A 72,089-nucleotide genomic window follows, 5' to 3' on the forward strand; every position below is an offset into this window, starting at 1 on the left:
TGCTTAATTCAGAGACCGTTCGATATCTGAATTACACGTTGGACCTCTTCGATCGTCACTTTTCAATATGGATTGTTAATCTTTCTAAATTGTGCAATCCAATGGAGACGCTTATGACTCCAACCTTTGATGTCAGATTGGGTTAATTTTTGGTCATCGGAAAGGTACTTTAGTGTTCGTTCATTCCTGACTGGAATCGTCGTATTCCGAGACCCTTTACGCATCCATAAGTGGGATCATAGTCGTCGGACCTCTATGGTTCCTTCATCTCCCTGTCCTATAGTAACCCTCATAACTCTCGCTCTTTAGAGTTCGAATTTAGACTATTTCCAGGTCATTAGATTGGTAACTTGTCAAGCTTCCAAATGGGACTAGAATTGCCTAATTCTGGGACCGTTCGATATCCCAAAAGCACACTGGAACTCTTCGATCATCATTCTTCAATATGGATAGTTAATCTTTCCAAATAGCGCGATCCAATGGAGACGCCCAGAACTCCATCGTTTGATGTCCGATTGGGTTAATTTTTGGTCATCGGAAAGGTAATTTAGTGCTCTTTCATTCCCGACTAAAATCGTTGTATTCTGAGACTATTTGGGCCTTCGTTAGTGGGATCGCAGTCATTGGTCCAGAATGTTTCCTTCATCTCCTTGTCCAATAGTAACCCTCATAACGGTCTCTTCAGAGGTCAAATTTATAATATTTTAGGTCATTGGAATGGTAACTTGTAACGCTTCCAAATGGATCCAGAATTTCCTAATTCAGAGACCGTTCAATTTCCCAGAAGCACATTCGAACTCTTCGATCGTCATTTTTCAATATGGATTGTTAATCTTTCCAAATCGCGCGATCCAAAGGAAATGCCTTTAACTCCATCATTTGATGTCGGATTGGGTCGATTTCTAGTCATCTGAATGTTACTATAGTGCTCTTTCATTTTGGACTGGTATTGTTGTATTCTGAGACCATTTGGGCATCCGTAAGTTGGATCGCAGTCGTCATTCCTGAATGTTTCCTTCATCTTCTTGTCCAATAGTAACCCTCAAAACTCTCTCTTTAGAGGTCGAATTTAGACTATTTCAGGTCATTGGAATGGTAACTTGTCAAGCTTCCAAATGGGATTAGAATTGCCTAATTCAGAGACCGTTCAATATCTCACAAGCACGTTGGAACTCTTTAATCATCATTTTTTGATATGGATTGTTAATCTTTCTAAATTGCGCTATCCAATGGAGACGCTTATAACTCCAACATTTGACGTCAGATTGGGTCGATTTTTGATCATCTGAGTGGTACTTTATTGCTCTTTCATTTTTGACTTGAATCGTCATATTCTGAGAACATTTATGCATCCATAAGTTGGATCGTAGTCGTCATTCCTAAATGTTTCCTTCATCTTCTTGTCCAATAGTAACCCTCAAAACTCTCTCTTTAGAGGTCGAATTTAGACTATTTCAGGTCATTGGAATGTAACTTGTCATGCTTCCAAATTGGACCAAAATTGCCTAATTCAGGCATTGTTCGATATCCCAAAAGCATGTTGGAACTCTTCGATAGTCATTTTTCAATATGGATTGTTAATCTTTCCAAATTGCGCGATCCGACGGAGACGCCTATAACTCCATCCTTTGATGTCGGATTGGGTTAATTTTTGGTCATCTGAATGGGACTTTCGTGCTCTTTCATTTCAGACTGGAATTGTCGTATTCTGAGACCATTAGGGAACCCGTAAGTTAGATAGCAGTTGTCGGTCCTGATTGTTTCCTTCATCTTCTTGTCCAATAGTAACCCTCATAACTCTCTTCAGAGGTCGAATTTAGACTATTTTAGGTCATTGGAATGATAACTTGTCAAGCTCCAAATGGGACTAAAATTGCCTAATTCAGAGACTGTTCGATATCCCATAAGCACGTTGGAACTCTTCGATCGTCATTTTTCAATATGGACTGTTAATCTTTCCAAATTGTGCAATCCAATGGAGACGCTTATAACTCCAACATTTGACGTCCGATTGGGTCGATTTTTGATCATCTGAGTGGTACTGTAGTTCTCTTTCAGTTATGACTTGAATCGTCATATTCTGAGAACATTTGGGCATCCATAAGTTGGATCGCTGTCGTCCGTCTTGAAAGTTTCCTTCACCTTCTTGTCTAATAGTAACCCTAATAACTCTCTCTCCATAGGTCGAATTTAGACTATTTCAAGTCATTGGAATGGTAACTTGCCTAACATCCAAATGGGACCAGAATTGCCTAATTCAGAGACCGTTCGATATCCTACAACCACGTTGGAAGTCTTCGATCATCATTTTTCAATATGGATTGTTAATCTTTCCGAATAGCATGATCCAATGGAGATGCCTATAGCTCTATCCTTTAATGTCGGATTGGGTCAATTTTTGGTCATCTGAACAGTACTTTAGTGCTCTTTCATTCTTGTCTGGAATCCTCCTTTTTCGAAACAATTTGGGAATCCATAATTTGGATCGTAGTCGTCGGTCCTGAATGTATCCTTCATCTCCTTGTCCAATAACCCGCATAGCTCTCTCTTCAGAGGTCAAATTTAGACTATTTCAGGTCATTGGAATGGTAACTTGTCAAGCTACCAAATGGGACCAAAAATGCCTAATTCAAAGACCGTTCGATATCCCAAATGCACGTTGGAACTCTTCGTTTGTCATTTTTCAATATGGATTGTTAATCTTTCAAAATTGCCCAATCCAACGGAGATGCCTATAACTATATCATTTGATGTCGGATTGGGTCGATTTCTAGTCATCTGAATGGTACTTTAGTGCTCTTTCATTTTGGACTGGTATCGTTGTATTCTGAGACCATTCGGGCATCCGTAAGTTGGATCCCAGTCGTCGGTCCTGAATGTTTCCTTCATCTTCTTTGCCAATAGTAACCCTCATAACTCTATCTTCAGAGGTCAAATTTAGACTATTTCAGGTCATTGGAATGGTAACTTGTCAAGCTTCCAAATGGGACCAAAAATGCCTAATTCAAAGACCATTCGATATCCCAAATGCACGTTGGAACTCTTCGTTCGTCATTTTTCAATATGGATTGTTAACATTTCAAAATTGCGCGATCCAACAGAGACGCCTATAACTTCATCATTTGATGTTGGATTGGGTCGATTTCTGGTCGTCTGAATGGTACTTTAGTGCTCTTTCATTTTGGACTGGTATCATTGTATTCTGAGACCATTCGGGCATCCATAAGTTGGATCGCAGTCGTCAGTCTTGAATGTTTCCTTCATCTTCTTGGCCAATAATAACCCTCATAACTCTATCTTAAGAGGTCAAATTTAGGCTATTTCAGGTCATTAGAATGATAACTTGTCATGCTTCCAAATTGGACCAAAATTGCTTAATTCAAAGACCGTTCGATATCCCAAAAGCATGTTGGAACTGTTCGATAGTCATTTTTCAATATGGATTGTTAATCTTTCTAAATTGCGCGATCTGATGGAGACGCCTATAACTCCATCCTTTGATGTCGGATTGGGTTGATTTTGGGTCATCTGAATGGGACTTTAGTGCTCTTTCATTATAGACTAGAATCGTCGTATTCTGAGACCATTTGTGCACTCGTAAGTTAGATAACAGTCGTCGGTCCTGAATGTTTCCTTCATCTTCTTATCCAATAGTAACCCTTATAACTCTCTCTTCAGAGGTCAAATTTAGACTATTTCAGGTCATTGGAATAATAACTTGTTAAGCTTCCAAATGGGACCACAATTGCCTAATTCAGGGACTGTTCAATATCTCAAAAGCATGTTGGAACTCTTCGATCATCATTTTTCTATATGGTTTGTTAATCTTTCCAAATTACGTGATTAAACGGAGACGCCTATAACTCCATCATGGAATGTTAATCTTTCCAAGTTGCACGATCCAACGTAGACGCCGATAACTCCATCATTTGATGTTGGATTGGGTCGATTTTTGGTCATCTGAATGGTACTTTAGTGCTCTTTCATTTTAGATAGGAATCGTCGTATTCTGAGACCATTTGTGCACCCGTAAGTTGGATCGCAGTCGTCGGTCCTGAATGTTTCCTTCATCTTCTTGTGCAATTATAACCCTCATAACTCTCTCTTCAGAGGTCGAATTTAGATTATTTCATGTCACTGGAATGGTAACTTGTCAAGCTTCCAATTGGGACCAAAATTGCCTAATTAAGAGATCGTTCGATATCCCAAAAGCACGTTGGAACTCTTCGATCGTCATTTTTCAATATGGATTGTTAATCTTTCCAAATTGCGTGATCCAAGGAAGATGCCTATAACTCCATCCTTTGATGTCGGATTGGGTTAATTTTTAGTCATCTCAATGGTACTTTATTACTCTTTCATTCCAAACTGGAATCATCGTATTCTAAGACCATTTGGGCACCCGTAAGTTGGATCGTAGTTGTCGGTCCTGAATGTTTCCTTCATCTTCTTGTCCAATTCTAACCCTCATAACTCTCTCTTTAGAGGTCGAATTTAGACTATTTTAGGTCATTGAAATGGTAACTTGTCAAGCTTCCAAATTGGACCCAAATTGCCTAATTCAGAGACCGTTCGATATCCCAAAAGCACGTTGGAACTCTTTGATAGTCATTTTTCAATATGGATTGTTAATCTTTCCAAATTACGCGACCCAACGGAGACACCTATAACTCCATCCTTTGATGTCGGATTGGGTCAATTTTTGGTCATCTGAATGGGACTTTAGTGGTCTTTCATTTCAGACTAGAATCATCGTATTCTGAGACCATTTGGGCACCCGTAAGTTGTGTCACAGTCGTCGGTCGTGAATGTTTCCTTCATCTTCTTGTCCAATAGAAACCCTCATAACTCTCTCTTTAGAGGTCGAATTTAGCCTATTTCTGGTCATTGGAATGGTATCTCGTCAAGCTTCTAAATGGGACTAAAATTGCCTAATTTAGAGACCGTTTGATATCCCATAAGCACGTTGGAACTCTTCGATCATCATTTTTCTATATGGATTGTTAATCCTTCCAAATTGCGTGATCTAACGGAGACGCCTATAACTCCATCATTTAATGTCGGATTGGGTCGATTATTGGTCATCTGAATGGTGCTTTAGTGCTCTTTCTTTCTAGACTAAAATTGTTAGATTCTGAGACCATTTGGACACCCGTAAGTTGGATTGCAGTCATCGGTCCTGAATGTTTCCTTCATCTTCTTGTCCAATAGTAACCCTCATAACTCTCTCTTTAGAGGTCGAATTTAGACTATTTCATGCAATTGGAATGGTAACTTGTCAAGCTTCCAAATAGGACCAAAAGTTTTTAATTTAAAGACCGTTCGATATCCTAAAAGCACATTGGAACTCTTCGATCGTCATTTTTCAATATGGATTGTTAATCTTTCCAAATTGCATGATCCAATGGAGATGCCTAAACTCCAGCCTTTGATGTTGGATTGGGTCAATTTTTGGTCATCTGAATCATACTTTAGTGCTATTTCATTCCTGACTAGAATTGTCGTATTTCGAGACCGTTTGTCCATCTGTAAGTGGGATCGCGTCGTCAGTCCTGAATGTTTCCTTCATCTCCTTGTCCAATGCTAACCCTCATAACTCTCTCTTCAACGGTCGAATTTAGACTATTTCAGATCAATGAAATGGTAACTTCTTAAGCTTCTAAATGGGACTAGAATTGCCTATTTTAGAGACCGTTCGATATCCCAAAAGCACGTTGGAACTCTTTAATCCTCATTTTTCAATATGGACTTTTAATCTATCCAAATTGTGCTATCTAATGGAGACACCTACAACTCCATCATTTGATGTAGGATTGGGTCGATTTTTGGAAATCTGAATCGTACTTTAGTGCTCTTTAATTCCTAACCGGAATCATCGTAATATGAGACCATTTGGGCATCCCTAAGTTGGATTGCAGTCATCAGTCCTGAATGTTTCCTTCATCTCCTTGTCCAATAGTTACCCTCATAGCTCTCTCTTTAGAGGTCAAATTTAGACTATTTCAGGTCATTGGAATGGTAACTTGTCAAGCTTCCAAATGGGACCAAAATTGCCTAATTCAGAGACCGTTCGAGGTCCCAAAAGCACGTGGGAAGTCTACGATCGTCATTTTTCAATATGGATTGTTAATCTTTCCTAAATTGCGCAATCCAACGGAGACGCCTATAACTCCATCATTTGATGTCGGATTGTGTCAATTTTTGGTCATCTGAATGGTACTTTAGTGCTCTTTCATTCCAGACTAGATTCGTTATATTCCGAGACCATTTAGGCTTCTATAAGAGGGATCGCAGTTGTCGGTCCTGACTGTTTCCTTCATCTCCTTGTCCAATAGTAACCCTCATAACTCTCTCTTTAGAGGTTGAATTTAGACTATTTCTGGTCATTGGAATGGAAACTTGTCAAGCTTCCAAATGGGACCAAAATTGCCTAATTCAGAGACCGTTCGATATCACAAAAGCTCGTTGGAACTCTTTGATCATCATTTTTCAATATGGATTGTTAATCTTTCCAAATTGCGCGATCCAACGGAGACGCCTATAACTCCATCATTCGATGTTAGATTGGGTTGATTTTTGGTCATCTGAATGGTGCTTTACTGCTCTTTCATTCCTGACTGGAATCGCCGTATTCTAAGACCATTTCCGCATCCGTAAGTGTGATCGTAGTCGTCATTCCTGAATGTTTCCTTCATCTCCTTGTCCAATAATAGCCTTCATAACTCTCTCCTTAGAGGACGAATTTAGACTATTTCAGGTCATTAGAATGGTAACTTGTTAAACTTCCAAATGGGAACAAAATTGCCTAATTCAGAGACTGTTCGATATCCTAAAAGCACGTTGGAAGTCTTCGATTGTCATTTTTCAATATGGATTGTTAATCTTTCTAAATTGCCCGATCCATCGGAGATGCCTATAACTACAACCTTTGATGTCGGTTTGGGTCAATTTCAGGTTATCTGAATGGTACTTTAGTGCTCTTTCATTCCTGACTGGATTGTCGTATTTTGAGACCATTTGGGCATCCATAATTGGGATCGCGGTCGTCGGTCCTGAATGTTTCCTTCATCTCCATATCCATTAGCAACCCTCATAACTCTCTCTTCAGAAGTCAAATTTAGATTATTTCAGGGCATTGGAAGCGTAAATTGTCCAGCTTCCCAATGGGACAATACTTACCAAATTCAGAGACCGTTCGATATCCCAAAAGCACGTTGGAACTCTTCTACAGTCATTTTTCAATATGGATTGTTAATCTTTCCAAATTGCTCGATCCAACGGAAACGCATATAACTCCATCATTTTATGACAGATTGGGTCGATTTTTGGTCATCTGAATGGTACTTTAGTGCACTTTCATTCTTGACTGGTATCGACATATCCTCAGACCTTTTGGGCATCTGTAAGTTGTTTCGCAGTCGTCGCTCCTAAATGTTTCCTTCATCTCCTTGTCCAATAGCAACCCTCATAACTCTCTCTTCAGAGGTCAAATTCTAACTGTTTCAGGTCATTAGAATGGTAACTCGTCAACCTTCCAAATGGGACAAAAATTACCTAATTCATGACCGTTCGAATCCCAAAAGAATGTTGGAACTCTTCATTCATCATTTTTCAATATAGATTGTTAATCTTTCCGAATTGCGTGATCCAACGGAGACACATAACTCCATCCTTTGAGGTCGGATTGGGTCAATTTTTAGTCATATGACTGGCACTTTAGTGCTCTCTAATTTCAGAATGGAACCGTTGTATTCTGAAACCATTTGGGCATCCATTAGTTGGATCGCAGTCGTCAGTCCTGAATGTTTCCTTCATCTTCCTGTCCAATAGTAACCCTCATAACACTCTCTTCAGAGGTCGAATTTAGACTATTTCCGGACATTGGAATGGTAACTTATCGAGCTTCCAAATGGGAACAAAATTGCCCAATTCAGAGACCGTTCATATCCGAACAACACGTTGGAACTCTTCAATCGACGTTTTTCATTATGGATTGTTAATCTTTCCAAATTGCGCGATCCAACGGAGATACCTATAGGTCCATAATTTGATATTGGTTGGGTCGATTTTTGGTCATATTAATGGTACTTTAGTGCTCTTTCATTTCAGACTGGAATCATTGTATTCTGAGACCATTTGGGCACTAGTAAGTTGGATTGCAGTTATCAGTCCTGAATGTTTCCTTCATGTTCATGTCCAATAGTAACCCTCATAACTCTCTCTTCAGAGGTCAAATTTAGACTATTTCAGGTCATTGGAATGGTAACATGTTAAGCTTCCAAATGGGACCAAAATTACCTAATTCAGAGACTGTTTGATATCCCATAAGCATGTTGGAACTCTTCGATCGTCATTTTTCAATATGGATTGTTAATCTTTCCAATTTGCGTGATCCAACGGAGACACCTATAACTCCATCATTTGACGTCGGATTGGGTCAATTTTTTGTCATCTGAGTGGTTCTTTAGTGTTCTTTCATTTCTGACTTGAATCGTCGTATTTTGAGACCATCTGGGCACCCGTAAGTTGGATCGCAATCATTGGTCCTGAATGTTTCCTTCATCTTCTTATCTAATAGTAACCCTCATAACTCTCTCTTCAGAGGTCGAATTTAGACTATTTCAGGTCATTGGAATGGTAACTTGTCAAGCTTCCAAATGGGACCATAATTGCCTAATTCAGAGACCGTTTGATATCCTAAAAGCACGTTGGAACTCTTCGATCGTCATTTTTCAATATGGATTGTTAATCTTGCCAAATTGCATGATCCAGCAAAGTCGCCTATAAATCTATCCTTTGAGGTCAGATTAGGTCAGTTCTTGGTCATCTGAATGGTACTTTAGTGCTCTTACATACCTGACAAGAATCGTCATTTTTCGAGACCATTTGGGCATCCGTAATTGGGATCGCAGTCGTCGGTCCTGAATGTTTCCTTCATCTCCTCGTCCAATAATAACCCTCATAACTCTCTCTTAAGAGGTCGAATTTAGACTATTTCAGGGCATTGGAATGGTAAATTGACAAGCTTCCAAATGGGACTAGATTTGCCTAATTCAGAGACCGTTTGATATCAGAAAAGAACGTTGGAACTCTTTGATAGTCATTTTTCAATATGGATTGTTAACCTTTCCAAATTGTGCGATCCAACGGAGACGCCTATAACTCCATCCTATGATGTCGGATTGGGTTAGTTCTTGGTCATCTGAATGATACTTTAGTGCTCTTTCATTCCTTACTAGAATCATCGTATTCCAAGACCATTTGGGCATCCGTAAGTGGGATCGCAGTCGTCGGTCCTGAATGTTTCCTTCATCTCCTTGTCCAGTAATTACCCTCATAACTCTCTCTTTAGAGGTCGAATTTAGACTTTTTCAAGTCATTGGAATTGTAACTTGTCAAGCTTCCAAATAGGACCAAAATTGCCTAATTCAGAGACCATTTGATATCCCAAAAGCACGTTGGTACTCTTCGATCGTCATTTTTCAATATGGATTGTTAATCTTTCCAAATTGCGTGATCCAATGAATATGCCTATAACTCCATCCTTTGATGTCAGATTGGGTCTGTTCTAGGTCAACTGAATGGTACTTTAGTGCTCTTTCATTCCTGACTAGAATTATCGTATTCCGAGACCATTTGGGCATCCGTAAGTGGGATTGCAGTCATCGGTCCTGAATGTTTCCTTCATCTCCTTCTCCAATAGTAACCCTCATAACTCTCTCTTTGGAGGTCGAATGTAGACTATTTTAGGTCATTTATGTTTCAAACAAGAAATAAATGCATTCAATTTTGAAGATTATCTTATTCAAGCATAACAGAGAGAGTATGAAAGACATTCATATTATTTTATTAGTACTAAGTTCATTTGCATCCTCAAACAACCCTTTATTATAGGATAGATTATTTAGAATGTACAAATTGACAAAGTTTAAATATCCAAGTCAGATATTAAATCTGGCAGCATTTCGACTCATGATTTGGTCATCTCTTTAAGAGGAATATGACTTGAATATCTCTTCTATTGGTTTCTTGCTCTCTAAGCTTTAGATAGAAGAAATATGGAGACTTAGCCATATCAGCAGCATGTCGACCCCTTAGCTTCACAGAATGCAGGGCAATCTGGTTGCGCGGACTTGCACAACCGATATGGTTTGCGCAGGTTCGTGCAAACCACTGGAGCCTTCTCTCTCACCTTTAGCCTTCTTCCTTGCTCTACTTCCTCTCCAAAATCTTCAATCCGTCCAAATGAAGGAGAGGAGGGGGTATTTATAGGCCCTCGCACATGTGAAACCTGATTTTGGTGCCATGAGACCCACCTTTCAATGCTTTAGATCTTTCTACAAAGAACCATTTCTGGATTTCGTTGTGCGAACCCGCGCAACTAATATTTTAATTGCGCGGTCTCGCGCAATGGACATTGGTTGCGTAGACTCGCGCAAACCACCCTTAAGCTACTTCATTCTTCTTCTCTTTGAATTTTCTTTCTATCTCACAATCTTCTTTTGCTTCAATCCTTCCTCCATCATTTTTTATGCCTCAACAGATGCCCCCTTGATCCTATCTTTGTTGCCCCAAAATCAAAGAGAAGGATCAAAATAATCACCCTTAAGCAGTTTGCGTGGGTCCGCGCAACGTAAACTTGCGTAACGCACTCGACCGCATGTCTTATAAATGCTCCAACCATTCGTCACTTTGCATTTCGTTTCTGCCTGTAGCGATATTACTTCTGCAATTTTACCCCACACAACCAACATTGATTGTGCGGTTCAGCGCAACAACTTTCTTCTTTGCGCAAGGTTTCCAGGAGTTGAGTCATCTTGCACAACAGACTTCGGTTGCGCGGACCCGCGCAACCCAATACTTAGCGAAATTTCCTGCATTGGATTCTTTTCTTCTAGGACTTAGGAAAATTCCCATTCTTCCTCATGGCTCGTATCAAGCGTACTTTTTACCCCGTAGACCCACCAACTGACCAACCTTCTCACCCTGATTTGCCTGATCCGTCTTCTTACCACCCTTCCCCTTCTTCCGATCAATCGCCAGCCAAACTACCAAAACCACTGCCAACAACCCTGCATACTTCAAAGAAATCGTGCTTCTAACCTTTGATTTTATCGACCGCATTGAATCATTGCCATCTCCCATTCATTGAGAAATCATGATGAGAGACTTAAAGCTACCTCCTAAGCATGGTTGCGAGTATGACTGGGACGAGTGGTTGAAAACAACCGCACACATCCACACAGATAGTCAGAGACCCCCTCTTCGAGAAGACACCCCTCCCATTTTTCGCTCAAAGAAAACTCACCGAAACAAGGCGCAGGAGTTTGAGGAGAAGATTAAGGAGCACAATAAGAAGAAGCTCCAGAATTTGTGGGAATCAGTCCGAGTAATTGAGGGTATCATGAAGTTTAATAACCCTCACTCAAAAGGTATGATGGTGATTCCCATCAATGTCCATCACCACTAGTCCATGCTCGATTGCGAGCCAAAGGATTAGATAGATGGAGAAAAGCTGATGTATACGGCCTCGTGGCAATGAGAGAACCACACATCCTTGAAGGGTTATTACAAGTGCATAAGCCGTGGCAATGCATTGGGGAAGTCCACCCCATGATCTTTCTTACCCCTTTTCTCAGTCTGCACAACCTCTTCCCCATGTACTTCTATGAAACCATCAGGCAGCGCTTCATGGATCGTGAACAACTCTATGGACTGGAAGATTTTTGAACAAGGGGTCTGTTAACTTCTCGACGCTATTATTCTGACTGGACAAAAGCCATCTTGTAGAGGCACATGGGTACGCTCACCAAGATCGGCCTGTACTATACTATAGAAGTTACATCTAAGTACTTCTATAAGGAGCCCACTTTGCTGAAGGGTTTCCTTGAGTATTGGTCACCCACTACCAACTCTTTCCACCTGCCATTTGGTGAGATGAGTATCACACTTTGGGATCTACATCGAATAACGGGTCTTCCATTAACAGGCAAGTTCTATGACGAATTCGTCCCATCTAACAGAGAGCTGGCCTTCATATCTTCTCCCGATCGCAAGCATTCCATCTCTGAGACCACCATCGAACTCTTCAAAGAGATGGGGAAATTTCTAAACATCTATAAGATTTCTCCTCTGTAGTGGCTAGCCCATTTCTCTAGAACTCTCAAGTATTTCCAAGTCTAGGAGTCGACTTCCCCCTTTTTCTTTCTTTCCTTTTATTATAGATTTCTCATACCAATCTTTTACCTTTCCCTGCAGATTTCGTGATTGTCATTCTAAGGAACTAACAAAGCTTCACGATGATATGAAAGAGAGAGTAGATTATAGTTCATTCGGAGAACTTGCGGCTTTCCTAGCTTATTGGCTGAGCATCGTGGTACTTCCAAGCTCCAAATGGGCAGATGTTATTCACCTTACGGTCTTTGTCGTTGCCGGCGCTTTGGCAGAAGGACACAAGTATTCTCTCGCACCTCCAGTGTTGTGTTCTATTTACAGAGCCCTTAGAGAAATAGCCACCCATGTTAAGAACCCTACCATCGGATCTTCATCAGCATACACTTCATGGCACTATATCACAGGCTAGCTAGGTTCTTACTTTCCTTGGACCTTCGAAGTGCCAGAGAAGGCGTATGTTCATCCTGTGCATCTCCCGCTTTGGTTCTTCCAAGAAAGGGTCATGGCCAAAAGGTCATACGACTGGGTGGCTAATAAAATCTTGTAAGTGCTATAGTTTATATCCCTGTCTGTTGTCAAATTTGTGGTGCCAAAATCACTGTTATGTTATATATAACTTGCATAAGTGAAGCTCTCTCAAGGATCAACAAGACAAGACTCAAGCTGTACTTCAAGAAGAGTTCAAGGCAGTTTGTAAAGAACTCAAGACTCTTTCAAGATTGAGCTACATCAAGATTTCAAGATTGATCTACATCAAGACTTCAAGACTCATTCTTTAAGGTCACTTGTTCCGAATGTTTCAATGTCCTTTACTTCATGATTGAGGTTTGATTGACCATAGGTTGACCTTAGAAGTAGGTCATTTCGGATACATAAACCGAATGTTTATTTTACATGTGATTGGTCTGTTCTTCGACTAGTCCTAGGCCTTCTTCGACTAGTCCTAGACTTGCTTCGACCAGTCTAAGAAAATCCTCGATCAGTCGTAAGTTTGTTACAAATTCCGGATAAAATCTGTTAGGCTTCGACTAGTCCAGGAATCTGTTCGACCAGTCGTAGGAACAGTGTCGACTGCATCTACGACCAGTCGAAAATCCTCGATCAGTTTTACAGGACCTACGACCAGTCGAAGGAGACCTACGACCAGTCGTAGGAAAGCTTCGACCAGTCGTAGAACGGTCAGAGCATATCCCGCCGGATTTTTCAAATATCTGTTGTTGCTTCGACTAGTCGAAGAGCACTCTAGACCAGTCGAAGACCCGATCTTCTCACTTATAAATAGTGCACGAATCTCAGAAAAAATTATCGAATTAATTAATTCATTCAAGCCAATCTTCGTCGAACTTCTGAGAGATAATTCTGTGCTCCATCTAAGCTAAGTGTGCTTATTTAATATTCTCTTTCCTTAGCTTTATTTAATTGATTTTGTTTCTGCTATTCCAATCTGATTTGATAAGAGGAATTATTATTCCCTTTCTTTGGAATCAAAATCAATTAAGGCAAGCCCTATTTGGTTTAATTTAAAATCTATTAGAATTAGAACCATTGTAATCGAGTACTGGACATTGAACTTGGACATTCAATCATCTACTTTGATTTGGTTCTACCGGGCTGCTACAACGAAGGAGATATTCAGGTATTTTACATTTAATTGTAAATTCCTTTCTATTTTGGTTTCTTTCAAGATTTGCCAGAAAAATCTTGTTGTATTGGTTTTTTGAGGAGAGCCAGGAAAACTCAGAAGTGGGGTTTTTTAATTGTGTAAGCCCACAGACAAAGACACAATTGTAAAGGTTTTGGGTGAACCTGGGAAAACCTATTTTTAGTGAACGCTAATATCCCCTGTGTGAGGATATTAGGAGTGGAGTAGCATTTTGTGTGGCTGTTGTTTAACAGTTGGTGAACACACAGGCGAACCACTATAAACCCTTGTGTTGTGGTTGAATGATTTATATTTCTAATCTTTAATTAATTTTTGTGGGATGTATGTATGGTGGTGAATGTTGTAATTATTTAATTCAAGCTTTGTGAGAATGTTGTAATAGCTTAGAATTTATTTTTTGCTATTCCTTTATAAGCTTGATTTTCAATTTCATTTGAAAGTTGTTCCAGCAAGGTTGCCCTGCCATTTTTATGGTGTATGGCTGTCCCTAGAACAATACATTTTTAATTACAAGTTATTTCAATTCAGTTTATATTTATTATTGTATTCCTCTTCGGTTTGAGACTTGATATAAAGATCTTTCTAGAAATAAGGTTGTCCTACCATAAACTCTGTTTTTGGTGTAAGGCTGTCCTTAGAATAACGTTTGTATCAACCTCTCAAGATCTGAATTTTGAGGTTATTTTAATTTACTGCATTGTGATTTACTTTGGCTATCATTTTCTTTTTATTTCCGCTGTTATTAGTTTTATTTGGCATTGTCCTATTCACCCCCCCTCTAGGACATATAGCTTGGCCTTTTCAAGTGGTATCAGAGCCTAATAGCTCTTTTTTAATTCTTGGATTTAATTCCTGAGCTAACGATTTAAGCTATTTAAGATGTCAAATTTTGATAGCCTTTCAGTCACAAGGCCTCCACCCTTTGATGGCTCCAACTATGCCTATTGGAAAGCCAGAATGAGGATCTTCCTCAAATCAATGGATGAAAATGTGTGGCAAGCCACAGTGACTGAATGGAATCCTCCTATCATGGAAGTTACTGGGGTTGATGGTTCAAAATCAATGAAAGTCACACCATATTACCAATGGACCACCCTTCAGAAAAGTGAGAGTAGTGCAAATGCTAAAGCACTAAATGCAATTACTTGCGCACTATCACTGGATGAGTTCAAAAGAATCATTTCTTGTGATACTGCAAAGCAATCTTGGGATATATTATAAATGACACACGAGGGTACTACAATTGTCAAAAAATCTAAAGTCCAACTCCTCACAACCAGATTTGAAGAAATTCATATGGAGGAAAATGAAATGTTTATGGACTTTTACACTAAATTGAATGACATTGTAAACTCGATGTGGGGTCTTGGCGATAAAATCCCAGAAAGTAAAGTGTGTACAAAAATACTATGCTCACTTCCTGAACGGTTCAATTCTAAAGTAACCGCGATCCAGGAACTTCCTGATACGGATAATATGAGGGTAGAAGAACTAGTTGGTTCTCTACAAACATACGAGTTAAACTTTAAAGCTCCTAAAGGTAAATCTATCGCACTAAAATCTTCTAAATGTAATTCAGAAGAAAATTCTGATTCAGAAGATGATATGGCTCTTTTAGCTAAAAAATTTTACAAAATTTTCAAAAGCAAGAAAAGGGTTGATTTTCAAAAATCAAATGATAAAAAGAAGTTTAGACCCAAATCTAGAAAATCTTTGAAAGATAGTCAATGTTACAACTGTCAAGAATATGGGCACTTAGCAAATAGATGTCTTAAAAGGGACAAACCCAAGAAGAAGGGTATGTTGGCTACATGGGATGAATCATCTGATTCTGAAGGTACTTCTGAATCAGAAGATTCTGAAACTGAGTCGGGCAATGAGGTCAAAGCTCTTATGACTCTAGCCAAATTCACATTTTCAGATAATGACTCTACAAGTGAAGAAAATCTGAATAGTGAATGTGAAAATGAAGATGATCTTCAAGACGCTTACAATGCCCTATATAAGGAAAGTTGTAAAATTACTGTCAAACTTAAACTTCAAAAAGAAAAGTTTTCTAAACTCAAAAATTGTTTTGATTCACTTGTCTTAGAAAAATCACAAATTTCAGATTGTTTTGAAAAATCAAAATGCGATTTGGAATTCAAAAACTCCCTAATTATTGATTTAAAATCTGAAATTGAGAAACTTAAAACTGAAGTATCTTCTCTTCTGAGTTTAAAGGACACATGGAAATATGCCCAAGGTGATCCAAAGTTAGAGAAACTTTTATCCGGATCAAGAAAATATGGCGATCGATCCGGGTTGGGCTATGATAAAAATTTATCTCCTAAACAAATGTATACTCCTCCTATGTTTGTTAAAGGAGAGTCCTCAAACTCAAAAGGGAAAAATACTTATCAAGATTTTTCTAAAAATTCAAAAACTTTTCAAAAACCTAGAAGTAGCCATGTCAACTTTAATCAGAAACGAAATCCACTAGCTGAAAAGATAGTTGATTTACTCAAGGAGCTCTTAAAATCTAACTCTATAGGTCATTCCTACAAATGTACACAAAAGAAGACCAACTATGTTCCTAAACCCAAAACAGTTATGAAATGGGTTCCTAAAGTCACCTGCTTGGTTGCTCACACTGCTTTCAAAGCAACAAGTCATTCAAAGTGGTACCTAGACAGTGGATGCTCCAGGCATATGACAGGTGACAAAGCTTTATTCACCGATCTGAAAGATATGACTGATGGTTCAGTCACATTTGGTGATGGTAGCAACTGCAAGATTATAGGCCAAGGTACGGTTCAACTTTTTAATCTTCCGGTGTTTAAAAATGTTTTATACGTTGAAGGCTTAAAACATAACTTGCTTAGTATATCACAAATATGTGATAATAACCATAATGTTCGGTTTTCTAATCAAAGCTGTGAAATACTAAACAATAAGGGTTCTGTAATATTAACTGGACGTAGAACGTCTGAAAATTGCTATATTATTAGTGAATCCAACTCATCTAATCAAACATGTTACATGGTCCATACAGACGAGACTGATTTATGGCACAAACGTCTTGGACATGTACATTATCGAAATTTATATCGATTGAGCAAACGAGAACTTGTAAGAGGTTTACCCAAACTTCAGAAATTAGATAAAATATGTGGTGAGTGCTAAATAGGCAAACAAACAAAGAACTCACACAAAAAGGTGAATTCAAATACCACATCAAGACCACTCGAACTTCTTCACATGGATCTGATAGGACCTACTAGAACAGAAAGTCGTGGTGGGAAAAAGTATATCCTGGTAATAGTTGATGACTTTACCAGATTCACTTGGGTAGTCTTCTTAAGGGATAAATCTAAAACCCTTGAAGAAGTAAGAAAAGTTCTCAAAAGGATTCAAACTGAAAAATCTTCTCAAATCAGTAAAATTCGTAGTGATCATGGATCTGAATTTAAGAATAGCAATTTTGAGAAGTTCTGTACCGACCAAGGAATATTACATGAATTCTCTGCTCCCAAAACTCCACAACAAAATGGAATTGTAGAAAGAAAGAATAGGGTGCTTCAAGAAATGGCTAATGTCATGTTGAATAGCATGAAGCTCTCTAAAAATCTTTGGGCTGAAGCACAGCTTGCTATATTATTAACCGAGTCTACACTAGCAAAGATAAAAATAAAATGGCTTACGAATTGTGGTTCAATAAAAAGCCTACTGTTAAATACTTTCGAGTTTTTGGCAGCAAGTGCTATATTTTACGTGATCGTGAAAATTTAGGAAAATTCGATACGAAGAGTGATGAAGGTATTTTTCTAGGATATTCTTTAAACAGTCGAGCTTATAGAGTTCTGAATAAAAGGACTGGTGTGATTCAAGAATCCATTAATGTTGTCATTGATGATCACTTAAACACACCAATTTCTAATTCAGATAATGATGAAGTACTAATCATTGATAAACCCGATACTTCATCGAATCAGACTGATTCTGAGTTGAGGACTGTTAAAGATCATCCAACCACACAAATTCTTGGAAACCCTCTCATCGGTGTTCGCACCCGTAGACAACTTGAGGATATATGTAATTATGTATGTTTTACATCCCAAATTGAACCATCTAATGTAAAAGAAGCTCTAGCTGATGAGAACTGGATTATTATGATGCAAGATGAACTCAACCAATTCATAAGAAATGATGTTTGGTATCTCGTACTAAGACCTAAAGATAAACACATCATTGGAACAAAATGAATTTTTAAAAATAAGTCTGACGAATGTGGAAATATAATTAGAAACAAGGCTAGACTGGTGGTATAAGGTTATACTCAAATTGAAGGAATTAATTTCGATGAAACCTTTGCACCAGTAGCACGTCTTGAATCTCTCAGACTATTTATATCCATTGCATGTTTTAAAAAGATAAAGATCTATCAGATGGATGTGAAAAGTGCTTTTCTAAATGGCGATTTACATGAAGAAGTCTATGTTGAACAGCCAATAGGTTTTGAAGACTCCAAAAATACTGATCATGTATATCGGCTTAAAAAGGCACTTTATGGATTAAAACAAGCACCTAGGGCATGGTATGAGAAACTAACAAAATTTCTTTTAAGTAATAATTTTCAAATGGGATCTGTTGATAAAACTCTGTTTGTTAAAAAATAGAATGATCATATCTTAATGGTACAGATTTATGTTGATGATATCATTTATGGATCAACTTGTACTGACTTGACTACTGAGTTTGCAGATTTGATGAAATCACAGTTCGAAATGAGCATGGTTGGGGAATTGACTTATTTCCTTGGATTGCAAGTAAAGCAACAACCTGAAGGAATATTCATTTCTCAATCTAAGTATGCTTTGAATCTAATAAAGAGATTTGGTTTTGAGAATGGCAAAAATTTCGATACTCCTATGAGTACTACCCTGAAACTATCAAAAGACTCTAATGGTAAAAATGTTGACTCAAAACTTTATCGGAGTTTGATTAGTAGTTTGTTATATTTAACTGCTAGTAGACCTGATATTTCTCTAAGTGTTGGTATTTGCGCAAGATATCAATCTGATCCAAAATAATCTCACTTGATTGCTGTCAAGCGAATTATTAGATATGTCGCAAGTACTGTAAATCTCAGTCTCTGGTATCCTCATGAGACTAATGTCCGATTAGCTGGGCACTTGGATGCTGCAACCTAACATCACCTGCACGCATCTATCGTGCATAAGCTTATAGAAAGTTTAGAGGGTGGTGTAAGTGTGTGCACAAGGTAAGTGCCAAATATTCAATACAATGCCATCATCATACCATATCGAAAATACTGGTAATCCATAAATCGTACATTATCGAAATAAGCAGAAATACTGACAAGATCATGTATTATCAGAGTAAGCAGAAATACTGACAAGATTATCAATCATATGATAACAGAGTAAACGGAAATACAGACAAGTCCATGAGTTAACCAATATCAGAATACGCAATATAGAACAACTATGCAAATAAGGAGTCACAAAGAGCCAAATATCAGATGCCGAGGATGCGATGCAATATGCAATTCCTGATGATTTCACGAATAGCGTCAGCCGTATCTAGACCATATAAATGCAGAAACACAGTAACCTAAAATGCCATATGACGTGGATGTAATGCAAAATGCGATGCGAATGGAATGACCAAGCTGGAGTGTGAAGTCGGGATGATAGTATGTAGTATCGCAGGTTATGGGGTCTATCACAAGGGACTTCTATCCAAACCAGTCCCATACCTAAATTTGGATAGTCAGACTCACTGTGGTAAACTCCTGATCTCAGGTTAGTCGCGCGCCCCAACCGAAATCCTGGTCATTGCGAAGGCACACGTAACAAATAGTTGTGCACCACCAGCCCAAGTGGATAGTGAATGAATGGATGAATGAGTATGCAACTGCTCAATAAGTCCACATATCAGTACTGTTCATCTCTAGGATTATCACCGGGATTTATTACACTCTACACCAGCTGGTCTCCCCTATCCGAGAGCACAACTAGGTAACTGAAAGAGACCTCACTATCCACCTGCTAATATCGGGCCCGGCTCGTCGATAGCAGACCCATTCCTCAAGCTGGTCAAACTCAACCTAGACATTGCCCCCTCACTTAGGCGGGTAAGGTCACACCCCCTCCCAACCGACCACGACACAGTGGGAGACATGGCCTACTGGTATATGACTCTCATGCGCTCATATATATCTACTCGGTCTCAACATTGGGGCATCTCCTGACCTCGGAGGTTTATGAATTTTCACCTAGGGCCATCTATGACAGCCTGATGCTAAAACAGATTTTTGGTGTCCCATCTGGCCATCTACGATATGCCTGTGGAGGCCACAACCCTGATGTCACTAGGGCGTACAGTAATCACAACACACAATGCAAGATGCATGAGTCATACAATCCAGTCATGCATTAATCATGCGCATATCGTGCGCTCATGTGAGACAATCTCCACCTATCAGGGAGTCTCATAACAACCTGCCCAATGACATATGTAATAGTTAACCACATCTCAAAACATGCAGATGATGCGTATGGGCATGTATCATGATGCTATGCTGTCACATACTCATAACCAATATCAATAACCGGCATTGACAATCAACCTCGACAATGTGGACATTTAACCAACATTACCCCCAAGGAATGGCCCACATAGAGCTAAACATATAATGGGCCCACGGCCTCACACAAAGGCTTAATATACAACACAATGGACCTTACTCAAAGGCCACATATACACAATAGGTGGGCCCTGCTCATGGGCCTCAAATACATGACATGTGGGCCCTACACATGGGTCTCGAATACATCAAATGGGCCATGCATCATGGGCTTAATACATATCACAATGGGCCTTGCCCATAGGCCATAAATACATCATAGTGGGCCTTACCCATGGGCCATGAATACATCACAATAGGCCTTGCCCATGGGCCTCGAATTCATCACAATGGGCCTTGACAATTCGGAATCGGCCTCGATTCTCGGACTCGACAATCAGAATGGGCTTCTATATTCGGTACCGATAATCAACATCAATAATTAGCACTGACGATCATCATCGATAAACGGCACCGACAACCAGCGTATATAAACAAGGCAGGGTCCATTGATGGACAACCAATCAATTATGATGTAAAGATCGGCTCTCGGCTGTGGTTATATCAAATCTGATAACACGGAGCCATCCGTCTATGGCGAATGGGGCCTACTTATTTGGGTTAACCCACGAAGAGAATGAGCCTAATAAGGCCTAAGGGAAAGTTATAATGAGGACATCTAATCATCATTGCCCATCAATGTGGACATCTAACCAAGATTGCTCCCAAGGAGTGACCTACATAGTGCCAAACATATAGTGGCCCACGGCCTCATACAAGGGTCTAATGTACACCATAATGGGCCAAATACATGGGCCTAATACACATCACCATGGGCCATGACCCATGGTCCTCAAATACATCATAATGGGCTACAACCCATGGGTTTCAAATACATCATAATGGGCCACAACCCGCATCACCTAGGCCTCATGTACATCAAGTCGGCCGCATCACATGGGCCACATATACATCGTAATGGGCTGCATCATGTGGGCCGCACCAGCGGGCCTCATATATATCACGTGGGCTGTATCAATGGTCCACACCAATGGGCCTCATATACACCCGGTGGGCCGCATCAATGGGCCACACTAATGGGCCTCATACACAACAAGTGGGCTACATCAATGGGCCGCACTAATGGGCCTCATACACATCAAGTGGGCTACATCAATGGGCCGCACTAATGGTCCTCATATACAACACATGGGCCACATCAATGGGCCGCACTAATGGGCCTCATACACATTAAGTGGGCTACATCAATGGGCTGCACTAATGGGCCTCATACACAACAAGTGGGATACATCAATGGGCCACCACTAATGGGCCTCATATGCAACACGTGGGCTACATCAATGGGCCGCACTAATGGGCCTCATACACAACAAGTGGGCTACATCAATGGGCCGCACTAATGGGCCTCATACACATCAAGTGGGCTACATTAATGGGCCACACTAATGAGCCTCATACACATCAAGTGGGCTACATCAATGGGCCGCACTAATGGGCCTCATACACATCAAGTGGGCTACATCAATGGGCTGCACTAATGGGCCTCATATACAACACGTCGGGCCTCATGGACGGGCTACAAACTCATTGAGGTGGGCCTCATGGATGGGCCATAAATACATCAAGGCAGGCCTCATGGACAGCCACAAATATGTTAAGGTGGGCCTCATCATATGGGCCGTACCAAAAATCATTTCAATAGTTGTAGGTGTAACATGCGTATCCCTGCACACATGGCCCATGTATGATGAGCAGCATTGTCCAAACATTGTCCAGGTAAATTAGATGATCAGCACTGTCTAAACATTATCCAGGCAAATCAATACCATCCAGACATAAACATTGTTAGCACTGCCAAATCATTATCAGCACTGTCCAAAGGTGGTCCAGCACCGTCTAGACACTCTAGATAGTGTGGATTACAAAGCATACATCATCAGGGTCCCATGGAGGGACGATGTGGGTACAACACATAATACAAGGTGGGCCCACACAGAACTTGCTGATGTCAATCAACAGTGGGACCCACCATCCTGAAAATCAGATGGATGGTATGTGTGTAACATATACATCACGTGGGCCATACATAGGGATGGACAACATAGATAAAACACATACATCATGGTGGGGTCCACACGACACGTGTGACCCACCAAATGAAATGGACGAACGATTTGGATTTCCCGTGTCCAGATGTAAAGACTCCACCGTCCAGAGCACATGGACGGTGGATATAAATTATATAAGGTAAGGTGGGTTCCCACGTGGTGAGGCTTCACCATGAAATATATATTATATTATATTAGATATAAATATATATATATATATGATCATATACACCTGGTGTGTAATGACCCTGAAAATTTTGTGCTAACCTTTCTTTAGTAACTTTTCGGGGTAATTAGCGCTATACTCGATTGCTTGTGAAATTTGCATCAATCACTTTAAATTGTATCTGCATGACTCAAAACCTGTAGATTAGTTAGCGCTATGTTACTCTGAAATCTGGGATCCATCGCTAAAGCCAGTTGCTCTTGGGATTTTTTGGAAGTTCTGGATCGGACCTGGACCGCGCGTCGAAAGTCCGATAGCGATGATCTTAGGCTGTTTTGGTCACCATGTTGGACTTGGCCATCACCTCAAAAATCAAGTCCAGATGATGTTCTGGGTCGATTTGATTGAGTCCGGAGTGAAGAGTGTGAGAACGGTTGGAAATTTAATGAGATTTTATGAAATCTGAGTCGTGTCGCTTGCGCGATGATTTTAAGCAATCTGACCGTTGGATTCTGACCCAATTTCACCCTCTGATCAGGGAAGATGGCCCAGGCATGTCCTTGTGCTTGTGGACCTGATCGAGATTCGGTGACTATTGAATTGAGTGTGGTCCGCCACGGCTGATCTGAAGATCCGGTCGGTACGAAAACTCAGCTTGACCTAGATCCATGGTCAGTGAGCTTAAGTCCGACCTTTCGTGGTAATAGGCCCACCGGAAGTGCTTCGTTGGATCGTGAGAGGCCGGTTTTGGTTATACCCTAAGTATACCTTGGCCCTGGGGTTATTTTCATCAATGTTAGGCCTATTTATAGACCTTAAAACCCTAGTTCTCTTTTCCATACGAATTTCCTAACCCTAGCTAAGAAAGAGAAAGGAAAAGAGAGAGAAAGTGAGAGAGAAGTTGGTGAATCATCTTAGATTCTTTCCTGTTCTTCTTCATCCTTAAACCTTCACTTTTGAATCGTTATTCCGGCGATTCTGAGTTCATCTTTGGGTAAGTTAACCTAACCCTAATCTGTGTTAGAGCTTAGAATAGTCTTTGTGTGTTGTAGCTCATTTCTATTCTTGCTTTAGGTTATCTTGTCGCCGTTGACGAAGACATATCGTCTGAAATCAGTTCGGTGTTCTTTTCTGGCTTAAGGTGCGGACTTTAAGTGTATAGGTTATGGTTTTAAAGGCTTTCAATGCCAGTTAATGGTTTATTCTTGCTATGGATGGGATTTCACATGCCAAATGTTATGTTTATTTTGCGTTCCTGATATGCATGTGTTATATTGAGATTTATGTATTCTATGTGTATGTATAAAGTACCGTATGCGTATAAAATATGAACATGTGATTGTCATGATTATTTGTCATGTACTTATGCTAATTGTATGTGCGACATGTCCAAATGTGTGTATTTCAACATACGTCATGTATGTTGTAGTATGTATTCTAAGTGTTTGTAGAAATGTCTGAATGATTTAAAGTGCGATATATCAACCTAGTATGGGCGTTGAGAAGCGATCCTCAACTCTCCCACTAGTGTGTATGATTTCCTTCATGCAAGTTACATTCCTTGTTGTTTCAGTTCAAGCATTACTTATGCTTACATTTATGTTAAGTTGATATTCTTCAAATGCTCATGTACTACATGAATTGAGTTGTTGTTCCATTACTATTCTAAATTGTAGATATGAATATCTGTTGTAGAGGAATGTATGTGGGACTATGCATTAGTCCATGAAATCGGTAATCGGCCTTAAGTTCGTGGCTGAGATTGCTTTCGCCACGTAGGACGTGATTAGACGAACCCGAGTCGTATTAGAGTTGTCGGCAGTGGTTTGGCCACGCGGAGTGTTTGCGTACTCTATGTCGTTCAATCCAACGTGCGCTCGTGCTAGTCGAGTTCGTCAAGTAACCCGATTGTCCGATGTATGTTCACCATGTATGGACGCTACTGTTTGAATCTAGGGTACCCAACTTACCAATGAAATCCTATTAACCATGGTACCTTGATCCGCTAAGACTCATGAGCCGGACATGGTGGTATGGGACACCGTGGTCGAGTTGTCTGCCTACGCTGGGGTGACGAGCCTTCCCGTAGTGACCAGTGAGCAACCAAACTCGTGAGCCGATTATGGTGGTATGGGACACTATATTCGTGTTGTCGGCCTACATTGATTGGTGACGAGCCCTTTGTAGTGACCTCGAGCATACCTGGATACCGCATTGAGGTGACGAGCCTTAGTGTAGTAACGAAGGTATGATGGGCGTGCATTGATTGGTGACGAGCCCTTTGCAACGACCTAAAACCATATGATCGTATGAGATGTCTAGGACTGACGACCCTAGGATGGATCACTGTTTAGATGGTGATATGAGGAAGGTACCTTAGCTTCCCAATCCTGCTGTATGAAAAAGACTAATAACCACTTGGTAATCATGTTCATGCACCGCATTTGCATGTGCTTTGTAGACGTGGCGCACTTTGAGGCGATGTCATGCGTAACGTAAGATGAAGACGCTGAGGGTGTACGCGTGAGGGCACGCATCATTCTGCATACATCCTTGCATTAACAAGAGTACTTAGGACATGTTTAATTGTTCTGCTTTATCATTACTGCTTGATTGAACTGATAACATGTTAACCTGTGCTTTATTGTTTCACTGAGTTGATCACTCACTCCCACGTTCTAGGATGGTGTTAAACACCCACCAAACTGTCTTAGTTGCTGATGTTGTAGATGTTGATGCGACTTCTGAGGCAGAGCGGGAGATCGAGGATGATGAGGCCGCTTTCTCTTTTATGCAGTTTTCAGACGGGTTCTAGCGAGTCTTGTTCTGATGCACGGGATTCTAGGATTATTTTGGGAATTAAATGATATAATTTGATACTTGTAATTTTGATAGCAACACTTACATTACAACCTGGTATGTGTATGTATTTCGAGGATTCGCACATGTGCACACATATAGTTCTTTAAGTCTTCCGCTTGCTTTCTTCACTTATCCCAAATTATATCTGCACTTTGGCTTAATCTATTCCATGTTTTATGCACTAATACAGTCAACATACATCCATCATTAAATATGTTGCATAAGTGATGTTTTGGAACTCGGGAGCTGAGTTATGCTCGACCCCCGAATTTCAGGGCGTTACAAGTTGGTATCAGAGCATGTTTTGGATTAAACCGGACCTGGGTTATGGTCACACACCGCACGCTGTCGCCACTTTAGTGTATTTGGGTGCGAGTCTATCGTAGATTGTGTGTTTGTGTTCCGTTGCTTCTATCGGCGAAAGTTTACTGAAAACGATCGCCGAGATCGAGTCTGTGCTCTCTCCTGATCACACACAGCGACCCGAAACCTTTCCTAGACCATCTATTAATGAGTCTAGATGGTCTATCATCCCATTTCAACCCTTCAATCTTCAAGAAATCTCTGTTTGTATCAGATTTCTGCCCGAATGGCCCGATAGTCGTCGAATCATGCAAAGGGGCCGATCGGGGCATTTTCAGTGGGGCCCAGGGGGGACCCACATCATTTTGAGCATGGGGGACTAGGAGGACCTCACCCAAACGGTGAGGCATCGCCGGATGGTCCAGAGACCGGCGATGCCATCGCCGGCTCGGCGAGGCCTCGCTGATTAGCGGGCTAGGCCGGGTGGGCCGGCTCGGGCCGACATTTGTATGGCCTAGTGTGGCCCACCCTTCCATGGTTCGTTGGTTAAAATACCTTTTAAACCCTACTTCCTTCACAATCCTCCCTCCCAAGCTCTCATTTTCTTGAAATCCTTTTCAAAACTTCTCCAAATTTCTTCTAAATCTTCTTCTTCCTCCATTTTCGTGTAAACCCTACCCACCCATCTCAAAACCCTCACCCCATTGCTGTTTATCCTCTCCTTTTCTTCTCATTTGGGCTCCTAAATCCATCTTTAGGATCTCAAGTGTGTGGAAGTTTCACCATCCTTCCTATTTCTCTCTTTCTCTCATTTTTCATGGCCCTCTTTGAGTTTATCACGACCATCTTTTCCGTTTCTACCCTTCTTTCCTTGATGGGGAAGAAGAGAGCACCCGTGGATGAAGCTGGGCTTAGCCGCCCAACCCTTCCACAGAGGCCAAGAGGTGCCGCCGTGAGCACGTCCGCCACTCGTGAATTCCAGACCAAGCGGGATCTCAATCCTCAAGCTCCCATTGGTAGAACCTTGTTGGCAGAGCTATCGCATGGAGTCTATGAAGGCCGTAGAGTCCTTTTTAAGGCTCATGTTGATCCACGGCTGTATGACGAGTTTTTGTTGTTGGAGTGCCTGGAAGGGGCTGGTTGGTGTCCCTTATTTGAGGGCGAGTATCGAGCGAATGCAAGTACTGTTCGAGCTTTTTATGCCAATATTCGTGATCCTTCACTGGAGCCTCTGCAGTTCAAGATTCCTTGTGGTAGTGGTCGGGAAGCTACGGTCAACGTCGCTTTGATATCCCGACTCCTAAATGTGCCACTTGGTGAGGTGCATGCCAGCGAGAAGAATTTGAACAGTATGCGCGAGAGGGACCGTCGCACCCGGTCCTTGTGTGGTCGTCTGGTCGAGTGGCAGCCTAATAGGAGTCTTCTGGCTACCAACATGACGGACGACTTCCGCTTGCTTCACCACATGTGTACGTTCAATGTATATCCTAGGTGGAGCAATCGCAGCGAGTGTACTCACCTGATGGTAGATTTTCTGTATCAGGTGGGGCAAGAAGCGAAGTTGTGTGTGCCGATGTACATCTTGCGTCAGATTATCCTTATCGCTCGTTCGACTAGGAGGACCGAATCGCTTCCTTTTGGCCGCCTCATTTATAAGCTTGCTCATGAGTTTGGCTATAGGCTTGGAGCAGAGAAGTCGGTTCCTGTTCATCATCTTAATCTGATGACCCTTAAGCAGATGGAGATTGGTTCTGGTCGACAAGCCTCAGAGAGTGAGGATGAGTCAGAGAGCGATGATGAAGAGAGTTATGCTGAAGGTGGTGCTGAGATTGAGGAAGAAACAGAGCAGGACGAGGAAGAGGTAGAGGCACAGGATACGAGTGAGAGCTCTCCTCCTGTGGCACTAGAGCAGAGCGCAGATCAGGCTGCCAGGGATGCCCGTATTGCTCGGCTTGAAGAAGGGCAGGCTGTTCTACGCCAGGATATTATGGATCTTCGAGGCCTTGTGAAGCATAAGTTTAAGAAGGTGACTCGAACTCTGAAGTCTATCCTGTGTTGCTTGCAGGATAAGGGTGCCCCGCCTCCATCTCCTGATTCCGACGAGTAGTTGTCGTTGTAGTCATCCTTTGCTTTGTTTGTTGTTTCTTTCTGTGTGTAGCCATTGTTGGCTTTGTAGTTGGAGTTGTTTGTAGTTGTTTGTGGTTGTTTGAAGTGTTAGATGTTGTAGTTCACATGCTTTCCTAGTCGTGATTCATGTAATGCTGCACTACTTGTATTACGACAATTTTGTTTAATGGAATGCATGTTGTTTATCTTTGAAGTTGTGCTGTGAATGCTGTGTGGATGGATTATGTGGACGTAGAATCTTACAGGTTGCATCCTCTGTTGAATGTAGGGTATGCCTCCTAAGGGTTCGAAGACTTCGGCCCGTCTCTCCTTGGTTGAGTCGCTTGCTGGGGTTCCTCCCTTGAGCGATAGCCAGACGGATCCACAGGCGGGCCCGTCTCATGCCGGTGTTGGGCCGATACCTGTGGCTCCTCCGGTCACGCCTTCGGTTCCTGAGCCGAGCCGTGTACCTTCGTCTGCTCCACCTACTGATAGCTTTGAGCAGATGATGTTGTTGATGCAGCAGCAGCAGATTCAGTAGCAGCAGCAGCAGGAGTTCCTCTCTTCTATGGCTAGCATCTTTGCTCAATCAGTGGGGGTGACTCCACCTGCTTCACCTATGCCTCCATCTGGGAGCGCCAGTGCGAGCGGCACTTTTGAGCGATTCAAGTGCTTACGACCTCCCACATTTGCGGGTTCTCATAGACCTGAGGAGGCCAAGTATTAGATCGATCGCATCTCTAAGATGCTGAGACCGCTACATTCTTCAGAGGTTGAGCAGGTCGAGCTTGCCTCCTTCATGTTTGAGAAGGAGGCCAGTCTATGGTGGGACAGTGTTCTTCGCACTGTCGAGGAAGGATTTGAGTGGTCGTGGCAGGCATTTGAGGCACGCTTCCATGAGAAGTATTTCCCGGTTACGTACCGACATGAGAAGGAGAGTGAGTTCCTTCGCCTCCGCCAGGGAGGGCTGTCGGTGACGGAGTATGAGAACCGGTTCACTGAGCTAGGTCGGTATGTTCCTTTGATTCTGGGTGATCAGCCGATGAGGATGCGGTGCTTTTCTGAGGGATTGAGGCCTGAGATCCGATCGAAGATTTGCTGTGCTAGCATTTCTTCTTATGCGGAGTTGGTGAGCATGTCCTTGCGAGCAGAGCAGGATGGGGACAGGTCGTCCCGTATGCGAGCACCGATGGTTCCTAGGCCACGACCGGATTTTCAGGGTGCACCTTTTCTCGGCAAGAGGCCGCGAGCAGATTCTCCTCCTAGGCGTTCAGCGCCGCCTGCTCAGCAGATGCGAGCTGATCTTCACTGTTCGTATTGTGTGAAGATGGGGCATTTGGACCATTTTTACTTCTCTTGTATGCGGGCCAGTGGTTTTACTCCACCGCAGAGGATTAGCCGTCCGATGCCTCAGGTTATTTCTCCTCCACCTCTTCGTTCAGCGCCAGCTCATCCATCCTTCAGACCTGCAGTACCTAGCTTCAGGCCACCTCAGCGGCCCATGGTTCCTCCGCCGAATCGTCAGCAGCAGGCTCGAGTTCATGCGCTCTCAGCTGAAGCGCCTATGTCTGACTTGGTGTCGAGATCCTTCGAGGTGACAGTGCACATTGAAGGTATTCTCGTTTCTATGTTGGTGGATACAGGGTCCACTACTTCTCTTATATCATATGCGGCAGTTAGGCGTTTGGGTTTGAGCACTGTTTCTATGCAAGGAGTGACGCTTACTACCGCTACGGGGATTTCCTCTGCTATGAACAAGCGTTGTATGGATTGTTTGGTCGATCTAGGAAGTGGATCGATCCGTGTTGATTTCTTTGTCGCACCTCTTTATCATTACGATGTTATTATGGGTATGGATTGGCTCACGAGGATGCGAGCTGAGATTGATTGTGAAGCAAGGTCGGTGACCATCCATGGACCTGAGGGCGAGACAGTTACTTTCCCAGTTCAGGTCAGTTACCCTCTTCGTCTTGATTATTATACTTCTCTGTTGGAGAGTATGGCTGAATCGGCGTTAGTTAGCACGCCGGTAGTTCGGGAGTTTGAAGATGTGTTTGAGTCGATTCCTGGATTACCTCCTCAGCGTGAGATTGATTTTGTTATCGATCTCATGCCTGGTGCGGCGCCCATTTCTTTACCCACCTATCGTATGCCTCCGAGTGAAATGGAGGAGTTGAGGAAGCAGATAGATGGTTTGTTGAATTTGGGTTTTATTCGGCCTAGTGTGTCTCCTTGGGGAGCACCTGTCTTGTTTGTGAAGAAGAAGGATGGTTCCTTGCGATTATGTATTGATTATCGCAGGCTGAATCTGGTAACTGTGAAGAATAAGTACCCTTTGCCCAGGATTGATGATCTGTTTGATCAGTTGAAGGGGGCACGGTCAGGGTATCACCAGTTGCGCGTCAAGAATGAGGACGTGCAGAAGACCGCTTTTAGGACTAGCTTCGGTCACTATGAGTTCCTTGTGATGTCGTTCGGTCTTACGAACGCACCGGCTGTGTTCATGGATCTGATGAACAGGGTGTTTCGGCCATTCTTGTTCCGATTCGTCTTTGTCTTTATTGATGACATCTTGATATATTCTGCGAGCAGGGAAGAACACGAGGAGCACTTAAGAGCGGTTTTGGATACTCTTAGGAAGAATCAGTTTTTTGCGCAGTTCAAGAAGTGTGATTTCTGGAAAGAGGAAGTCAAGTTCCTGGGACATGTGGTGTCCAAGGAAGGGATAGCTGTCGATCTTGCCAAGGTAGCTGCAGTGCAGGACTGGAAGCAGCCTGGTTCAGTTACTGAGGTAAGGAGTTTTCTGGGTCTTGCAGGCTATTATCGACGCTTCATTTAAGACTTCTCGAAGATTGCCAGACCATTGTCGCAGCTGACACGGAAGGATTTGAAGTTTTCTTGGAATGAGAAGGCGGATTTAGCTTTTCAGGAGCTGAAGGACAAGTTGACGTCCGCCCCTGTGCTAGTATTACCAGAGCAAGGGGTTAAGTATATTATATATATTGATGCCTCTCGCGTTGGTCTGGGTTGTGTCCTTATGCAGAAGGATAGGGTGATTGCTTATGCTTCGCGTCAGTTGAGGAAACACGAAGAGAATTACCCTACGCATGACCTGGAGTTAGCAGCTGTCATTTTCGCATTAAAGCTTTGGAGACATTACCTCTATGGTGAGGAGTTCGAGCTCTTTTGTGACCACAAGAGCCTTAAGTATATTTTCACGCAGCGTGACTTGAATATGAGGCAGCGCCGATGGATGGAAACATTGAAGGACTTTAAGTTCGATGTTTCTTACCATCCGGGCAAGGCGAACCTTGTGGCAGATGCGTTGAGTCGCAAGAAGGCTATTGAGTTTGCGGCTCTGCTGATGATAGCAGAGTGGGATATGTTGGAGTTTGTGCGAGATTTTGAGCAGAAGCTTACGGTGGTTGAGCCGTATGAGGTTATCGCACACATTCGTGTACAACCCCTTATCGACGAGAAGATCGTTGCAGCTCAGGCAGATGATGAGCTTTTGGTGAAGATGAGGAAGCGGGTTGGTACAGATGAGAACTCCGACTGGAGTATTAGTTCTGATGGGGGCCTACGATTTCATGGCCGGTTATGTGTTCCTGACATCCCTGACTTGAGACGGGAGGTTCTCGAGTTAGCCCATAGTTCTAAGCTTGCGATGCATCCAGGTAGCACGAAGATGTATCAGGATATGAGGAGATCTTATTGGTGGGACAATATGAAGGTCCATATTGCTGAGTTTGTTTCTCGTTGTCTCACGTGCCAGCAGGTCAAGGCAGAGCATCGCCGACCTCCTGGGTTGCTGCAGCCCATGCCCATAGCAGAATGGAAGTGGGACTTCATCTCTATGGATTTTATTTCTAGGTTGCCGAGAACGAGGAAGGGATATGACTCTATTTGGGTGATCGTCGACCGATTGACGAAGTCGGCTCATTTCTTACCTATCAGAGTCACAAACTCTGCAGATGAGTTGGCTAGGCTATATATTAAGGAGATAGTACGTCTGCATGGAGTTCCCCTGGAGATTGTGTCTGATAGAGACACGCGTTTCACATCTATCTTCTGGACTCGTATTCAGGAAGCGATGGGTGTGAAACTGAAGTTCAGCACCGCGTTTCATCCGCAAACAGATGGGCAGACGGAACGCGTGAATCAGGTCCTGGAAGACATGTTGCGAGCTTGTGTTTTGGATTTCAAGGACAGTTGGGATGATTGTCTCCAGTATGCAGAGTTCGCGTATAATAATAGTTTTCAGGCGAGTATCGGCATGGCTCCCTATGAGGCGTTGTATGGTCGCCCGTGCAGAGCACCGCATTGCTGGGCAGAAGTTGGCGAGCGTAGTTTGCTTGGCCCGGAATTGGTGCAGGTGACTTCAGAGAAAGTTGACATCATTCGACGTCGACTCCTGACAGCCCAGAGTAGGCAGAAGAGTTATGCTGATACGAGGCGTCGACCGCTTGAGTTTGAGGTTGGAGACCATGTTTTTCTGAAGGTCTCTCCTATGAAGGGAGTTCTGCGGTTCGGCAAGAAAGGGAAGCTTACGCCTTGATTTATTGGTCCATTTCAAGTTCTGGATCGAGTGGGAGCGGTAGCATACCGCCTTGCTTTGCCCACACCTCTTGCGGGCGTGCATAACGTATTTCATGTTTCTATGCTGAAGAAGTACGTTCCTGATCCTTCGCATATTATCAGTTGGGAGCAGGTGCAGTTGAGTGAGGATGCCACTTATGTACTGCGACCGACGCGTATTCTCGACAGGAAGGAGCAGGTATTGCGTAGCAAGGTTATCCCTCTTGTGAAGGTGCTATGGACGCATCATAGTGAAGAAGAGGCTACTTGGGAATCTGAAGCTGAGGTCAGGAAGAGCTACCCTCAGATCCTTGAGGAATATGAGAAGGTATGAATTTCGAGGACGAAATTTTCTTTAAGGGGGGTAGATTGTAATGACCTTAAAAATTTTGTGCTAATCTTTCCTTAGTAGCTTTTTGGGGTAATTAGCGCTATACTCGATTGCTTGTGAAATTTACATCAATCACTTTAAATTATATCTGCATGACTCAAAACCTATAGATTAGTTAGCGCTATGTTACTCTGAAATCTGGGATTCATCGCTAAAGCCAGTTGCTCTTGAAATTTTTTGGAAGTTCTGGATCGGACCTGGACCGCGCGTCGAAAGTCCGATAGCGATGATCTTAGGCTGTTGCGGTCACCATGTTGGACTTGGCCATCACCTCAAAAATCAAGTCCAGATGATGTCCTGGGTCGATTTGATTGAGTCCGGAGTGAAGAGTGTGAGAACGGTTGAAAATTTAATGAGATTTTATGAAATCTGAGTCGTGTCGCTTGCGCGATGATTTTAAGCAATCTGACCGTTGGATCCTGACCCAATTTCACCCTCTGATCAGGGAAGATGGCCCAGGCATGTCCTTGTGCTTGTGGACCTGATCGAGATTCGGTGACCGTTGAATTGAGTGTGGTCCACCACGGCTGATCTGAAGATCCAGTCGGTACGAAAACTCAGTTTGACCTAGATCCATGGTTAGTAGGCTTCAGTCCGACCTTTCGTGGTAATAGGCCCACCGGAAGTGCTCCATTGGATCGTAAGAGGCCGGTTTTGGTTATACCCTAAGTATACCTTGGCCCTGGGGTTATTTTCATCAATGTTAGGCCTAATATATAGACCTTAAAACCCTAGCTCTCTTTTCCATACGAATTTCCTAACCTTGGCTAAGAAAGAGAGAGGAAAAGAGAGAGAAAGTGAGAGAGAAGTTGGTGAATCATCTTAGATTCTTTCCTGTTCCTCTTCATCCTTAAACCTTCACTTTAGAATCATTATTCTGGCGATTCTGAGTTCTTCTTTGGGTAAGTTAACCTAACCCTAATCTGTTTTAGAGCTTAGAATAGTTTTTATGTGTTGTAGCTCATTTCTATTCTTGCTTTAGGTTGTCTTGTCGCCGTTGACGAAGACTTATCGTCTGAATCAGTTTGGTGTTCTATTTCTGGTTTAAGGTGCGGACTTTAATCGTATAGGTTATGGTTTTCAAGGCTTTCAATGCTAGTTAATGGTTTATTCTTGTTATGGATGAGATTTCACATGCCAAATGTTATGTTTATTTTGCGTTCCTGATATGCATGTGTGACATTGAGATTTGTGTATTCTATGTGTATGTATAAAGTACCGTATGCGTATAAAATATGAACATGTGATTGCCATGATTATTTGTCATGCACTTATGCTAGATGTATGTGTGACAACTCCTTGGTAAAAGAAATTGTCCAAATATGTGTATTTCAACATACGTCATGTATGTTGAATATGTATTCCAAGTGTTTGTAGAAATGCCTGATTGATCTAAAGTGCGATATATCAACCTAGTATGGGCGTTGAGAAGCGATCCTCAACTCTCCCACTAGTGTGTATGATTTCCTTCATGCAAGTTACATTCCTTGTTATTTCAGTTCAAGCATTACTTATGCTTACATTTATGTTAAGTTGATATTCTTCAAATGCTCATGTACTACATGAATTGAGTTGTTGTTCCATTACTATTCTAAATTGTAGATATAAATTCCTGTCGTAGTGGAATGTGTGTGGAACTATGCATTAGTCCAAGAAATCGGTAATCGGCCTTAAGTGCGTGGCTGAGATTGCTTTCACCACGTAGGATGTGATTAGATGAACCTGAGTCGTATTAGAGTTGTCTGCAGTGGTTTGGCCACGGGGAGTGTTTGCGCACTCTATGTCGTTCAACCCAACGTGCGCTCGTGCTAGTCGAGTTCGTCAAGTAACCCGATTGTCCGATGTATGTTCACCATGTATGGACGCTATTGTTTGAATCTAGGGTACCCAACTTACCAATGAAATCCTATTAACCATGGTACCTTGATCCGCTAAGACTCATGAGCCGGACATGGTGGTATGGGACACCGTGGTCGAGCTGTCGGCCTACGCTAGGGTGACGAGCCTCCCCGTAGTGACCAGTGAGCAACCAAACTCGTGAGCCGATTATGGTGGTATGGGACACTATATTCGTGCTGTCGAGCATACCTGGATACCGCATTGAGGTGACGAGCCTTAGTGTAGTAACGAAGGTATGATGGGCGTGCATTGATTAGTGATGAGCCCTTTGCAACGACCTAAAACCATATGATCGTATGAGATGTCTAGGACTGACGACCCTAGAATGGATCACTGTTTGGATGGTGATATGAGGAAGGTACCTTAGCTTCCCAATCCTGCTGTATGAAAAGGACTAATAACAACTTGGTAATCATGTTCATGCACCGCATTTGCATGTGCTTTGTAGATGTGGCGCACTTTGAGGCGATGTCATGCGTAACGTAAGATGAAGACGCTGAGGGTGTACGCGTGAGGGCACGCATCATTTTGCATACATCCTTGCATTAACAAGAGTACTTAGGACATGTTTAATTGTTCTGCTTTATCATTACTGCTTGATTGAACTGATAACATGTTAACCTGTGCTTTATTGTTCCACTGAGTTGATCACTCACTCCCACGTTCTGGGGCGGTGTTAAACACCCACCAGACTCTGTCTTAGTTGCTGATGTTGCAGATGTTGATGCGACTTCTGAGGCAGAGCGGGAGATTGATGATGATGAGGCTGCTTTCTCTTTTATGCAGTTTTCAGACGGGTTCTAGTGAGCCTTGTTCTGATGCGCGAGATTCTAGGATTATTTTGGGAATTAAATGATGTAATTTGATTCTTATAATTTTGATAGCAACACTTACATTACGACCTGGTATGTGTATATATTTCGGGGATTCGCACATGTACACACATATAGTTTTTTAAGTCTTCCGCTTGCTTTCTTCACTTATCCCCGAATTATTTCTACACTTTGGCTTAATCTATTCCATGTTTTATGCACTAATATAGTCAACATACATCCATCATTAAATATGTTGCATAAGTGATGTTTTGGAACTCGGGAGCGGAGTTATGCTCAACCCCCGAATTTCAGGGCGTTACATGGTGGGTCCCATGTGGGCCCACCATAATATATTATATATATTTATATATATAATATATGTGATATTATATTATTATTGTTATATATATCTATATATATATATATATATATATATATATATATATATATATATATATATATATATATATATATATATATATATATATATATATATATATACGAGACCCATGTATGAGGCCCATTTGATTAACGGTGTGGATATAAAATAGAGAAAATCAAGGTGGGTCCCACATTTTGGACCATCTGACCATCTAGACCACATACAACATGGGTGGGTCCACGCACGTCCAAATGAACGGTGATGATAAACACACGCATCAGGTGGACCCACGTCCAAAGATGAACGGCACGAATAAAACCCATGCTTCAGGTGGGGTCCACATCCCACACTGGATGTACATAGCAGCTATATAGCTGCTGTACATTACAACTATGGCTACTGCAAATGGAGCAGGTGGGTCCCACGTAGGGACCACCATAATGTTTATCTACCATCCAAACCGTTGATAAGGTCACACGGACCCAAGGATAGGAAAAACAAATTTCATAACAACCCAAAGCTTCTGCGATAGCAAAAAGGGTTTCAATGGTAGATGCACAACCCCACTATTCTCTTCCGTGTGGGCCACTTGAGCTGCGCATGAGGCTGATTTTTGGGGTGGGGCCCACTACCCTAAGGGCCTACTATAAGTGCCATAGTTTATAGCCCTGTGTGTTGTCAAATTTGTGGTGCCAAAGACACTACTATGAAGCTTGCATATATGAAGAACAATGCTCTACTCAAGATCAACTTCAATTAACAATCACTGTTCACAAGTCAAGACTCGAGAAAGTGAGATTGTTATCAAGATCTCAAGATGCATTCAAGTTCTACCTCAAGATCTTAAGAAGCTTTCAAGATTGAGTTCCATCAAGACTTCAAACTCCATTACTTTCAAAGGTCACTCGTCTCTAAAGTTTCAATGTCCTTACTTCACTATTGAGGTATGACTGACCTTAGGTTGACCTTTGAGTAGGTCATTTTGGATACATAATTCATATGTTTTATATAAGTGAGTTTGGTCTGTTCTAAGACTAGTCCTGGACTTTGTTCGACTAGTCCTAGCACTGCTTCGACCTGTCTAAGAAATTCCTGGATCAGTCGTAAGTTTGTTACAAAATTAAAAATTTTTCAGCTTCGACTAGTCTCGTGTACGTGTCGATCGCATCTTCGACTGCTACGACTCAATGAAAATCGTCGAATCTACGACCATAGGAGACCCACGACTACCACCTACGACATAAAGCAATCTTATCGCGCCCAATTTTTCAAATATCGGTTCTACGATCACCCTAGAGGTCCTTAGAAAGGTGTGATTTTCTCACCTATAAATAGAGCACGAATCTCATAATAAAACATGAACTTTAAGCTAAATTAATTCGGTCTTCTGAGAGATAAGTCGGTGCTCCATATAAGCTAAGTGTGCATATTTAATATTCTCTTTCTTTAGCTTTGTTAATTGATTTTGTTTCTTGCATTCCAATCTAATCTGAAAAGAGGAATTGTTGTTTTCCTTCTTCTGGAATCAAAATCAATTAGAACTAGCCCTTTTATTTTAATTTAAAATCTATTAGAACTTAGAACCATTATAAAGTGAGTATTGGACATTGAACTTTGACATTCAAATCTTTACTCCGACTTGGTTCTTCTGGGCTACTACAATGAAGGAGAAAATCAGGTATTTTACAATTTGTGTAATTTACATTGTTTGGTTTTGTTTGAGGTTAAGCCAGAAAAATCTCAAAGTTGTTGGTTATCTGAGGAGAGCCAGAAAACTCAGAAGTGAGGGTTTTTGAATTGTGTAAGCCCTTTGAAAAAGACACAATTGTGAAGGTTTTGGGTGAACCTGTGAAAACCTATTTGATAGTGAACGCTAATAAGCTATGTGGCTGTTGTTTAACAGTTGGTGAACACACAGGCGAACCACTATAATTCTTTGTGTTGTGGATGTGTGATTTATATTTCCTATCTTTTATCATTCAGAATTGTGGAATGTATGTGTGGATGTGAATGTTATAAATTTTACATTTCAAGCACATTGGAAAATGTTGTAATAATTTAGATTTACATTACAGCATTATATTTTTGCTATCTCTTTATTACGTTGTGCTTCTGTTTCTCTATTTGTTCTAGAAATAAGGTTGTCCTACCATAAACTTTGGTTTTTGGTGTAAGGTTGTCCTTAGAACAATTTGTGTTTCTATTTCTCTATTTTAGGTTGCTTTCCATTCCTATTCTGTGATTGCTATCTATTCTTTATTTCATATTCCGCTGTATTTATTTTTAATTTGGCATAGTCCTATTCACCCCCCTCTAGGACATATAGCTTGGCCATTTCAAGTGGTATCAAAGCCTAATAGCTCGCTCTTATTGCTTTTATTTGGATTTAATTCCTGAGCTAACGATCTCAGCTATATAAAAGATGTCAAATTTTGATAGCCTATCAGTCACTAGGCCTCCACCCTTTGATGGCTCCAACTATGCCTATTGGAAAGCCAGGATGAGAATCTTCCTCAAATCAATGGATGAGAGTGTGTGGCAAGCCACAGTGACTGAATGGAACCCACCTACCACTGAAGTGACTGGTATTGATGGTTCAAAATCAATGAGAGTAACACCATATTTCTCATGGACCACCCTTCAGAAAAATGAGAGTAGTACCAATGCAAAAGCACTAAACGCAATTACTTGCGCACTATCACCGGATGAGTTCAAAAGAATCATATCCTGTGATACTGCAATGCAAGCCTGGGATATATTAGAAATGACACACGAGGGTACTACAATTGTTAAAAAAATCTAAAGTCCAACTCCTCACAACCAAATTTGAAGAAATTTATATTGAGGAAAATGAAATGTTTATGGACTTTTACACAAGATTAAATGACATTGTAAACTCAATGTGGGGTCTTGGTGATAAAATCCCCGAAAGTAAAGTGTGTGCTAAGATACTACGCTCACTTCCTAAACGGTTCAACTCTAAGGTAACCATAATCCAGGAGCTTCGTGATATGGATAATATGAGGGTAGAAGAACTAGTTAGTTTTTTACAAACCTATGAGTTAAACTTTAAAGCTCCTCAAAGTAAATCCATTGCTCTCAAATCTTCTAAAGTTATTTCTCAAGAAAACTCGGATTTAAAAAATTCTGAAGACAATATGGCTCTTTTAGCGAAAAATTTTTACAAGATTTTCAAAAGCAAGAAAATGGTAGATTTTTAAAAATCAAATGATAAGAAAAGATCTAAACCTAGATCTAAAAGTTAGAAGTCTTTGAAAGATAGTCAATGTTACAACTGCCAAGAGTATGGGCACTTAGCAAACAAATGTACTAAAAAGGACAAAACAAAAAGAAAGGGTATGTTGGCTACTTGGGATGAATCATTTGATTCTGAAGCTTCTTTTGAATCAGAAGATTCTGAGACCGAGTTGGGCAGTGAAGTTAAAGCCCTTATGACTCTAGCCAAATTCACTTTTTCAGATCATGTTGATTCGACTAGCGAAGAAAATCTGAACAGTGATTATGGAAATGAAGATGATCTTCAAGATGCTTACAATGCCCTATACATGGAAAGTTGTAAAATTGCTGTCAAACTTAAACTTCAAAAAGAAAAATTTTCAAAGCTTAAAGAATGTTTTGAATCACTTGTTTTAGAAAAATTTTAAATTTCAGATTGTTTTGAAAAATCAAAATGCGATTTAGAATTCAAAACCTCGCTGATTGAAAATCTGAAATCTGAAAATGAGATACTTAAAAATGAAGTATCTTCTCTTTTGAGTTTAAAGGATACATGGAGGTATGCCCAAGGAGATCCAAAGTTAGAAAAACTATTATCCAGATCAAGAAAAAGTGGCGATCGATCCGGATTGGGCTATGATAAGAATACAACTCCTAATCAAAAGTATACTCCTCCCAAGTTTGTGAAAGGAGAGTCCTCAAACTCAAAAGGGAAAAGTACTTATCAAAGTTTTTCTAAAAATACAAAAACTTTTCAAAAACCTAAAAGCAGCCATGTCAACTTTAAAAATCAGAACCGAAACCCTCTTGCTAAAAAGATAGTAGATTTACTCAAGGAGCTCTTAAAATCTAACTCAGTAGGTCATTCTTACAACATCAGTCAGAAGAAGACCAACTATACTCCTAAACCCAAAACAGTTCTGAAATGGGTTCCTAAAGTTGCCTGCTTGGTTGCTCACACCGCTTTCAAAGCTACAAGCCATTCAAAGTGGTACCTAGACAGTGGATGCTCAAGGCATATGACTGGTGATAAAGGTTTATTCACCGATCTCAAAGACATGACTGATGGTTCAGTCACATTTGGTGATGGCAGCAACTGCAAGATTATGGGCCAAGGTACTGTTCAACTCTATAACCTTCCTTTGTTTAAAAATGTTTTATATGTTGAAGGTCTAAAACATAACTTGCTTAGCATATCTCAAATATGTGACAATAACCATAGTGTATGATTTTCTAATCAAAGCTGTGAGATTCTAAACAACAAGGCAGTAATACTAACTGGACATAGAACGTCTAAAAACTACTATATTGTTAGCGAATCCAGCTCATCTAATCAGTCATGTTACATGGTCCACACAGACGAGACTGACTTATGGCACAAACATCTTGGACATGTACACTACCGAAATCTATATAGATTGAGCAAACGGGAACTTATAAGAGGTTTACCCAAACTACAAAAATTAGATAAAATATGTGGTGAATGCCAGATTAGCAAACAAACAAGGAACTCACACAAAAAGGTAAATTCCAATACCACATCAAGACCACTCGAGCTTCTCCATATGGACCTAGTAGGACCTACCAGGACGGAAAGTCAAGGTGGCAAAAGATATATCTTGGTAATTGTAGATGACTTTACCAGATATACATGGGTTGTCTTCTTAAGGGACAAATCAGAAACCCTTGAAGAAGTAAAAAATGTACTCAAAAGGATTCAAACTGAAAAAGGTTTTCAAGTCAGTTAGATTCATAGTGATCATGGATCTGAATTTGAGAATAACAGCTTTGAGAAGTTCTATAGCGACCATGGAATATTACATGAATTCTCAGCGCCCAAAACTCCACAACAAAATGGTATAGTTGAAAGGAAAAATAGAGTGCTTCAAGAAATGGCTAATGTCATGTTGAATAGTATGAAGCTCTCTAAGAATCTTTGGGCTGAAGCAGTCAATACAGCTTGCTATATTATTAACCGGGTTTACACTAGTAAAGGTAATAATAAAATGGCTTAAGAAATGTGGTTTGATAAAAAGCCTACTGTCAAATACTTTCAAGTTTTTGGCAGCAAGTGCTATATTTTATGAGATCGTGAAAATCTGGGAAAGTTTGATATGAAGAGTGATGAAGGGATCTTTTTAGGATATTCTTTAAATAGTCGAGCTTATAGGGTTCTGAACAAAAGGACCGGTGTGATTCAAGAGTCCATCAATGTGGTCATTGATGATCACTTAAGCACACCTGTCTCAAGTTCAGATAATGATGAAGTTCTTGTAATTGATAAACCTGATACTTCATCTAATCAGACTGATTCTAAACTAAGGACTGTTAAAGATCATCCAACCACACAGATTCTTGGAAACCCTCTCACTGGTGTTCGTACCCGTAGACAACTTGAGGATATATGTAATTATGTATGTTTTACATCCCAGATAGAACCATCTAACGTAAAAGAAGCTCTTGTTGATGAAAACTGGATTGTTGCGATGCAAGAAGAACTTAACCAATTTGTGAGAAATGATGTTTGGTATCTCGTACCTAGACCTAAAGATAAACACATCATTGGAACCAAATGGATTTTCAAAAATAAGTCTAACGAACTTGGCAATATAATTAGAAACAAGGCTAGGCTAGTGGTACAAGGTTACACTCAAATTGAAGGTATTGACTATGATGAAACCTTTGCACCAGTAGCATGTCTTGAATCAATCAGACTCTTTATATCCATTACGTGTTTTAGAAAGTTTAAGATTTACCAAATGGATATGAAAAGTGCATTTTTAAATGATGATCTACATGAGGAAGTTTATGTTGAACAACCAATGGGTTTTGAAGACCCCAAAAATGCGGATCATGTGTATCGTCTTAAAAAGGTACTTTACGGTTTAAAACAAGCTCCTAGGGCATGGTACGAGAAACTAACAAAGTTTCTATTAAGCCATAATTTTCAAATGGGATGTGTTGATAAAACTCTGTTTATTAAAAAATATAAGGATCACATCTTATTAGTACAAATCTATGTTGATGATATCATTTATGGATCTACCTGTACTGACATGACTATTGAGTTTGCAGATTTGATGAAATCTCAGTTTGAAATGAGCTTGGTTGGGGAATTGAATTATTTCCTCGGGTTGCAAGTAAAACAAAAACCTGATGGAATGTTCATTTCTCAATCTAAATATGCTATGAATTTGATTAAGAGATTTGGATTTGAGAATGGTAAGAACTTTGATACTCCTATGAGTACAACCTTGAAACTCTCAAAAGATTCTGCAGGTAAAAATGTGGATCCGAAATTATATCGGAGTATGATTGGTAGTCTATTGTATTTAACTACTAGTAGACCAGATATCGCTCTAAGTGTTGGTATTTGCGCTAGATATCAATCTGAACCTAAAGAGTCGCACTTGACTGCTGTCAAGCGGATTATACGATATGTCGCAAGTACTGTTAATCTCGGTCTCTGGTATCCTCATGAAACTAGTGTTCAATTAGCTGGGTACTCGGATGCTGACTGGGCTGGTAATCTTGATGATCGAAAATCAACCAGTGGTGGTTGTTTTTATATCGAAAACTGTTTAGTTTCTTGGTTTAGCAAGAAACAAAGTTCTATATCACTTTCAACAGCTGAAGCTGAATATATCGCAGCTGGTAATGCGTGTACACAACTTGTTTGGATGAAATGTATGCTAAGTGATTATGGAATTAAACAGGATTCTATGTTATTATATTGTGATAATTCCAGTGCCATAAATATTTCAAAAAATCCAATTCAGCATTCTCGTACTAAGCACATTGACATTAGATTTCATTATATTCGGGAATTAGTAGAAGAAAAAGTTATATCTTTGGAATATATCCCTACCGAGAATCAACGTGCTGATATTTTCACTAAATCGCTCGACAAAAGCAGGTTTAACAAAATGAAATTTGATCTCGGCATGTGCATTTTAAAATGATTAATTATGCCTATTTGTATCATAGTGTATATATTTGCTAGTTTAGTTTTCAAATCTTGAAAAATATGTAAAAATCAGATTTTTTGGCCTGTACTCGACCAGTCGTGAGTATCCACGACCAGTCGTGCTACGACCAGTCGTGTATATCCACGACCAGTCGTGAATCGCGTGGATTCACTTAAAATTTGGGGGAAATCATCTTCTTCTTCATTTCAACTTCACTCTCCAACGAGCCGACACACGACTAGTCGAACCCATCTTCCAAAATCTTCAAGGTTAGTGCTCCATTTACATTTTACTTATAGATTTGTGTCTAGATTGCTTTTATTTCTCTCTTGGAGTTGTCTATTTCAAATTTAGTTGAGATTTGGGGATTTTCCTTTGAAAAATCTGATTTGAGAAAACCCATTTCTCAATCCTTTGTAACTCTCTATATTCTTGAAATCTTTGTTGCATATGGCTTTTAGAGGAAGAAAATCAACGTCCCGTGGTCCGTCTTCTTCTTCCAGATTAACCCCTATCACTAAGCGTCATCTTATGGCTCCTGAGGATGATCCATCTTATGTTTAGGACATCAGATTGCGTAATGTTATTGTTGAGCATCCAGTTGATATTAATCATGTTGCTCCTTTTGATATTTTTCCTATGCTCCAATCTGTAGGTTGGAATAACTTATTGCTTTGGGGTGGGCCTGCATACCGGTCCATTACCCAATCCATGTTTGCATGCATATGTGCTTTCTCTCTGGAAAATTTAACTTTTTCTATCTCCACAAGAGAAGGGCCATTTGAAGTTGATCGACATTTGATTTCAGCCCTTATGGATATTCCAGTGAATGATGAGGGTATTCCCATCCATACTTTATATGATAAACCCTCTGTCGCTGAAAAACGTATGTTGACTAAGGACTTATGCAATTTGGATGTACAATGGATGCATAAAGGGAATGCACTTCCCTCAAGGTATTTGTTACCCAAATACAGAGTTCTTCACAAAATCTTTGTGTCTAATTTGTATCCTCGGTCGGGTAATAAATCTGAATTGACGTCCTTCATGGTTCGTATTCTTCATTCTGTTGTCAGAGGTGTTAACATTTGTTTACCATCCTTGATTTGTCACTTCATCATTCAGTTTCAACTCCATCCTGGTCATAGTGACATTCCTTTTGGATATTTGATGACTGTGTTGGCTACACATATGTCAGTCGACATGCCGGTTGGAGAGGCCCCTATCCATCATCTGATATTTAACAATTCCAATATCAATAAGATGAAACTGGATTACCTTCCTGGCCAAGGTGATGGTGTTGGCAGTGCTGAAGCTGAACATGAGGAAGAAGCTAGTGATCTTCCTCCTGATGATATTAACATGGATGATATTTTTGAAGAACTTGAGTCTGATTCTACAAATGATCCAGATTATGAGCCTTCTTCATTTGATGCACGTCTGAGTGCATTGGAAGATAAAGTTGAGAATCTAAATGTTAAGATGGAAAACATGTCTGTTGCCCATGATTTACAGTTCAAATATATGCGCAAATATCTTAGGCGCTTGAACAAAGGCATGCATCAACTTGATCCTTCCATTCCTGCTCCTTCATCTGGGTCAGATTAGTATTTTTAAGTTTACTGGTTTGTAATAACTTTATTACTCCTAACTTGTTTTGAGTTTGTCACTCTCTTTAACTTAACTCAGTCTATGAATTATGTGTGTTGCTTATGCTATGTTCTCATATCTTGACTAGTTACCTCTCATATTTCTCATTGATTATTTCTCCTCAGCCATCTATTTTGTGCTTCCTTTGTCCTATTGTGACAAAAAGGGGGAGTATGGATATGTTATGGATATGGATGTTGTCATGAGGAGGGAGTACCATTCAGATGACCAAAAATCGACCCAATTCTACATCAAATGAAGGAGTTATAGGTGACTCCATTGGATCGCGTAATTTGGAAAGTTTAACAATCGATATTGAGAAATGACGACCGAAGAGTTCCAACGTGCTTTTGGGAAATCGAATGGTCTCTGAATTAGCCAATTTTATTCCCATCTGGCAGCTTGACATGTTAGCATTCCCATAACCTGAAATAGTCTAAATTCGACCTCTGAAGAGAGAGTTATGAGGGTTACTATTGGACAAGGAGATGTAGGAAATATTCAAGACCGACGACTGCGATCCCACTTACGGATATCAAAATGGTCTTGGAATATGACGATTTCAGTCAGGAATGAAAGAGTACTAAAGTACTATTCATATGACCACAAATCGACCCAATTCGACATCAAATAATGGAGTTATTTGAAATAGCACTAAAGTACGACGATACCAGTCAAGAATGAAAAAGCACTAAAGTACCATTCAGATAACCAAAAATCAATCCAATCCAAAATCAAATGAAGGAGTTATAGGTGTCTCCGTTGGATCGGGCAATTTGGAAAGATTAACAATCCATATTTAAAAATGACGATTGAAGAGTTCCAACGTGCTTTTGGGATATCAAACGGTCACTTAATTAGGCAATTTTAGTCCCATTTGGAAGCTTGACAGGTTACCATTCCAATGACCTGAAATATTCTAAATTCAACCTCTGAAGGGTGCATTATGACGGTTACTATTAGACAAGAAGTTGGAGGAAACAGTTAGGACCAACGACTGCGATCCAACTTAAAGATGCCCAAACGGTCTCGGAATATGACGATACCCATCAAGAATGAAAGAGCACTAAGGTACCATTCAGATGACCAAAAATTGATCCAATCCGACATCAAATGATGGAGTTGTAGGCGTCTCCATTGGATCACGCAATTTGCAAAGATTAACAATCCATATAGAAAAATGAAGATCGAAGAGTCCCATCATACTTTTGGGATATCAAACGGTATCTGAATTAGGCAATTTTGGTCCCATTTGGAAGCTTGATAAGTTACCGTTCCAATGACCTGATATGGTCTAAATTTGACCTCTAAAGAGAGTTATGAGGGTTACTATTGGATAAGAAGTTGAAGGAAACATTTAGGACCAACTACTGCGATCTAACTTAAAGATGCCCAAATCGTCTCGGAATACGGCGATACTAGTCAAGAATGAAAGAGCACTAAAGTGCCATTCAGACGACCAAAAATCGACCCAATCCGACATCAAATGATGAAGTTATATGTGTCTCCATTGGATCATGCCATTTGGAAAGATTAACAATCCATATTGAAAAATGATGATCGAAGAGTTCCAACGTGCTTTTGGGATGATGAACGGTCACCTAATTAGGCAATTTTGGTCCCATTTGGAAGCTTGACAAGTTACCATTCCAATGACCTGAAATAGTTTAAATTCGTCCTCTGAAGAGAGAGTTATGAGGGTTACAATTGGACAAGGAGATGAAGAAAACATTTAGGACTGACGACAACAATTCCACTTACGGATGGCCAAATGGTCTTGGAATACGACAATTACAATCAAGAATGAAAGAGCACTCAAGTACCATTCAGATGACCAGAAATCGACCCAACACGACATCAAATGATGGAGTTATAGGCGTCTGCGTTGGATCACGTAATTTGGAAAGATTAACAATCCATATTGAAAAATGAGGATCGAAGAGTTCCAACGTGCTTTTGGGATATCGAATGGTGTCTGAATTAGGCAATTTTGGTCCGATTTGGAAGCTTGACATGTTACCATTCCAATGACCTAAAATAGTCAACATTCTACCTGCCAAGATAGAGTTATGAGGGTTACTTTTGGAAAAGAAGATGAAAGAAACATTCAGGACCGACGATTACGATTTAACTTAAAGATGCCCAAATGGTCTCACAATATGATGATTCCAGTCAAGAATGAAAGAGCACTAAAGTACCAATCAGATGACCAAAAATCGACCCAATCCGGCATCAAATGAAGGAGTTATAGGCGTCTCAGTTGGATCGCGCAATTTGGAAAGATTAACAATCCATATTGAAAAATGACGATCGAAGAGTTCCAACGTGCTTTTGGGATATCGGACAGTCTCTGAATTAGGCAATTTTAGTCCCATTTGGAAGCTTGAGAAGTTACCATTCCAATGACCTAAAATAGTTTAAATTCGACCTCTGAAGTGTGAGTTATGAGGGTTACTATTGGACAAGGAGATGAAGGAAACATTCAGGACAGACGAATGTAATCCCACTTACGGATGCCCGAATGGTCTCCAAATACGACGATTCCAGTCAAGAATGAAAGAGCAGTAAAGTACCATTCAGATGACCAAAAATCTACCCAATATGGCATCAAAGGATGGAGTTATAGGCGTCTCCATTGGATCGCGCAATTTGGAAAGATTAACAATCCATATGGAAAAATGACGATCGAAGAGTCCAACGTGCTTTTAGGATATCGAACGGTCTCTAAATTAGGCAATTTTGGTCTAATTTGGAAGCATGACAAGTTACTTTTCCAATGACCTGAAATATTCAAAATTTAACCTCTAAAGAGAGAGTTATGAGGGTTACTATTGGACACGGAGATGAAGGAAACATTCAGGACCAATGACTGCGATCCCACTTACGGATAACCAAATGGTCTCGTAATACGACGATTCCAGTCAAGAATGAAAGAGCACTAAAGAACCAATGTGATGACCAAAAATTGACCCAATCCGACATCAAATTATGGAGTTATGGGCATCTTCATTGGATCGCACAATTTTGAAAGATTAACAATCCATATTAAAAAATGACGGTCAAAAAGTTCCAATATGCTTTTGGGATATCGAACAGTCGCTGAATTAGGCAATTCTAGTCCCATTTGGAAGTTTGACAAGTTACCATTCCAATGACCGGAAATAGTCTAAATTCGACCTTTGAAGAGAGAGTTATGAGCGTTACTTATTGACAAGGAGATGAAGGAAACATTCAAGACCAACGACTGCGATCCCACTTACGAATGCCCAAATGATCTTGGAATACGACGATTCTAGTAAGGAATAAAAGAGCACTAAAGTACCATTTAGATAACCAAAAATCTACCCAATACGACATCAAAGGATAGAGTTGTAGGCGTCTCCGTTGGATCGCACAATTTGGAAAGATTAACAATCCATAATGAAAAATGACGATCGAAGAGTTCCAACGTACTTTTGGGATATCGAACGGTCTCTGAATTAGGCATTTGGTCCCATTGGGAAAATTGACAAGTTACCATTCTAATGACCTAAAATAGTCTAAATTCGACCTCTGAAGAGAGAGTTATGAGGCTTACTATTGAATAACGAGTTGAAGGAAACATTTAGGACCGACGACAGCGATCCCACATACAGGTGACCAAAATGGTCTCCGAATAGGTCAATTCTAGTCACGAATGAAAGAGCCATAAATTACCATCCATATGACCAAAAATCGACCAAATCCGACATCAAATGATGGAGTTATGGGCGTCTCCGTTGGATCGTGCAATTTGGAAGTTTAACAATCCATATTGAAAAATGACGATCGAAGAGTTCCACCGTGCTTTTGGGATATCGAACGGTCTCTGAATTAGGCGATTTTGGACCCATTTGGAAGAATGGCAAGTTACCATTCCAATGACCTGAAATAGTCTAAATTTGACCTCTGAAGACAGAGTTATGAGGGATAATATTGGACAAGGCGATGAAGGAAACATTCAAGACCGACGACTGCGAACCCACTTACGGAAGCCCAAATGGTCTCGGAATACGACGATTCCAGTCAGGAATGAAAGAGCACTAAAGTACCATTCAGATGACCATAAATTGACCCCATTCTACATCAACTGATGGAGTTATAGGCGACTCCAATGGATCGCGTAATTTGGAAAGTTTAACAATCCATATTGAAAAATGACGATCGAAGAGTTCCAACGTGCTTTTGGGATATCGAACGGTCTCTGAATTAGGCAATTTTGGTGCCATTTGGAAGCTTGACAAGTTAGCATTCCAATGACCTGAAATATTCTAAATTTGACCTCTGAAGAGAGAGTTATGAGGGTTACTTATCGACAAGGAGATGAAGGAAACATTCAGGACCGACGACTGCGATCCCACTTACGGATAACCAAATGGTCTCAGAATGCGACGATGCCATTCAAGAATGAAAGAGCACTAAATTACCATTCGGTTGACTAAAAATTGACCCAATCCGACATTAAATGATGGAGTTATAGGCGTCTCCATTGGAACGCGCAATTTGGAGAGATTAACAATCCATATTGAGAAATGACGATCGAAGAGTTCTAACGTGCTTTTGGGATATGGAACGCTCTCTAATTTAGGCAACTTTGCTACCATTTGGAAGCTTGACAAGTTACCATTCCAATGACCCGAAATAGTCTAAATTCATCCTCTGAAGAGAGAGTTATGAGAGTTATTAATGGACAAGAAGATGAAGGAAACATTCAGAACCGACGACTGCGATCCAACTAAAAGATGCCCAACTGGTCTCAGAATACGATGATACCATTCAAGAATGAAAGAGCATTAAAGTACCATTTAGATGACCAGAAATTAACACAATTCGACATCAAAAGATGTTGGTATAGGCGTCTCCGTTGGATCACACAATTTAGAGAGATTAACAATCCATATTGAAAATTGACAATCAAAGAGTTCCACCGTACTTTTGGGATATCGAACAGTCTTTGAATTAGCCAATTTTGGTCCCATTTAGAAGCTTGACAAGTTACCATTCCAATGACCTGAAATAGTCTAAATTCGACCTCTGAAAAGAGAGTTATGAGGGTTACTATTGGACAAGGAGATGAAGGAAAAATTTAGGACCGACGACTGCGATCCCACTTACGGATGCCCAAATGGTCTCAGAATCTGATGATTCCAGTCATGAATGAAAGAGCCCTAAAGTACAATTCAGATGACCAAAAATTGACCCAATTCAACATCAAATGATGGAGTTATCGGCGACTCCATTGGATCACGCAATTTAGAAAGTTTAACAATCCATATTGAAAAATGACGATCGAAGAGTTCCAATGTGGTTATAGCATATCGAACAGTCTCTGAATTAGGCAATTTTAATCCCATCAAGTTGCTTGACAAGTTAGCATTCCAATGGCCTGAAATAGTCTAAAGTTGACCTCTAAAGAGAGAGTTATGAGGGTTACTTTGGGACAAGGAGATGAAGGAAACATTTAGGACCGACGACTGCGATCCAACTTAGGGATGCCCAAATGGTCTCGGAATATGACGATTCCCGCCAGGAATGAAAGAGGACTAAAGTACTGTTCAGATGATCAAAAATCAACCCAATCTGACATCAAATAATGGAGTTTTAGGAGTCTCCGTTGGATAGCGCAATTTGGAAAGATTAACAATCCATATTGAAAAATGACGATCGAAGAGTTCCAACGTGCTTTTGGGATATCGAACGGTCTCTGAATTAGGCAATTTTGTTCCCATTTGGAAGCTTGACAAGTTAACATTCCAATGACCTGAAATAGTCTAAATTCGACCTCTGAAGAGAGAATTATGAGGGTTACTATTGGACAAGAAGATGAAGGAAACATTCATGACTGACAAATGCGATCCAACTTAAAAATGCCCAAATGGACTCGGAATACGACGATACCTATCAAGAATGAAAGAGCACTAAAGTACAATTCGAATGATAAAAAATCGACCCAATCTGACATCAAATGATGGAGTTATAGGCGTGTCCATTTGATCCCGCAATTTAGAAAGTTTAACAATCCATTTTGAAAAATGACAATCGAAGAGTTCCAAGGGATATCGAATGGTCTCTAAATTAGGCAATTTTGGTCTCATTTGGAAGCTTGAGAGTTACCATTCCAATGACCTGAAATATTCTAAATTCCACCTCTGAAGATAGAGTTATGAGGGTTACTGTTGGACAAGAAGATGAACGAAACATTTAGGACGGACGAGTGCGATCCAACATAAAGATGCCCAAATGGTCTCGGAATATGATGATACCAGTCAAGAATGAAAGAGCACTAAAGTACCATTCAGATGACCAAAAATGGACCCAATCCAACATCAAATGAAGGAGTTATAGGCGTCTCCGTTGGATCTCACAATATAAAAAGATTAACAATCCTTATTGAAAAATGACGATCGAAGAGTTCCAACGTGCTTTTGGGATATCGAACGGTCTCTGAATTAGGCAATTTTGGTCCCATTTGGAAGCTTGACAAGTTACCATTCCAATGACCTAAAATAGTCTAAATTCGACCTCTGAAGAGAGAGTTATGAGGGTTACTATTGGACAAGGAGATGATGGAAACATTCACGACTAACGACTGCGATCCCACTTACAGATACCCAAATAGTCTCGCAATACGACGGTTCCAGTCAGGAATGAAAGGGCATTAAAGTACCATTCAAATGACCAAAAATCCATACAATCCGACTTCAAAAGATGGAGTTCTAGGCGTCTCCGTTGGATTGTGCAATTTACAAAGATTAACAATCCATATTGAAAAATAATGATAGAAGAGTTTCAATGTGCTTTTAGGATATTGAACGGTCTCTGGATTAGGTAATTTGGGTCCCATTTGGAAGCTTGATAAGTTACCATTCCAATGACCTAAAATAGTCTAAATTCGACCTCTGAAGAGAGTCATGAGGGTTACTATTGGACAAGGATATGAAGGAAACATTCAGGACCGACAACTGCGATCCCACTTTCGGATGACCAAATGGTCTCGGAATACGATGATTCCAATCAAGAATGAAAGAGCACTGAAGTACCATTCAGATGAACAAAAACCCGAACGAATCTAACATCAAAAGAGGGAGTTAAAGGCATCTCCGTTGGATCAAACAATTTAGAAAGATTAACCATCAATATTCAAAAATGATGATCGAAGAGTTCCAATGTGCTTTTGGGATATCGAATGGTCTCTGAATTAGGCAATTATGGTCCAATTTGGAAGCTTGACAATTACCCTTTCAATGACCTGAAATAGTCTAAATTCGACCTCTAAAGAGAGAGTTATGAGGGTTACTATTGGACAAGGAGATGAAGGAAACATTCAGGATCGAGGACTACGATACCACTTACGGATGCCCAAATGGTCTCGGAATACGACGATTCCAGTCAAGAATGAAAGAGCACTAAAGTACCATTCAGATTACCAAAAATTGACCCAATCCAACATCAAAGGATGGAGTTATAGGCGTCTCCATTGGATCGCCCAATTTGGAAAGATTAACAATCCATATTGAAAAATGACGATCAAAGAGTACCAACGTGCTTTTGGGATATCGAACGGTCTCTGAATTAAGCAATTCTGGACCCATTTGGAAGCTTGACAAGTTACCATTCCAATGTCTTGAAATTGTATAAATTTGACCTCTGAATAGAGAGTTATGAGGGTTACTATTGGACAAGGAGATGAAGGAAACATTCAGGACCGACGACTGCGATCCCACTTACGGATGCCCAAATGGTCTCGGAATACGACGATTCCAGTCAAGAATGAAAGAGCACTAAAGTACCATTCAGATGACCAAAAATCGACCCAATCCGACATCAAAGGATGGAGTTATTGGCGTCTCTGTTAGATGGCGCAATTTGAGAAGCTTAACAATCCATATTGAAAAATGACGATCGAAGTGTATCAACGTGCTTTTGGGATATCGAACGGTCTCTAAATTAAGCAAGTCTAGACCTATTTGGAAGCTTGACAAGTTACCATTCCAATGTCTTGAAATTGTATAAATTTGATCTCAGAATAGAGAGTTATAAGGGTTACTATTGGACAAGGAGATGAAGGAAACATTCAGGACCGACGACTGCGATCCCACTTACGGATGCCAAATGGTCTCGGAATACGACGATTCCAGTCAGCAATGAACGAGCACTAAAGTACCATTCAGATGACCAAAAATTCATGGAATCCGACATCAACGGTTGGAGTTATAGGGGTGTCTGTTGGATCTCGCAATTTGGAATGATTAACAATCTATATTGAAATATGGTGACCGAAGGGTTCCAACGTTCTTTTGGGACATCGAACGGTTTCAGAATTAGGTAATTCTGGTCCCATTTTGAACCTTAACAAGTTACCATTCCAATGACATGAAACTGTCTAAATTTGACCTCTAAAGATATAGTTATGAGGGTTACTATTAAAAAAAGATGAAAGAAACATTCCAGACCGACGATTACAATCCAACTTAAAGATGCCCAAATGGTCTCAGAATATGACGTTAGCGGTTAAGAATGAAAGAGCACTAAAGTACCATTCAGATGACCAAAAATCGACCCAATCTGACATCAAATGAAGGAGTTACAGGTGTCTCCATTGGATTGTGCAATATAAAAACATTAACAATCCATATTGAATAATGATGATCGAAGAGTTGCAATGTGCTTTTGGGATATCGAACGGTCTCTAAATTTAGCAATATTAGTCCCATTTGGAACCTTGACAAGTTACCATTCCAATGACCTGAAATAGTCTAAATTAGACCACAGAAGAGAGAGTTATGAGGGTTACTATTGGACAAGGAGATGAAGGAAAAATTCAGGACCGATGACTGCGATCCCACTTACGGATGCCCAAATGGTCTTGGAATACGACAATTCCAGTCAGAAATGAAAGAGCACTAATATACCTTTCAAATTACTAAAAATCGACCCAATCTGACATCAAATGATGGAGTTATAGGCGTCTCCATTGGATCACGGTATTTGGAAAGATTAACAATCCATATTGAAAAATGATGATCGAAGAGTTCCAACGTGCTTTTGGGATATCGAACGGTCTCTGAATTAGGCAATTTTGGTCCCATTTGGAAGCTTGACAAGTTACCATTCTAATGACCCGAAATATTCTAAATTCGACCTCTAAAGAGAGAGTTATGAGGGTTAGTATTGGATAAGGAGATGAAGGAAACATTCAGGAATGACGACTGCGATCACACTTACAGATGCCCAAATGATCTCGGAATACGACGATTCCAGTCAGGAATGATAGAGCACTGAAGTACCATTCAGATGACCAAAAATTTACCCAATTCGACAATAAATGATGGAGTTATAGGTGACTCCATTGGATCGCGCAATTTAAAAGTTTAACAATCCATATTGAAAAATGACGATCGAAGTGTTCCAACGTGCTTTCTGGGTATCGAACGGTCTCTAAATTAGGCAATTTTGGTCCCATTTGGAAGCTTGACAAGTTACCATTCCAATGACCTGAAATAGTCTAAATTCGACCTCTGAAGAGAGAGTTATGAGGGTTAATATTGGACAAGGAGATGAAGGAAACATTCAGGACCGACGACTGTGATCCCACTTACGAATGCCCAAATGGTCTCGAAATACGACGATTCTAGTTAGTACTGAAACAGCACTAAAGTACCATTCAGATGACCAGAAACTGACCCAATCCGTCCACAAGGGATAGATTTAATATAGGCGTCTCCATTGGATCGCGCAATTTGGAAAGTTAACAATCCATATTGAAAAATGACGATCAAAGAGTTCCAATGTGCTTTTAGGATATCGAACGTTCTCTGAATTAAGCAATTCAGGTCCCATTTGGAAGCTTGACAAGTTACCATTCCAATTACCTGAAATAGTCTAAATTCGACCTCTGAAGAGAGGGTTATGAGGGTTAACCATCCAATTTGGAAAGATTAAACATCCATATTTTAAAATGATGTTCAAAGAGTTCTAAAATGCTTTTGGGATGTCGAACAGTCTTTAAATTAGGCAATTCTGGTCCCATTTGGATACTTGAAAAGTTTTCATTCCAATGACCTGAAATAGTCTAAATTTAACCTCTAAAGAGAGAGTTATGAGGGTTATTATTGGACAAGATGATGAAGGAAACATTCAGGACCGACGTCTGCGATCTAACTTAAAGATGCCCAAATGGTCTCAGAATATGACGATAACAGTTAGGAATGAAAGAGCACTAAAGTACCATTCAGATGACTAAAAATCGACCCAATCCAACATCTAATGATGGAGTTATAAGCATCTCCATTGGATCGCGCAATTTGGAAAGATTAACAATCCATATTGAAAAATGACGATCGAAGAGTTCCAACATGCTTTTGTGATATTGAACTGTCACTTAATTAGGCAATTTTGGTCCCACTTGGAAGCTTGACAAGTTATGAATCCAATGACCTGAAATAGTTTAAATTCAACCTCTGAAGAGAGAGTTATGAGGGTTACTATTGGACAAGGAGATGAAGGAAACATTCAGGACCGACGATTGCGATCCTACTTACGGATGCCCAAATGGTATCTGAATACGACGATTCCAGTCAAGAATGAAAGAGCACTAAAGTTCCATTTAGATGACAAAAAATTGACCCAATCCAACATCAAATGATGGAGTTATTGGCGTCTCTGTTGGATTACACAATTTGGAAAGATTAACAATCCATATTGAAAAATGACGATCAATGAGTACCAACGTGCTTTTGGGATATCGAAGGTCTCTGAATTTGGCAATTTTGATCCCATTTGGAAGCTTAACAAGTTACCATTCCAATGACCTGAAATAGTCTAAATTCAACCTCTGAAGAGAGAGTCATGAGGGTTACTATTGGACAAGGATATGAAGGATACATTCAGGACCGTCGTCTGCGATCCCACTTTCGGATGACCAAATGGTCTCGGAATACGGCGATTCCAATCAAGAATGAAAGAGCACTAAAGTACCATTCAGATGACCAAAAACCCGAACAAATCTGACATCAAAAGAGGGAGTTATAGGCATCTCCGTTGGATTAAACAATTTGGAAAGATTAACCATCAATATTGAAAAATGATGATCAAAGAGTTCCAACGTGCTTTTGGGATATCAAACGGTCTCTGAATTAGGCAATTCTGGTCCCATTTGGAAGCTGGACAAGTTACCATTCCAATGACAAGAAATAGTCTAATTTAGACCTCGGAAGAGAGAGTTATAAGGGTTACTATTGGACAAGGAAATGAAGGAAACATTCAGGACTGACGACTGCGATCCCACTTACGGATCCCCAAATGGTATCAGAATACGACAATTCTAGTGTGGAATGAAAGAGCACTAAAGTACCATTCAGATGACCATAAATCTACCCAATATGACATCAAAGGATGGAGTTATAGGCGTCTCTGTTGGATCGCGCAATTTGGAAAGATTAACAATCAATATTGAAATATGGCGACCGAAGGGTTCCAACGTTCTTTTGGGATATCGAACGGTTTCAGAATTAGGCAATTCTGGTCCCATTTTGAACCTTGACAAGTTACCATTCCATTGACATGAAACTGTCTAAATTCGACCTCTGAAGATAGAGTTATGAGGGTTACTATTGAAAAAAAGATGAAAGAAACATTCTAGACCGACGATTGCGATCCAACTTAAAGATGCCCAAATGGTCTCGGAATATGACGTTACCAGTCAAGAATGAAAGAGCACTAAAGTACCATTCAGATGACCAAAAATCGACCCAATCTGACATCAAATGAAGGAGTTATAGGTGTCTCCATTGTATCATACAATATAAAAACATTAACAATCCATATTGAATATTGACGATCAAAGAGTTCCAACGTGCTTTTGGGATATCAAACGGTCTCTGAATTAGGCAATTTTAGTCCCATTTGGAAGCTTGACAAGTTACCATTCCAATGACCTGAATTAGTCTAAATTAGACCTCAGAAGAGAGAGTTACGAGGATTACTATTGGATAAGGAGATGAAGGAAACATTCAGGATTGATGACTGCAATCCCACTTACGAATGACCAGATGGTCTTGGAATACGACAATTACAGTCAAGAATGAAAGAGCACTCAAGTCCAATTCAGATGACTTGAAATCGACCCAATCTGACATCAAATGATGGAGTTATACGCGTTTGCGTTGGATCACGCAATTTGAAAAGATTACAATCCATATTGAAAAATGACGATCGAAGTGTTCCAACGTGCTCTTGGGATATTGAATGGTGTTTGAATTAGGCAATTTTGCTCCCATTTGGAAGCTTGACAAGTTTCCATTCCAATGACCTGAAATATTCTAAATTTGACCTCCGAAGAGAGAGTTACGAGGCTTACTATTGGATAAGGAGATGAAGGAAACATTCAGGAACGACGACTGTGATCCCACTTACATATGCCCAATTGGTCTCGGAATATAACGATTCTAGTCAGGAATGAGAGAGCACTGAAGTACCATTCAGATGACCAAAAATCTACCCAATTCGACAACAAATGACGAAGTTTTAGGCGACTCCATTGGATTGCGCAATTTGGAAGTTTAAGAATCCATATTGAAAAATTACGATCAAAGTGTTCCAACATGCTTTTGGGGTATCGAACGGTCTCTGAATTTGGCAATTTTGGTCCCATTTGGAAGCTTAACAAGTTACCATTCCAATGACCTAAAATAGTCTAAATTCGACCTCTGAAGGGAGAGTTTGAGGGTTACTATTGGACAAGGAGATAAAGGAAACATTCAGGACCGACGATTGTGATCCCACTTACGGATGCCCAAATGGTCTCGAAATTCGACGATTCCAGTCAAAAATGAAAGAGCCCTGAATTACCATTCAGATGACCTAAAATCTGACCCAATTCGACATCAAATGATCGAGTTATAGGCGTCTCCGTTGGATCGTACAATTTGGAAAGATTAACCATCCATATTTTAAAATGATGATCAGAGGGTTCCAACATGCTTTTGGGACGTCAAACGGTCTCTAAATTTGGCAATTCTGGTCCCATTTAGATGCTTGAAAAGTTACCAATCCAATGAGCTGAAATAGTTTAAATTGAACCTCTGAAGAGAGAGTTATAAGGGTTAACCCTCCAATTTGGAAAGATTAACCATCCATATTTTAAAATGATGATCAAAGAGTTCCAACATACTTTTGGGATGTCGAACGGTCTCTAAATTAGGCAATTCTGGTCCTATTTGGATAATTGAAAAGTTACCATTCCAATGACCTGAAATAGTCTAAATTCTACCTCTGAAGAGAGAGTTATGAGGGTTACTATTGGACAAGAAGATGAAGGAAACATTCAGGACCGATGTCTGTGATCCAACTTAAAGATGCCCAAATGGTCTCGGAATATGACGATACTAGTTAAGAATGAAAGAGCACTAAAGTACCATTCAGATGACTAAAAATTGACCCAATCCAACATCTAATAATGGTGTTATAAGCATCTCGGTTGGATCGCGCAATTTGGAAAGAATAACAATCCATATTGAAAAATGACGATCGAAGAGTTCCAACATGCTTTTGGGATTTTGAACGGTCACTTAATTAGGCAATTTTGGTCCCATTTGGAAGCTTGACAAGTTATGATTCCAATGACCTGAAATAGTTTAAATTCAACCTCTGAAGAGAGAGTTATGAGGGTTACTATTGGACAAGGAGATGAAGGAAAGATTCAGGACCGATGACTGCGATCCTACCTACAGATGCCGAAATGGTATCTGGATACGACAATTCCAGTCAAGAATGAAAGAGCACTAAAGTTCCATTCAGATGACCAAAAATCAACCCAATCCGACATCAAATGATGGAGTTATAGGCGTCTCCGTTGGATTCCATAATTTGGAAAGATTAACAATCCATATTGAAAAATGATGATCAAAGAGTTCCAACGTGCTTCTGGGATATTGAAGGTCTCTGAATTTGGCAATTTTAATCCCATTTGGAAGCTTGACAAGTTACCATTCCAATGACCTGAAATCTTCTAAATTTGACCTCTTGAAAAAGCCTAGCTATATGTCCTAGAGGGGGGGGGGGGGGTGAATAGGATAATGCGAAATAAAACTTATAACAGCGGAATTAAAAAGAATATGATAGCCAAAATAAATCACAATGCAAGAAAGTAAAATAACCTCAAAATTCAGATTTTGAGAGGTTGATACAAATGTTGTTCTAAGGACAACCTTACACCAAAAACTAGAGTTTATGGTAGGACAACCTTATTTCTAGAAAGATCTTTGTATCAAATCTCAAACCAAAGAGGAATACAGAAATAAATACAAACTGAATTAAAATAAATTGTAATCACAAATGTATTGTTCTAGGGACAGCCATACACCATAAAAATGGCAGGGCAACCTTGCTGGAACAACTTTTAAAGGAAATTGAATATCAAGCTGATAAAAGAATAGCAGAAAATAAATTCTAAACTATTACAAAATTCTCATAATGCTTGAATTAAATGATTACAACATTCACCACCATACATACATCCCACAAAAGAATAATTAAAGATCAGAAGTATAAATCATTCAACCACAACACAAGGGATTATAGTGGTTCGCCTGTGTGTTCACCAACTGTTAAATAACAGCCACACAGAATACTACTCCACTCCTAATATCCTCACACAGGGGATATTAGCGTTCACTAACAAAATAGGTTTTCCCAGGTTCACGTAAAACCTTTACAATTGTGTCTTTGTCTATGGGCTTACACAATTAAAAAAATGCCACTTCTGAGTTTTCCTGGCTCTCTTCAGATAACCAATACAACAAGATTTTTCTGGCAAATCTTGAAAGAAACCAAAACAGAAAGGAATTTACAATTAAATGTAAAATACCTGATTATCTCCTTCGTTATAGCAGCCCGGTAGAACCAAATCAGAGTAGATGATTGAATGTCCAAGTTCAATGTCCAGTACTCGATTACAATGGTTCTAATTCTAATAGATTTTAAATTAAACCAAATAGGGCTTGCCTTAATTGATTTTGATTCCAAAGAAAGGGAATAACAATTCCTCTTATCAAATTAGATTGGAATAGTAGAAACAAAATCAATTAAATAAAGCTAAGGAAAGAGAATATTAAATAAGCACACTTAGCTTAGATGGAGCACAGAATTATCTCTCAGAAGTTCGACGAAGATTGGCTTGAATGGATTAATTAATTCGATAATTTCTTCTGAGATTCGTGCACTATTTATAGGTGAGCAGATCGCGTCTTCGACTGGTCTAGGGAGCTCTTCGACTAGTCGAAGCAATAACAGATATTTGAAAAATCAGGCGCGATAAGCTTTGACCGTTCTACGACTGGTCGAAGGTCTCCTTCGACTGGTCGTAGGTCACCTTCGACTGGTCGAAGGTCTCCTTCGACTGGTCGAAGAACCTGAAAAACATCGCTGGATTTTGAGTCGAAGATTTTCGACTGGTCGAAGATGCAGTCGACACTGTTCCTTCGACTGGTCGAACAGATTCCTGGACTAGTCGAAGCCTAACAGATTTTATTCGAAATTTGTAACAAACTCACGACTGATCGAGGAATTTCTTAGACTGGTCGAAGCAACTCTAGGACTAGTCGAAGAAGGCCTAGGACTAGTCGAAGAACAGACCAAACTTATGTAAAATAAACATTCGATTTATGTATCCAAAGTGACCTACTTCTAAGGTCAACCTAAGGTCAGTCAAACCTCAACCATGAAGTAAGGACATTGAAACATTAGGAACTAGTGACCTTGAAGTATGAGCCTTGAAGTCTTGAGTTCTTTACAAACTGCCTTGTACTCTTCTTGAAGTCTTGCAGCTTGAGTCTTGTCTTGTGAGCAGTTCTTGCATTCAAGATTGATCCTTGTACTTATGAGCTTTGCTTGTTGTGAGCTTAGCTTGTTTATGAATGTTGATCCTTGAGAGAGCTTCACTTATGCAAGTTATATATAACAGTGATTTTGGCACCACAAATTTGACAACAGACAAGGATATAAACTATAGCACTTACAATCTCCCCCTTTGTCAAATTAGTGACAAAACACATAACCAAGATAAACATAAAGTAAAACAACTGGTTAAAGAGTTATGAACCAGGTCATATCAACTGGCTTACCTGCAAATCAATATTCAATATTCAACATTCAACATTCAACCAGTTTCATTCAACTAGTTCAAACATACTCCCCCTGAGTAACATAACCAATGCTACTCCTCTCACAATCACATCGTTAAGAACAAACCATTCTCCCCCCTTTTGTCACAATATGACAAAGGAAACAACAATAAAGGAGAACTAAATAAAGGGATATATGAGAGTAAACATGAGGAGTTATGAGAGTATAGCAAAACAGTGATAGAGATACTCAGCATAGCTTCACATAGAATAAATATCCAGCATAAAACATAGATAGTATCCAACTCAAAATCAGTCAACCAAGTGCTAAGTTATAAAGTTATTACAGACCAGAAGTCTCATATAAACTAGTCAGAACTAGAACTAGATGACGGAGCAGGAATAGAGGGATCAAGTTGGTGCATGCCTTTGTTCAATCGCCTAAGATATTTGCGCATGTACTTGAATTGTAAATCATGAGCAACAGACATGTTTTCCATCTTTACATTTATATTCTCAACTTTATCCTCTAATGCACTCAGACGAGCATCAACATCAGATGGTTCAAAATCTGGATCATTTGTTGAGTCAGAATCCAGTTCCTCAAAAATGTCATCCATATTAATGTCATCACCAGCTTCTTCATGACCACCACCACCACCACCACCTTGTTCAGGAAGTAGATCCAGCTTCATCTTATTGATATTAGTATTGTTGAAAATCAGATGATGGATAGGTGCCTCATCAACCGGCATATCGACTAACATATGTGTAGCCAATACAGTCATTAAATAGGCAAAAGGAATGTCACTATGACCAAGATGGAGTCTAAACTGAAGAATGAAATGACAGATTAAGGATGGTAAACAAATCTGAGTACCATTGGAAATAGCATGGATAACACGAACCATAAACGAAGTCAAGTCAGATTTATTACCCGAACGAGGATACAGATTAGACACAAAGATTTTGTGGAGAATTCTGTATTTGGGTAACAAATACCTTACGGGAAGCGCATTCCCTTTTTGTGTCCATTGAACATCCATGTTGCACAAGTCTCTAGTGAGCATGCGTTTTTCAGACATTGAGGGTTTATCAGTTAAGTTATGGATAGGAATACCCTCATCATTCACAGGAATGTCCATAAGGGCTGAAATTAAATGACGATCAATGTCAAAAGGCCCTTCTCTAGTAGATATTTTAAAAGTTAAATTATCCTGTGAGAAAGCACTAATACATGTAAACATGGATTGGGCAATGGACCGGTATGCAGGCCCACCCTAATGTAATAAGTTAACCCAACCTACAGCTTCAAGCATAGGAAGGATGTCAAAAGGTGCAATATGATTAACATCAACAGGATGTTCAACAATAACATTACGTAATCTAATGTCCCTAACATATGATGGATCATCATTGGGAACAAGAAGATGACGCTTAGAGATAATGGTCGATCTGGAGGAAGAAGAAGGACCACGGGAAGTAGTTTTTCTACCTCTAGAAGCCATTTGCAACAAGGATATCAAGGAAATAAGAAGTTGCAAAGGATTGAGAAGTGGGTTTACACAAAACAGATTTTTCAAAATCCAAACCCCAAATCTCAATGAAATCCAAAATACAAAGCTTAAAGCTTGAAAAGTAAACAATCTAGACACAAATCTGCAAGAAAAACGTGATTTGGAACACTAACCTTGAAGAACATGAAAGATGGGTTCGACAAGTCGAAGCTCAGCTCCTTAGAGAAGAAAAACGAAATGAGGAAGAAAGCAAAAATCCCCAAATTTTAAGTGATTCCCGAGTTCTACGACTGGTCGTGGATATCTACGACCGGTCGTAGGTCGACTGGTCGAGTATACTCACGACAGGTCGAAGAATGACCAAAAATTCATATTTCTTGCAAATTATACAAAAATTAGAATTCAATCTAGCAAATATATACACTATAATACAAGTAGGCATAAATAATCATTTTAAAATGCACATGCCAAGATCAAATTTCATCTTTTTGAACCTACTTTTATCGAGAGGTTTTGTGAAAATGTCAGCTCGTTGATCTTCGGTAGGAATATATTCTAGAGATATAACTTTTTCTTCTACTAATTCCCTTATATAATGAAATCTAATGTCAATGTGCTTAGTATGAGAATGCTGAATAGGATTTTTTGAAATATTTATCGCACTGGAATTATCACAATGTAATAACATAGAATCCTGTTTAATTCCATAATCACTTAGCATTCGTTGCATCCAAACAAGCTGTGTACATGCATTACCAGCTGCGATATACTCAGCTTCAACTGTTGAAAGTGATATAGAATTTTGTTTCTTACTAAACCAGGAAACTAGACAATTTTCAATGTAAAAACAACCACCACTGGTTGATTTTCTATCATCTAGATTACCAGCCCAGTCAGCATCCGAGTACCCAGCTAATTGGACACTAGTCTCATGAGGATACCAGAGACCGAGATTTACAGTACTTGCGACATATCTAATAATTCGCTTGACAGCAATCAAGTGAGATTCTTTTGGATTAGATTGATATCTTGCGCAAATACCAACACTTAGAGAAATATCAGGTCTACTAGCAGTTAAATATAACAAACTACCAATCATACTCCGATAAAGTTTTGAGTCAACATTTTTACCATTAGAGTCTTTTGAGAGTTTCAGGGTAGTACTCATAGGAGTATCGAAATTCTTGCCATTCTCAAATCCAAATCTCTTGATTAGATTCAAAGCATACTTAGATTGAGAAATGAATATTCCTTCAGGTTGTTGCTTTACTTGCAATCCAAGGAAATAAGTCAATTCCCCAACCATGCTCATTTCGAACTGTGATTTCATCAAATCTGCAAACTCAGTAGTCAAGTCAGTACAAGTTGATCCATAAATGATATCATCAACATAAATCTGCACCATTAAGATATGATCATTATGTTTTTTAACAAACAGAGTTTTATCAACAGATCCCATTTGAAAATTATGACTTAAAAGAAATTTTGTTAGTTTCTCATACCATGCCCTAGGTGCTTGTTTTAATCCATAAAGTGCCTTTTTAAGCCGATATACATAATCAGTATTTTTGGAATCTTCAAAACCCATTGGCTGTTCAACATAGACTTCTTCATGTAAATCGCCATTTAGAAAAGCACTTTTCACATCCATCTGATAGATCTTTATCTTTCTAAAACATGCAATGGATATAAATAGTCTGATAGATTCAAGACGTGCTACTGGTGCAAAAGTTTCATCAAAATCAATCCCTTTAATTTGAGTATAACCTTGTACCACTAGTCTAGCCTTGTTTCTAATTATATTTCCACACTCATCAGACTTATTTTTGAAAATCCATTTTGTTCCAATGATGTGTTTATCTTTAGGTCTTGGTACGAGATACCAAACATCATTTCTTACAAATTGGTTGAGTTCTTCTTGCATCGCAACAATCCAGTTCTCATCAGCAAGAGCTTCTTTTACGTTAGATGGTTCTATTTGGGATGTAAAACATACATAATTACATATATCCTCAAGTTGTCTACGGGTGCGAACACCGGTGAGAGGGTTTCCAAGAATTTGTGTGGTTGGATGATCTTTAACAGTCCTCAACTCAGAATCAGTCTGATTCGATGAAGTATCGAGTTTATCAATGATTAGTACTTCATCATTATCTGAATTAGAAATTGGCGTGTTTAAGTGATCATCAATGACAACATTAATGGATTCTTGAATCACACCAGTCCTTTTGTTCAGAACCCTATAAGCTCGACTGTTTAAGGAATATCCTAGAAAAATACCTTCATCACTCTTCGTATCGAATTTTCTCAAATTTTCACGATCACGTAAAATATAGCACTTACTGCCAAAAACTCGAAAGTATTTAACAATAGGCTTTTTATTGAACCACAATTCGTAAGCCGTTTTATTATTATCTTTGCTAGTGTAGACTCGGTTAATAATATAGCAAGCTGTGTTGACTGCTTCAGCCCAAAGATTTTTAGAGAGCTTCATGCTATTCAACATGACATTAGCCATTTCTTGAAGCACCCTATTCTTTCTTTCTACAATTCCATTTTGTTGTGGAGTTTTGGGAGCAGAGAATTCATGTAATATTCCTTGGTCGGTACAGAACTTCTCAAAATTGCTATTCTCAAATTCAGATCCATGATCACTACGAATTTTACTGATTTGAGAAGATTTTTCAGTTTGAATCCTTTTGAAAACTTTTCTTACTTCTTCAAGGGTTTCAGATTTATCCCTTAAGAAAACTACCCAAGTGAATCTGGTAAAGTCATCAACTATTACTAGGATATACTTTTTCCCACCATGACTTTCTGTTCTGGTAGGTCCTATCAAATCCATGTGGAGAAGTTCGAGTGGTCTTGATGTGGTATTTGAATTCACCTTTTTGTGTGAGTTCTTTATTTGTTTGCCTATCTGGCACTCACCACATATTTTATCTAATTTCTAAAGTTTGGGTAAACCTCTTATAAGTTCTCGTTTGCTCAATCTATATAAATTTCGATAATGTACATGTCCAAGACGTTTGTGCCATAAATCAGTCTCGTTTGTATGGACCATGTAACATGCTTGATTAGATGAGCTGGATTCGCTAATAATATAGCAATTTTCAGACGTTCTACGTCCAGTTAATATTACAGAACCCTTATTGTTTAGTATCTCACAACTTTGATTAGAAAACCGAACACTATGGTTATTATCACATATTTGAGATATACTAAGCAAGTTATGTTTTAACCCTTCAACATATAAAACATTTTTAAACACAGGAAGATTAAAAAGTTGAACCGTACCTTAGCCTATAATCTTGCAGTTGCTACCATCACCAAATGTGACAGAACCATCAGTCATATCTTTCAGATCTGTGAATAAAGCTTTGTCACCTGTCATATGCCTGGAGCATCCACTGTCTAGGTACCACTTTGAATGACTTGTTGCTTTGAAAGCAGTGTGAGCAACCAAGCAGGTAACTTTAGGAACCCATTTCATAATTGTTTTGGGTTTAGGAACATAGTTGGTCTTCTTTTGTGTATATTTGTAGGAATGACCTATAGAGTTAGATTTTAAGAGCTCCTTGAGTAAATCAACTATCTTTTCAGCTAGTGGATTTCGTTTCTGATTAAAGTTGACATGGCTGCTTCTAGGTTTTTGAAAAGTTTTTGAATTTCTAGAAAAATCTTGATAAGTACTTTTCCCTTTTGAGTTTGAGGACTCTCCTTTAACAAACATAGGAGGAGTATACTTTTGTTTAGGAGGTAGATTTTTATCATAGCCCAACCCGGATAGATCGCCACATTTTCTTGATCCGGATAAAAGTTTCTCTAACTTTGGATCACCTTGGGCATATTTCCATGTGTCCTTTAGACTCAGAAGAGAAGATACTTCAGTTTTAAGTTTCTCAATTTCAGATTTTAAATCAATAATTAGGGAGTTTTTGAATTCCAAATCGCATTTTGATTTTTCAAAGCAATCTGAAATTTGTGATTTTTCTAAGACAAGTGATTCAAAACATTTTTTGAGTTTAGAAAACTTTTCTTTTTGAAGTTTAAGTTTGACAGCAATTTTACAACTTTCCTTATATAGGGCATTGTAAGCGTCTTGAAGATCATCTTCATTTTCACATTCACTACTCAGATTTTCTTCACTTGTTGAGTCATTATCTGAAAATGTGAATTTGGCTAGAGTCATAAGAGCTTTAACCTCATTGCCCGACTCAGTTTCAGAATCTTCTGATTCAGAAGAACCTTCAGAATCAGATGATTCATCCCATGTAGCCAACATACCCTTCTTCTTGGGTTTGTCCCTTTTAGGACATCTATTTGCTAAGTGCCCATATTCTTGATAGTTGTAACATTGACTATCTTTCAAAGATTTTTGAGATTTGGGTCTAAACTTCTTTTTATCATTTGATTTTTGAAAATCAACCCTTTTCTTGCTTTTGAAAATCTTGTAAAATTTCTTAGCTAAAAGAGCCATATCATCTTCTGAATCAGAATTTTCTTCTGAATTACATTTAGAAGATTTTAGTGCGATAGATTTACCTTTAGGAGCTTTAAAGTTTAACTCGTAGGTTTGTAGAGAACCAACTAGTTCTTCTACCCTCATATTATCCGTATCACGAAGTTCCTGGATCACGGTTACTTTAGAATTGAACCGTTCAGGAAGTGAGCGTAATATTTTTGCACACACTTTACTTTCTGGGATTTTATCGCCAAGACCCCACATTGAGTTTACAATGTCATTCAATCTAGTGTAAAAGTCCATAAACATTTCATTTTCCTCCATATGAATTTCTTCAAATCTGGTTGTGAGGAGTTGGACTTTAGATTTTTTGACAATTGTAGTACCCTCATGTGTCATTTCTAATATATCCCAAGCTTGCTTTGCAGTATCACAGGAAATGATTCTTTTGAACTCATCCGGTGATAGTGCGCAAGTAATTGCATTTAGTGCTTTAGCATTTGCACTACTCTCACTTTTCTAAAGAGTGGTCCATTGGTAATATGGTGTGACTTTCATAGATTTTGAACCATCAACCCCAGTAACTTCCATGATAGGAGGTTTCCATTCAGTCACTGTGGCTTGCCACACATTTTCATCCATTGATTTGAGGAAGATCCTCATTCTGGCTTTCCAATAGGCATAGTTGGAGCCATCAAAGGGTGGAGGCCTTGTGACTGAAAGGCTATCAAAATTTGACATCTTAAATAGCTTAAATCGTTAGCTCAGGAATTAAATCCAAGAATAAAAAAGAGCTATTAGGCTTTGATACCACTTGAAAAGGCCTAGCTATATGTCCTAGAGGGGGGGTGAATAGGACAATGCCAAATAAAACTTATAACAGCGGAATTAAAAAGAATATGATAGCCAAAATAAATCACAATGCAAGAAAGTAAAATAACCTCAAAATTCAGATCTTGAGAGGTTGATACAAATGTTGTTCTAAGGACAACCTTACACCAAAAACCAGAGTTTATGGTAGGACAACCTTATTTCTAGAAAGATCTTTGTATCAAATCTCAAACCAAAGAGGAATACAGAAATAAATACAAACTGAATTGAAATAAATTGTAATCATAAATGTATTGTTCTAGGGACAGCCATACACCATAAAAATGGCAGGGCAACCTTGCTGGAACAACTTTTAAAGGAAATTGAATATCAAGCTGATAAAGGAATAGCAGAAAATAAATTCTAAACTATTACAAAATTCTCACAATGCTTGAATTAAATGATTACAACATTCACTACCATACATACATCCCACAAAAGAATAATTAAAGATCAGAAATATAAATCATTCAACCACAACACAAGGGATTATAGTGGTTCACCTGTGTGTTCACCAATTGTTAAACAACAGCCACACAGAATGCTACTCCACTCTTAATATCCTCACACAGGGGATATTAGTGTTCACTAACAAAATAGGTTTTCCCAGGTTCACCCAAAACCTTTACAATTGTGTCTTTGTCTGTGGGCTTACACAATTAAAAAACCCCACTTCTGAGTTTTCCTGGCTCTCCTCAGATAACCAATACAACAAGATTTTTCTGGCAAATCTTGAAAGAAACCAAAACAGAAAGGAATTTACAATTAAATGTAAAATACCTGATTATCTCCTTCGTTGTAGCAGCCCGGTAGAACCAAATCAGAGTAGATGATTGAATGTCCAAGTTCAATGTCCAGTACTCGATTACAATGGTTCTAATTCTAATAGATTTTAAATTAAACCAAATAGGGCTTGCCTTAATTGATTTTGATTCCAAAGAAAGGGAATAACAATTCCTCTTATCAAATTAGATTGGAATAGCAGAAACAAAATCAATTAAATAAAGCTAAGGAAAGAGAATATTAAATAAGCACACTTAGCTTAGATGGAGCACAGAATTATCTCTCAGAAGTTCGACGAAGATTGGCTTGAATGGATTAATTAATTCGATGATTTCTTCTGAGATTCGTGCACTATTTATAGGTGAGCAGATCGCATCTTCGACTGGTCTAGGGAGCTCTTCGACTAGTCGAAGCAATAACAGATATTTGAAAAATCAGGCGCGATAAGCTTTGACCGTTCTACGACTGGTCGAAGGTCTCCTTCGACTGGTCGAAGAACCTGAAAAACATCGCTGGATTTTGAGTCGAAGTTTTTCGACTGGTCGAAGATGCAGTCGACACTGTTCCTTCGACTGGTCGAACAGATTCCTGGACTAGTCGAAGCCTAACAGATTTTATCCAAAATTTGTAACAAACTCACGACTGATCGAGGAATTTCTTAGACTGGTCGAAGCAACTCTAGGACTAGTCGAAGAAGGCCTAGGACTAGTCAAAGAACAGACCAAACTTATGTAAAATAAACATTCGATTTATGTATCCGAAGTGACCTACTTCTAAAGTTAACCTAAGGTCAGTCAAACCTCAACCATGAAGTAAGGACATTGAAACATTAGGAACTAGTGACCTTGAAGTATGAGCCTTGAAGTCTTGAGTTCTTTACAAACTGCTTTGTACTCTTCTTAAAGTCTTGCAGCTTGAGTCTTGTCTTGTGAGCAGTTCTTGCATTCAAGATTGATCCTTGTACTTGTGAGCTTTGCTTGTTGTGAGCTTAGCTTGTTTATGAATGTTGATCCTTGAGAGAGCTTCACTTATGCAAGTTACATATAACAGTGATTTTGGCACCACAAATTTGACAACAGACAGGGATATAAACTGTAGCGCTTACACCTCTGAAGAGAGAGTGATGAGGGTTATTATTGACAAGGAGATGAAGGAAACATTCAGGACAAACGACTGCGATCCCACTTACGGATGCCCAAATGGTCTCGGAATACGACGATTCCAGACAAGAATGAAAGACACTGAAGTACCATTCAGATGACTAAAAATCCAACCCATTCTGACATCAAAAGATGGAGTTATAGGTGTGTTTGTTGGATTGCACAATATGGAAAGATTAACAATCCATATTGAAAAATGATGATCAAAGAGTTCCAACGTACTTCTGGGATATCGAACGGTCTCTGAATTAGGCAATTTTGGTCCCATTTAGAAGCTTGACAAGTTACCATGCCAATGACCTGAAATAGTCTAAATTTGACTTCGAAAGAGAGAGTTATGAGGGTTAAAATTGGACAAGGAGATGAAGGAAACATTAAGGGCCGATGACTTCGATCCCACTTACAGATCTCCAAATGGTATCGGAATATAACAATTCCAGTCAAGAATGAAAGAGCACTAAAGTACCATTCAGATAAACAAAAATCGATCCAATTTGAAATCAAATGATGGAGTTATAGGCGTCTCCATTGGATCACGTAATTTGGAAAGATTAACAATCCATATTGAAAAATGACGATCGAAGAGTGCTAACGTGCTTTTAGGACCACGAACGGTCACTTAATTAGGCAATCTTTATCCCATTTTGAAGCTTGACAAGTTACCATTCCAATGACATGAAATAGTCTAAATTTGACCTATGAAGATAGAGTTATGAGGGTTACTATTGGAAAAGAAGATGAAGGAAACATTCAGGACCAACGACTGCGATCCAACTAAAAGATGCCCAAATGGTCTCGAAATATGACGATACCAGTCAAAAATGAAAGTGCACTAAAGTACCATTCAGATGACCAAAAGCAACCCCATCCAACATCAAATGAAGGAGTTATAGGCGTCGCCGTTGGATCGCGCTATATAAAAGATTAACAATCCATATTGAAAAATGATGATCGTAGAGTTCCAACGAGCTTTTGGGATATCGAACGGTCTCGGAATTAGGTAATTTTGGTCCCATTTGGAAGCTTGACAAGTAACCATTCCAATGACCTAAAATAGTTAAAATTCGACCTTTGAAGTGAGAGTTATGAGTGTAACTATTGGACAAGGAGATGAAGGAAACATTCAGGTCCGACAACTGCGACCCACTTATGGATGTCCAAATGGTCTAGGAGTGCGATATTTCCAGTTAGGAATGAAAGAGCACTAAAGTACAATTCATTTAGATGACCCAATTCTACATCAAATGATGGAGTTATAGGTGATTCCATTGGATCGCATAATTTGGAAAGTTTAACAATCCATGTTGAAAAACGACGATCGAAGAGTTCCAATGTGCTTTTGGGATATCGAACAGTCTCTGAATTAGGCAATTTTAGTCCCATTTGGAAGCTTGACAAGTTAGGATTCCAATGACCTGAAATAGTCTAAATTCAACCACTGAAGTGAGAGTTATGAGGGTTACAATTAGACAAGGAGATGAAGGAAACATTTAGGACCGACGACTACGATCCAACTTAGGGATGCCCAAATGGTCTCGGAATATGACGATTACAGTCAGGAATGAAAGAGCACTAAAGTACTATTCAGATGACCACAAATCGACCCAATCTGACATCAAATAATAAAGTTATCGGCATCTTTGTTGGATAGCACAATTTGGAAAGTTAGCAATCCAAATTGAAAAATGACGATTGAAGAGTTCCAACGTACTTTTGGGATATCAAATGGTCTCTGAATTATGCAATTTTAGTGTCATCTGGAAGCTTAAAAAGTAAGCGGTCCAATGACGTGAAATAGTCTAAATTTGACCTCTGAAGAGAGTTATGAGGGTTACTATTGGACGAGGAGAAGGAGGAAATATTCAGGACCGACGACTGCAATCCCACTTACGGATGCCCAAATGGTCTCGGAATACGACGATTCCAGTAAGGAATGAAAGAGCACTAAAGTACTATTTAGATGACCACAAATCGACCCAATCCAACATCAAATAATGGAGTTATATGCTTCTCCGTTGGATAGCGCAATTTGGAAAGATTAACAATCCATATTGAAAAATGACGATGGAAGAGTTCCAACATGTTTTTGGGTTATCGAATGGTCTCTGAATAAGGCAATTTTGGTCCCATTTGGAAGCTTGACAAGTTACCATTCCAATGACCTAAAAGAGTCAAAATTTGACCTCTGAAGAGAGAGTTAT

The sequence above is a fragment of the Magnolia sinica genome, chromosome 12 (genome assembly GCF_029962835.1).
Source record: "Magnolia sinica isolate HGM2019 chromosome 12, MsV1, whole genome shotgun sequence".
NCBI classification, from domain to species: Eukaryota; Viridiplantae; Streptophyta; class Magnoliopsida; order Magnoliales; family Magnoliaceae; genus Magnolia; species Magnolia sinica.